Genomic DNA, 72,089 nt, shown 5'->3' on the forward strand with positions numbered 1-72,089 from the left:
TTTTAAAGCCTTAATAGCTAGCTAGATGGATCCAGCCATTTTATAAAGGGGGTTCCCTGTTCCCAACCCAAGATTTAGGAGGGGTGGTTCCAACTATATGTTCCCATTCAAATGCATTGAGTGTCCAAAAAAAAGGAGGGGTTCCAAGTTGAACTACCAACCCCTAGAATCCTCCCCCTGTGATCCAGAATTTTTTTCACTTAACCACTGGGGATCTGAACCATTTAAAAGTTTTTCAAACATGTGAGGGTGGGGGTGACCCCCAATGGACTCTCCCTATATTTCATTTGATGTGTTTTATTGTTCCATACAAGAATATATATGGTTTAGGGGTGGGGATCTTGACTGTTTACAAGATAATAGCACATTCTCAAATTGAACGGGACGGGGTGACCCCCAGGGACTTCCTTTTAATTTTAATTGATTTGTTTTATCGTCCCATTCAAAAATATATGGTTTAGGGGTGGGGATCTGGACCGTTTACAAGATAATAGCACATTCTCAAATTGAACGGGGATGGGTGACCCCCAGGGACTAACCTTTAATTTTAATTGATTTGTTTTATAGTCCCATTCAAGAATATATATTGTTTAGGGGTGGGGATCTAAACAGTTTACAAGATAATAGCACATTCTCAAATTGAATGGGGTGGGGTGACCCCCCAGGGAATTCCCTTAATTTTAATTGATTCATTTTATTGTCCCATTCAAGAATATATATGGTTTAGGGGTGGGGATCTAAACCGTTTACAAGATAATAGCATATTCTCAAATTGAAGGGGTGGGGATTACCCCCGAGGGACTCACCCTCCCTTCTTTCTTTCCCAAAAATACCTGATCACCACCCCCCCCCTTTTTCCTCATTTCAATCACCCTGATATGATCTGATAGTTTTATCACTTACAATAGGAATTGGTTTAAATACGGTTAAATTTTTAAAAATTTTTGCAAGAACAACCGACTAGTATAGCACTCCAAATGCTTAGTTTTTTTGAAAAAAATTAAACGACACATTTTTTTTTCCAAAAAAAAAAAAATCTTCTTCAAATACTAGAAGCACAGCATTCACTTTTCGGGGCTGATTCTGACACCCCCTATTAAATTTTAGGCAAAATTTTAAATCTAGAATAAAAACTTACAAGAAAAGGGTATCAGTTACCTAATATTTACCTCAGCTATCATTATTAGCTATGCTATTGTCAATTTAGGATTAAGTTTTAAAAGTTTAAACATATTTAACCCCATACCCATATTTCAGAAACTTCCAATTTTGGCCGATTCTAGTATGTAAAAGATGCTATATTTGAGTTGCCAAATCTTTTAAATCTATGGTTCAAATCTTTTAAAATTTTTACAAGATGTTTAGGTTGGCCTAGTTTATCAATGAAAAAAAATTAAGAAAAATTAAACGACAGGAATTTTTTGGGGTATAGTGTTGGGTACCCCCTTAAGTTAACGGGTCCTTTAGTTAACGGATGCTTCGTGAATAAGCTCCCTGTTCTTTTAAGGGGGTAGACTTTGGTTCAGGGAGATAACTCTTTAAATCAGTTAAGCGTTTGTAAAAGTCATGTTCATCAATGTATTTTAAGCATTTACCTGAAACAGATTGAAAATAATCTATGTAACCTAGAAGCTTAGAATATATTTTTGAAAATGGTTGACACAAACGTACTGATGATTTAATACAGAATATGCTGTATGAATCCCAGTTAAACAACAATCCACCAAAGTTCAGGAAACATGTTACATTCGAGTTAAAGTTGCGGTAGCTGAAACACAGTGAGTGACAATTTCGACATTTTCTGCACATTGCAACTGTGCTATTTCAAAATTATCCAATGGTCAATAGTCTTATATCTAATTTTTTAATCAGTAACGTTTATAAATTAAACTAATAATCATTTTATTTAGTATACTAATAATATGGATTATAGTTCTTAACAATACTAGTGACTCTTTTAGTGTTCCAGAGTCCGGTTGACAATAGCGTACCGGTCATGCATGAATTATATTGTTAAGGATTTTACAAATACCCCTACAAAAGGTTAATATGAGGCAGGAATTACCTGTGAATGGGGACGAAGTCTATGATTTTTTTTTTTTAATCAACAATATTAAAAAGAGAAACGGAAATACCGTAACGTTTCCGATTTTGGTTCTGTTGTTAGGGATTTTAGTTCTGACGTTATTTAAGTTATGACGTCATATTCAATGTAAAGAAAGAAACACTGTCATCAGGTAACGTTTGTTTAATAACAAACATTTTTTTTTAAAATGAATTAGTATAAGTTCCTTTCTTAGACTGATAAATATACATTTTATTCAAAGTCTCATGTAAACAAGACCGGAAACGGAAGTAGATTTCTGCGCCGATCCGGAAATTCAAAAACGCGACAAAAAAAAAAAATTAACGATTTTGAGTTCATTAGTACAATGAAAAATTCGGGAAATTTTCCCGATTTTTTTTTTTTTTTTTTTTTTATTGAATTTTTTACTGTAATAGGGGACTTCGTCCCCATATTAAACACTACATAAATGCTGTCCATGAATTAATCTTCTTTTATAGCTATTTTTTTCTTGTATATCGAACGATATATTTATTTTACCATTGAAGGACTTTCGAAAGGCACACATGAAGCGGTAACATGTTGTTAAATGTGGTTAAATCATCATGATTATCGAACGATACGTTTTCTATCATTGAAGGAGTTGAAAGAAAACACAAGATCGAATGGCAAATATAAAGTTGCAGATGAAGAAAGAAGAGAAACATGGACTGGACGTTTGGACTTCTTCATATCTTCTGTTGGATATGCTGTTGGTATTGGCAACATCTGGCGATTTCCATACCTATGTTATAAAAATGGAGGAGGTCAGTTTTTTCTTATGGTATTAGATTAAATGTGAATGGTATCATCAGTCAAAATTGTTTAAAGGTCAAATGAATAAATAGAGTAATTTAATCTGACATACAAACACTTGATGTTTAAGTATTCGATATTAAGCATCTTTAAACTGAGATGTTCTTGCCTTTTACGGGGACTAAATAACTGGACAAGACATCATTACAAAAACACGTCTTTATTCTCCATAAGCACGTTCATACTAAAGACATCAAAAACAGCATTACGGGTCTGACCTTACACCCTTACCTGGAATAGCCCCGACCTCGAACAGAATTCAACCCTAATACATAACATCCCCCCGCTTAGCAAAAATTTGGATAATTTTTTTCCACAGGTTGAATTCAGTTCAAACCATAATACTATGTAAATATCAATTTATAAAAAACAATCTCCAGTACAATACGACTCCATATGCAAAATCTTATTGAAATACGTTTCAACTCTTAGCTCTACAATCTCACATCTTACTCCATATGCTCTAGTAAAATTTGATAACGTTATGAAATCACAATACAATTATTTGTAAAATAGCATATATATATAAGTGAAACAATGTTGTCATGACTGTAGCTGTTTATTATACATCGATAAGGAACCAACAGAGACCGCTACCTCTTATTGAAAATGAGCTTTCCACAATAGGTTTCATCCACCATAACTGTTTCTCTCACACTCTCATACCCCCACCCCCCTACTCTCTCTCACAGACTCGTGGATCCGTATTTATAGTTAATGAAACATATTTCAGAAAAGCAACACCTCTTGAAACGGCAATTTATGATTTCTATCACACCGCTACTGACAATATTCCACATGAACATTCATTCTACTGTATCAAATGTACACGCTATCAAATGATTTCCGTTATCATGAACAAATTTGATGAAAATCAGTTATGTGCAAATAGTGAAAACTGATATGCAAATTTTGAATGAATTTATGCACACTTATTAAAAAAATGGGCTATTCCAAGTCAACCAAAAATATAATGAAATGCAATAAATTTGAACAAACGAACATTAATAAAGTGCTTCAATTAACAGTTCAAAATTTATCAAATTGTTGGACATCTATACAAGAATACGAATGACGGCGAGATAACCCTCACACAAATATCAGGTGCAACAGAGATGATGCTGGTGATTCTTTTCTTTTCTTTTTCTTACATTAATTTACTTTGTTACGCAAACTTTATCTCTGGATACTTATGAATTAGCGGCGGTGAAAATCCCACACGCTTATGCAGTTACGAGCAGACGCTACTTTGATCATTTATTTCATTGTAAGCGGCGGAATAATTTCCACACGCCCAAGCTATAATACACTTAATTTATTATAGGCGGGGGCCTTTTACTTATAATCTCTTTGGCTTTAACGTTGAGATTAGAAATATCCATCCAACGTGCGTTCTGTGCAGGTTCGCCACAAAGATGAACTAAATATTTATGTGTTCCGTTCACTATTTTACAAGCAAGTATACGTTTGATTTTAACATTGTCTTTGATATGACTATCTGTGGACGATTCAGGTGTCGTAAAATTAGTGTCTCGGAAACGCACGGGTTTTCTGTGCATCCTTTTAGAACGTCGCACGGGTAAATTATTTTCTGATGTGCTTACATCCGGGACATTGGATAATTCATTTTCGGATGAAACAAGATCATTGCATGGACTATCGTTCTCACTGTGCTCCGAATGTTCATCTGATAGTAAATCGTGTTCTACTGTGAACTGATTGACATTTGTAATAACTGGATCCATGAAATAGTTACACTGATTAGGTTTGCGAACATATGCCGGCTTTAGTCTGTTAATATGGATTGACGGGAAATTTTTAGATGTAGTCTGGTCTTTTAATGTATATAAGTGTGGACTTTCACAATTTTCAACAACATATGGTCCTGCAAATTTGAATTTAAATTTATGTCCTGGACCTGTCGGGTCTTTACTCATGTATACAAAGTCGCCAAGTCTTAATGTTAAGTTATGAACTTTTTGATTAGCGCGTTCCATCATTGCTGTTTGCGACTTTAGTGCGTGATCCTTTACTTCATTCCGAATAATATCTAATCTTTCGGAAAATTGTTTAAGATAGTCATGATAATCTTTTGGGATTGACGCTAAATTCAAATCACGAACGTGTCCCGACAAAGGAAATTTAGGACGACTGCCGTAAAGAATTTCAAAAGGTGAATATTTTACACTGTCATTGGCAGTTGAATTTAATGAAAATAAAATAGATGGTACCATATTCTCCCAATGTTTTCCCTGTTGAATGTAAGGCGTCATGCGTTCTGCAAACGTTCTATGCGTTCTTTCACACAAACCAAGACAGTGGTGAGTAAAACTCGGTGTGTATTGCTGATTTATCTCCAGTAATCGACACACTTCCTTAATTGCACGAGCGGTGGCTTCCGAACCACGGTCACTGATCATAGTATCGCAAACTCCATATTGAGATACAAGTTTAAACAAGACTTCCGCAACTGTCAACGCATCTTTGTTTGGTATAGGCTCTGCAACTAAAAATTTTGTGAACGCATCGACGGCTGTAAATATATAAGAGTTTCCTTTTGCTGACACTGGTACAGGTCCGTATAGGTCCATTTGCCAAACCTGAAAATGCGCTTCAGGTGTCTTAAAAGCGACGATACCTGCTTTTGTTTTAACTTGAGTAACTTTTCGGCTCTGACAATCGTGACAACTTCTAACATAATCCGTCACACTCTGTAATAATTTCGGGAAATAATAATGTTCTTTTAACATGTCCGTTGTTTGTTGAATGCCACCGTGTCCACCTAACGGTGAGTCATGGTACAGTCGAAGAACGGTTTTAATAGCGACCTCTGGTAACGCTAGTTGATACGAAGTGAAAAGTTTTGTCCGTTTACACTTTGCTGTACGAGTATGAAAAAGCAATCCATCCACCATGTCATAATTTGGAGTTTCGAGTAGAAGTTTTCTAGCAGCTTTCTGTGAAGAGGGTAATTTATTCTGTTCAAAATATGTCATAAAAGGTCCAAAGTATGGGTCCCGCACTTGCAGTTTTTGAAAAGTGTCCTTACTAAAATCACCATGTCTAAAAAATTCAATTGAATCAGTGAATTTAACTTGCGTATTGTTCTCACTTGTAGCCGTTTCTGTACTAAGATTAGTTTGGGTTTCGTCACCATCGGTATTTAACGTTGTAAAATTTGAATGATCTTCCTTTTCCGTAGAAATTTCTGTATCCTGATTTTTAGCACTTGTTTTGTGATCGACTGATTCTGACTGATTTTCAGTGTCAATATTTTGAGATGAAGTTTCCGGTATATCACGGTTTCCTGTATCTGCTGTTATATTAAGGTCTTCTGAGTCACATTTGTCCGTGAATTGTTGATATTTTATGTAATCTGGTAACTGACTTTTTATTTTGGAAATTGTTTGATCTGCTACATCGTAATCTTCTGTATCAGCGTCATATCCAAAATCTAATTGTTTGTTTTGAAATTGTTTACTGCGCTTAAAATGTTTTAAATTCCTAATGGAGTCGTGACTTTGCATTACGTTTTCAACTTCCGGAAGATTGTGTTCTTGAAAATCAGTACTTTCAGAATCCAGAAATTCGGAAATTTAACACGCTTTTCTTCAAATTGTACATGTATATCACCAACATGTTCGGGAACGTACGGAAAAAATGGGTCCTCTTGATCAGGACTATCAATACCTTCACAACTAGTCAATCGAGTTGACCGAGATAAAGCGTCTGCAACCTGCATATCTTTTGCCGGTTTATATCGTAGTTCAAAATTTAACTGTTGCAATATTGCTACCCAGCGTTCATATATGGCCCCTTTAAGTTGTTTTTGAAATATAGGCCGAAGGGCCTGGTGGTCGCACTCGACAATAAATTTACGACCCCTCAAATACATTACACAATCTAAAATAGCTGTTACCATCTCTAGTAATTCTAATTTTGTAGGTCCGTACGATCTTTGCCATTTGCTTAATGACTTAGAACCAAAACGAATTACACTGATCTCCTTACTATCGCTAGCTGTCTCCTGATACTGGTACAACATGTATCCTATACCTTTAGAACTGGTATCCACTGCTAAATAAAACTCAGTATGAAAATTTGGAAATGCTAAGATCGGAGAATTTGTCAATAAATATTTCAACTTGGTAAATGCATTTTCTTGTTCTGATGTCCAACGAAATTTGGCGTTTTTCCGAAGAAGTTTGGTTAGAGGTTCTATTTCAGCGCTAAAATTTGGAATAAATTTCATGAACCAGTTCAAAAGACCTAGTGCACGGCGAAGTTTACATACTGATCGGGGTGACGGATATTCTTGAACTGCTGTAATTCGATCAGGCGGTGGTTGTATACCGTCTTTAGAAATAAGGTGGCCAAGAAACAAACAAGATTTCTGTGCAAAATGACATTTCTTAGGGCCCAATTTTAGGCCAGCGGCTTGTAAACGACTAAATACCTCATGTAAATCACTAAGGTGTTGCTCAAAGGTTTCTGATGTTATTAGAACGTCATCTAAATAACACAGACAAGAATTGAATGTTAACCCATGGAGCACTTTGTCCATTAAAAGTTGAAATGATCCTGGCGATGAACTTAAACCCATTGGTAGGCGAAGAAATTTATATGTACCGTAACAAGTGTAGAATGCGGTATATCGTTGGCTGTCTGGAGATATAGGCATCTGAAAAAATCCTGAACTTAAATCGATATGAGTTATGAAATTCGGGGTCCTGTTTGAGAAAGACTCTGTTAAATCCTGTAATTCTGGTAGTCCATAAAAAAACTGCTGAGACTGAACAAAATCGCAACAAAATCTGAACTGAGAGAGACTGTTTGAAACTGATTGAAATCGCTATTTTGGCTATTTCGGGACTCCTTGGCTCTTTTTGAAACTAACACTATGGGACTTGTGATGGGTAGATCTTCGGTTTCACCAACCGGGGAAATTATTCCTTGTTTTAGCAAATGATCGAGATGATCCCGAAGTACTTGTTTTTTATCTGGGGTAAGGCGATACGATCGCTGATATTTTGGCTTGAAATCCGGTTTTAGTATAATCTTGTGTTGCACTACGTCCGTGAAACCTAAAGCAGGATTTTCATCTGTTACAAATATGTTGTCATGCGATTTTAAAAACCCTTTCAATTGTCCTTGTTCAGACTCAGATAAATATTTTGGAATATCAAAATAGGAGAAAATTTTTGTCCCACTAAGTTCCCCATCTTCACACTTTTCGGTCGAAAACTGTACATTATTAACCTCTGGATTTTCTCTATTTCCTATATATGTAGCTATTAAATCAGAGTCATTGTCAAGTATCTCAAATTTCGCAACAATCTGACCCCTTGGAATATCAACTATTTCATTTGTAGAATTAAACAGTTTGACAGGCACCAGTTTATCTTTATTTACAGAAACTACCGATTTCGCTGTCAAAACACCTAATTTAAACAAAATAATTATGGTTCGTGCATATTCCTTGCATACCATGTAAAATATCATTATGAACTTTGCCCATACTATCATCTCAGAATTTGGCAAAACTGACAAACGCTTTTGATTTTTCACGTTACAGAAACGGGAACATACGGTCAACTTCGAAAAATCTAGCATTATTTTCTTCGAGACCAAATAGTCTGTGCCTAATAATAACGGATGTGATGTTTGTGAAAATAAATGTACTAAAATCCAATGTTTTCCTTGTGGAATTTGTATTTTAATTCGTGAAACACCAATAATATTAACAGATTGGTTATTAGCTAAAACAATTTTAGTCTCACTAGTTGAATTTACCCATGACTTGTGAGTTTCAGGTATTGAATTAAATAATTGTTGTGAAATTACATTTATTGAGCTTCCCGTATCTACTAGGGCTGCAATTTTTAAATTCAAAATCTGTACAGACAAATAAATAAACTTATTCCGTCTTTCCATATTTGATGTAGAACACTGCATTTCATCATCGGAAGTTTGAAAATGTTCAGATTGAACAGTGTTAATAAATGACCTAGAAGGCGAACGACTACGACATCTGGCACCTATATCAGTCCGCCCGAACGACCGTGCCTGGTGTCCCCCGGGACTGTTCAGTTTCCCGAAAGTCTCTTACAATTAAGCGCTGAATGACCAATTTGGTCACACAACTGACATGTGATATCTGAACTGCTAACTCCTTGTCCGTCCCAGTTGCAATAACGTTTAATATGATTTGGCGAATTACAATTGAAACAAAGATTGTTTGTTACCTGAGGGAGGTAGGTTGCCTGCTGACGACTGTTGGTTGCCTGAGGGGGGTTGGTTGCCTGCTGACGACTGTTTGTTGCCTGAGGGGTAAGTTGCCTGCTGACGACTATAAGCAAATCGATCGGTACGTCTGTTATGTTTTGTACTTTCATCAGTTTTAGATGCAGTTAAATTTTGGACTGCCTTAGTGAGAGTGTCTATTTGTGACTGTAAGGAGGCGAACTCGGAGTCACGTTTATCACTAGGTTTTGCCTGTTTACTTGCCGCAGCTACTTGTAGCTCAGCCTTCCTATACCCATAAGCTTCGCCAATTTTAGCGGCTGCTAATGCCGATGGACTGTCTCTATGGTGACCGGCTCTTACAAAAAAGCATTTTCATGGGGATAGCCGCCAAATTTCCGACAGTTTGCTAGTTTTTCCATCGTGTCTGAAATGGCAAGATTTGAATTACATGTTGAAAAGTTCAAAGGTAGTTTTGGGGACGGAGTAAGTAAATAATTAATATCTGGCTCCCGAAGCTGATTTAGCGACAAAAATTCGTCTGATAGAACAGAGTTTGGTTGTTCAAATTCTAGGGAATCGTCAGAGTACTGGGACAATTGTGATGTAGAAACGGGTAAAGGCAGTAGTGGGGTTTCAGACGACTTAATTGATATCAATCCAAATTCGACCTCACTGTCGTACTCGTCATCAGAAAAATTTGCCGAGAGTTGATTTGAAGCCATTTACAAAATTATGTTACCAACGATCAGGATTACCCTATACATGTAGCGAGTAAATTCTCACATACACATTCATAAGATGCCATTTTAATATAAAGAGCAAAAATCAACAGTTGTGGGTCTAGCGAGCTAGAATGATATTACGCTTTTATATGTATACTTCAGTCTAAATGTATTACGTTTTGTTTAATGCCTTGTGTAGCGAGTTAATTCGCACATACACTGAACCACTATACATACAACCATGTTCATGTATCAATACAAAGAGCAGCGAGATAAATTCTCACATACAAAACTGAAAATTTGTGAAAAATATGCCAATCAGTTAGGTAAATGTTTTAATTACAATCTTTATTAAGCCTTAAACAAAGTCTGAGAAGCCAAAGCTTCGCTAGTGTAGGTGACGGATGAATCCCATCCAAGTACAGAGCGAACGATGTACTATAACTCGTTTGCAGATCGTAATGCCGCTTTCTGGATGCCAAAATGTCCAAATTGAAATCCGGTGAGTTTTGTCCTAAAAATTCGTTTAAAGTGATGTACTTATTCACTTCTAATAACTGCTCATGTAGAATATCGTCCTTCTTTAAGAACTGGTCGGGGACAGGGTGGTTATGAAACTTGTTCCACCAGTAAATAGAATAAAACGGAACTTGAAGAAAAATAAGTCGCACTGTTGGGAACTTGTGAATAAAGGTGTAGATATCCCGTAAATCCTGGCAAAGATCTGTTACCACTTGAAAATCAGATGATTTCAAAAAAATATATTTACCAGTCTTGAATGTTAAGTCACAGGTGCCCAACCATATAAAAAGAGTGATGTGTATCTGCCCTAAGTCCTGAAATGTCTTCACAGCTTTTTCTTTCAACCATTGTAAATTCTGTTGTACTGTCGTGCCGGGATGTATCCACCATACAATTTTCCGTTCAGGGTGTTTATCTACAGTCTGATCCTTTAAATACCTTCCCTTACTGTCAGATAAAACGACAGGTATATTTTTCAAAGTTCCCACATTTTCTAACCTCGGACTTAAGTTGGTGAGATTTTTCTCGGCTTAAGAAATAAGACTCATTCGGGTACAAAAATTTCAAGAACCAACGGAAATAAAAACTAGAATTCCCATGCAAGCAATAGCGGATGTCACCCTGGTCCGCCAATTGCCACTAAACAGCAACCATGGCAACGGCAGCCATTTTGGAAATTCCAAAGTTGAATGCCGCATCTGGATTTACAAGTTAACATTTCTGTAACGTTTCATACATTTTGAAGAATTTTCAAAATTTTGCTATTTTTGAACAGTTTCCATGGCAACATTTGAAAATTCCAAAGTCATACTACTGCTTCATATTGTGCCCCCCCCCCTTATATTATACCATCATATAACATTTAATGGCTGTAGAATTAATTTAACCCTAATGTTCTGGAATGTTCCATTACATTTTCACATTTTTGCTGTTTCCATGCCAATGGCAGCCATTTTTTTAATTCCAAAGTAAGGTGCACAACTACACATGGTGGTGAACATTATGGTATAGTTCCATCAAAATTGGTCCATTATATTCCGAGAACTAAGCTGGACAAAAAAGTGTGGAATAAGAATAATAAAAAAAAGAATCGAACAATAACAATATGTCACCCGACCTCCGTCAGGGTGACATAATTGTCTCTGTGTAAAAACCATGTGCTTGCCGCCTACATGTAGTGTCACGCTTCAGTGCACGCAAATCGATCCTCGTGGTAATTCACAAAAATATTTCAGTTACACAGTATAAAATTGAAACAAATTGTCAAAAGCGGTTTACAAAACAAATTTATCCATTTGAAGTCCTCCACCCTGAGATGTTCTTGCCTTTTACGGGGACTAAATAACTGGACAAGACATCATTACAAAAACACGTCTTTATTCTCCCTAAGCACGTTCATACTAAAGACATCAAAAACAGCATTACGGGTCTGACCTTACACCCTTACCTGGAATAGCCCCGACCTCGAACAGAATTCAACCCTAATACATAACAAATCATGTTATTAAGTAAAGATGAGTGGTATGAGCGCAGAGTCACAATTTGAAAAAAACAACATTGTAGGTCAAAGTAAGGCCTTCAATACAGAATGAAAGAGAAAAACAAAAAAGGCAATTATTAGGAAACTAACATATTAAATTGGCCTCTTCAAGAAAAAAAGTCCCTTTGCAAAAATAAATAAATAAAATAAAATATATTGGAAAACAAATGCATTGATTTGTCAAATATTTCTTTTTCAGGATCGTTTCTGATTCCGTATATAACGTTTATGATACTGGGTGCGCTACCAATGTATCTTCTGGAATTCTCTCTTGGGCAGTTTTCTAGTAATGGACCAATACGTGTTTGGAAAATATGTCCCTTAACGAAAGGTGAGTCCTTTTTTATTATACGTGTGTTCTTTTACCTTCAGCCCCAATCACACTAGACCAATATCGCACCACTATCATCGCAATCTAAAATGAATTCAGATCGTAGTGAAGTTACGATGTGCGCGGCATACAAAAATGAATTATCGTTGTTTTCACAATGCTACTACGTCCTCATTATGCTTCTATACCGATCCCGATACGATAATACAACGTTCTTATCACGCTTCTACAGCGACCTCATTTAGATTATAATTTTACTACGCTCATCACGTTCTCACTACGACCATACCAAGATTTATCCAATTGCAACACGACCTTACCACGCTTCTTTTGCGATTATAGCACACGCTTGTCAATATTATAATATGTTTGTACGTCGGTATCAGCAATAACGTCAACATCATATTCCATGAAAAAAAACTGTCACATTCCGTCTGTTTCTCATTAATACCTATATTTTTCGGAAAAAAACAGTCATGCCACCAAAATCTACCAGAACTCGTGTGCGTGGTGTTAAAAGTAGATAAAAGGACAGAAGAGCTCTGATAGTAACGAATCCTGATCCAGTATAGAGATGTCGTACCGACTAATTGAAACTCAATCACAATTTATTGCTGGTATATAAAGGTCAAATGACGATGTTTAGGTGAACAAAAGTATGGATGACACGTATTTGTCAAGCATCGTTGAGCAGTTGGAGAAACAGAACAAGAGTCCAAATTAAATACAGACAAACGATTTTATATATTTCATGTCATAACAACCAAGAGAATGATGGTCGTAGTATGAATGTAACATAGTTCGTAAGACGAGCGTGATGAGGACGACATGGGCATGCTAGAATCGTACTGTGGTTTTGAAAAGTGAGATACAAACGTTGTACAGTCGTAGTAGAAACGTGGTTTGGTCGCAGTGAAACATGATGATCGTAACACGATCATAGTAAAGTCGCTGAAAGATTGTAACGCACTCCGTCTCATTTTCTCTCTGACTAGAATTGCGCTGTCGCTAAGGTCTCACTACGATGGTACAGATACCTTTGCTCTCTCACTACGCTTTTACTACGATCTGATTTCGCCACGACCACACAACGATTGCTTTTAACATGTTCAAAAGTGGCCACCCTCATCATGAGCATGGATACCCAACCACGACCGTACTACGACCTTACTGCGATTTACACGATCGCACTACGATCGTCAAAACTTTTTTTCACAGATCGTAGTGCGATATTAATCGTTTAAGCTAGGTTCACACTGCCGATCAGATCAAATCGATGATCCCGATGGTCCTAATTACCACGACCAAGCTCAACCAAATTCATTATCGGGCCTGTTTACGACTTCTACCCGACCGCCATCCGACTGTACACGACCTTAACTCGAACAGTTAGGACTTCATCACGACTCCCTTCCGACAACAAAATGAATACTTCTTCAATAATTCCGATCAATTCACGATCTTTACACGATCTTTACTCGACTAGCTAGACCAAATCAACCATTCACGATCTCAGCCTGATCTCGACCAGACCAAATCGACCTGATCGTATATGGGTCGTAGGGATAATCGGGAATTGGTCGGGTATGCACATTTTTAGTAAAAAAACGTTCGATTTTTTGTATTCTATTCCGCTTCGGAGTGGGCATTAAGAGTTACCCTTGCCCGTCCTTACGCACGTACGTCCCAACATGACCCTTTATAATGTTTTACATGTTTATTTGGTTATATTCAATAGAAGGTCCGATTAAAATATCTACATAGAAATAAAGCAGTTGGATTTGTGGGCAAGATGGTAAGAGCTCAGAGAGACAGGCTAATTGCTGTGACGGAGCTTGTAGAGTGCATAGAAGACAAAGAAGATGGTGTAGACAGGCGCCGAGAAATCTATGTGGGGCAGTGGCTGACACGAAGTCCACTGTGTGGGCAGTTTGAATGACTTGCACTAACGCAATAAACAGGAACCAAATGCTTATAAAAAATTCCTCATAGTGTACACTGATATGTAATGGTAGTTATATTGCTCTTTTTGGAAATGACAACACAAAATGAGATTTGTCAAAGGATTAGAACTTATGTTAGATAGCAATAAATATACTTTACCATCCCCATTTCCTTGCTTTTTTTATAAATAAAAGCGTACTATTTGTCAAATATATGTGCATAAGTATGTAATCAGTATTTTTCATAGATTTGATATCCAGTAGTTGAAGGGTTAAAGATATTTATTCTCTTTTTGCTGAATGGCAACAACCTGTATGTATTTGCCAAAAAATATAACAAAAAGAGGGCAAAGATGTCACATATTTCCCCAAAATTGTGTGCCGTTTGTTATAGTTTGTTAAACGTAACAGAAGTAGAAACAAATGCATCGTTTGGTTAGAGGGGATTGACATTTTGAGTAATTTTAAACAATGTTTTTAGTAATAACAAGCAAGAACACGTTTAGATAATAACTATTGATTTAATGTTAAAGTTGGAAAGAAATGCATCGTTTGAACTAACAAACGACGAACGACAAACTGTAGACGCATTTGCAACGATTGTATAGTTTGTCATAGTTTATTCAAACGTACAAAAGTATGTTAGAAACAAATGATCAAAACTTGAGCTTGCTGAACAGATTGTATCGTTACTGTTAGAAAGAAATTCGCACCAAATGAAAAATATTTGACTTTCGTCTCCTTTTTTTTCGTGAAATTACGTCAAAAAGTTCGAATGCAAAAAAAAAAAAAAAAATGACTGTAAGGTGACCTATAGTTGTTATTCATAATTTCTGTGTCATTTGGTGTTCTGTGAAGAGCGGTCTCATTGGCCATTGTACCACATCTTCTTTTTCATGCTACAAACATTTCTGGACATACGGAAAATACGGACAGACAAAACAGAAAATAGCCCATACAACAGGTAAAATATTATCTTGATGTTCTTATAAATCAACTTGCAAATTGAAAGATAACTTAGTCATCGTCAGTCTAACATTGAATATTATTGCTCAATTACTTTTATACTATTTGAAAAATCCGCCAGTGCCAAAATTGCAGGATTTTCTTCCCTTCAGAACATCTGATATCATCCCAGGTTTTGTTGGGTTACGTGTTGCTAAGTTTTTATTTTTCTATGTTATGTGGACTGCTGTTTGTCTTCTAGTCGGTTACATATTTTCGCTATGGCTGTGTCGGTTTGTTTTCGACCTCTGAGTTTGATTGTTCCTTTGGTGTCTTTCGTCTCTCTTTTAGAATGTTACCTCTCCTTGCTAAAAAAGACACGTACTGTACATGGAAGAATTTTTGTACAGTTAAAAACAATGTTGCCAATTTATTTTTGCGGAAGCAGAGTTATGAGAGTTAATCAATCTGCATACATATACAGAATCGTGTAGCAGTCATGTGTTCTCGTGAATGGCAGAGTAGATATCGAAGAGTGGTTGAATGTAGTCGCGAAGGTATCGGGTATTGGTCGAGTTGGTCTAAGATGATATAAATATACAAGTCGCAGTGATCTGGGAGCGATTGGGCATTGTTCGAGTTAATCTGGAAATGATCGGACATTAGTCGAGCAAAGGTCGAAATGATCGAGTACTGATTGGTAAAAATTTTGTATTCCGACCATGCTCGATCTCTACACGATCATTTCCTGATCAATTCGACCGCCACTCGACGAATTTTTAATCTCTTTTCGAGTGACTTGCTTCTCGATCCTTATCGAATGTTTTTGACATGTCAAAAACTCTCGGGTAGAAAGTCAGATCGATGACGAGCAAGGTAGACTATCCCGAACATTCTTGTAGATTGAGTCAGACCAGTCTCCGATCACGTTATTTGTCTTGATCGGGCTTGATCGAGTTGATCTGATCGGCAGTGTGTAGCTGTAGAGAGACTATATGTTTTTGTCTATGAGACGAACTATAAGTTATTAAAAAGACAAACCAAAAAAAAACAAAAAAAAAAACATTAATTTTCCATTGCGGCTGACAAGAAAGCGTGATATTGAAGTCATGTTTGATACAACAATCTGCCGTGTGCAAACTATAAATCCCCATGATCATACGCAATAACGAGATCATAAGGACTAAAAAAGACGACCTTTTCACATATACGCATGTAAAACTTGTTATATATTTTTAATTATAAGTGAATTTATTCTATTCAACAACAAAATTATAGTTATATTACAAAATATTTATATTTTTGATTTAAGGCGAAGTGTACGTAATTGCACGCCTCTAGCGGAAAACGGGATTAAAAACGTTCGTCGTTAGTTACGCAAGTTATCTCCCTTACTCCAAGAAAGGACACACAAAAGAGAAACTACTTTCTGCGGTCTAGAATAAATCCAACAAGCACTCCTATGCTGTCTTAAACCTCATAGAAATTATCTAAATAACTCCAATTAGAAACACAGCATTCTGAACGTTGTTCTGTGTGCAGCCTGACTTAAAAACACTGTTTTTTTTTGTTTTTTTTTTTTATACACGCGTAGGAGAAGGCATTTCATGTTTATGATATCAACAGAAAGAAAAAACGCCTCACAACAAAATTATAAACAAATAAACATGTAACAATTTTTCTTCTATTGATATCAAATTAATTAAAATGAAACCTGAATTGACCCAACAATATCGTTTTAAAAAGACGTAGTCTTGAACGGAAAACACAGTACTCAACGTAAAGTTTTATAATAGGTTACAAATAATTAATGAAAGACGTGTGAATTTAATTGTTTAATTAAAAAGACGTTGAAATGTTCGTATTTTGCGCAATTGAAAATTTAAGGACATGATTTATATTCATATTAGAAATCAGACGATACCAAGAGAATAATTTGACCACTAGTGCAACACTTACAGGTCGGAAGAACAAAGACGGAAAACAAACAAAAAATAAACAAATTAGGCCCCAAAAATTATTCAGTAACTTAAAAGTTGTCTCACTCTAACATTTATCTTAAAAGTAAGTAAAAATTATATCATTCAACTCCCAGTTTCAACTTTTTCTACATGTGCAGAAAAACAGGTGTCTTCTATTCCGTCCGCAATTTATGGGAAAACTAAATCTAAATTTAGAACCATATTGAAATTGAAAGTACACATGTAAGATAAAATATAACATGTCATTTCTTCTTTCACAAATTCCAATTTCGAAGAGATATATAGCGAAATCTGTTTTCTTTTATTGTGCCTGTGTGCATCATTCAAAATTAAAGAAGTCTCAATTCAAGATTATGAATGAATAGAATATAGAATTACGGGGGGCGAGGGGGGGGGGGGGGGGGTAGGACCTTTATCGGAACTCCGGGATCGGGTGTTTTTAAGCTCGGGATTTCGGGATTGACTCTTTCGGGATCCGGGAATTCTATTTCCGAATTTCGGGTAGTCGGGATTTAAATTTTTTTAAATTCAGGACCTCGGGATGTCGTGTTTTTAAGCCCGGGATTTCGGGATCTGGATCCCTCCGTCCCTCCTCCCTCTATTATGGTTAAAGAAAAGAGGTCAGGGAAGTTTTGTAATACTTGTAACTGTAATTTAATATGTAGTGGAATGAGAGGTGAAATGTGTTCAGACTATTACATTTCGATTTTTTTTTTAAATTTAACCCAAGTTTACTGCAAGGGGTGTTTATCGACCTCGATGATTATCCATGAGGATTTCGCAATCGGTCAGCTCTAGGTTTTCACCTAGTTCATGATCATACAAGAATTGAGAAGCTTGTGGTTTACTAGATTAGTCTTATAATATGAGACTTTGGAGTTCATATAATTTACATTCAACGTTTTTTATCGAATATTTCAAGGCTTTTTGACTATCAATGTTGACCCCCCCCCCCCCCCCAAATTGATTGGATAAAATGAATGGATTACCGCCCCTATTTCAAACTAAAGTCCTTTAAACTGACTGGTATTCGAATTTGTTAAAAGAAAAAATTGGTATCTCTCATATTGATTCAATACCGTAATGCCGAAAAACAATCATTTGTTTCCGCGAATTCCGAACAGCTAGAAATATATTCCCGAGTTTCAATTTGAGTAACTCGAATAATTCAAGCCCTTTCCATGTCCGATATTCTCCCACACGAGAAATGTAGCATTCGTACATTAGCTGAATAATACGACTGAATTATTCGGGTTACAATTGGTGTAAATCCCGAATGCACATAAAAGTAAAGGTCCAGTCCGACTTTCAGGAAAGGACTGTTGTAGATTTCAGATTGATTTCCAGAAATAAAAATCATACAAAAATGTTTCACGCAAATATTCGTCTTCAGACGTGTAAAGTACAACGGTTACTAACCGGTCTGGATTGCGATAAAAGGAAGCGCATGCAATGCATAAAATATATAATGTCGTGGGTCAGGAATGTGTTGAATTATAGAGATGCTTATGCGGCACAAAGATAAGATTAATTTACCCAAATGTACTAAGAATTACCACACAACTTAAATTTACTTAAATATTGATTTGTTATCCTGTGCCAGACAGATGGCTGATATTCTGAGAAGAGACCTTGATGAAATGAAGTTTTATGGGAACAAAGATTTTGAAAACACGTCGCAGTGTTTAGATTTTAACAAAAATAAGGCACCAAGGTCGAAAATAGTTCTAGTTCATAATGAAGAAAATGTCAACCGTTTTCTAGCTTGGCGATCTCCGCACGCACCCACATATAATAGACAAATACAATACAATAGTACACAAAACGTAACATAAAGAACTAAAGACCGAGCAACACGAACTCCAACAAAGCGGTATATATTTCATACAAGTATAGAACTATATGAAGCGTCGAAACTGTTGCGGCGACGTCAATAACGTTGTCGCTGTTTTTTTGTTTTTTTACACTCAAGATTCAACTTTAACAGGGTATAGCTTGAAAAGTAGCACGGTTGCTAAGGACTTTCTTTGCACCAATCGATTCCTCAGACATTTTAGAATCGTCTCATAAATTAAAAAAAAAATCGATTGTCTAATATAATAGAAAATCTTGGAAATGTAACAATTCCTGCCGAATTTCACGATTTTCCCTATATATCCTTTGTAATGTTGGTGTATGATGCTGTTAACTTCAACAGCTCGTATCTCAAAAACGAAAACGGTTACCCCCTTTTTTTATTTTATTTTCTGATTTATTTTTACAAGCAGAATCTACATGTAAAAATTTCCAAAAATCCATTGTGTAGTTTATTTACGTACACTTCGCCTTAACATCATAATCATAATGATGAAAGATTTAGTTCCATTAAATAAGATACAATGTACTTTATATTTTCCTCTAACATTTGATGTCTTTCATTATTCATAGATCCAGATAAAAGTGTTACCTTGTTCGTACGCACATAATATACATAAGCAATATGAAGGTTGTATATGTGGAGTAGGGTCTGCTTACCCATGTTACCCAACAGGAGCACGATAATGGCGGGGTCCAAGTTGTGTATTGACTACCATTGTTTATTTTTATCGTTTTTAGTATGGTGCGGCATTTTCAGTTTATTGTCGATTTATATTTTTTTTTATTGATCTTTTCTTTTCTATAAAAGGTACTGGATATGCAATGGTGATTGTGTCAGTCATATTCTGTATATATTTTAACGTTATGATGGGATATGTGTTGTACTTTCTTTACCATTCACTAACCTCTGTTTTGCCATGGAGCACGTGCGACAATGAGTGGAACACAGAGTTTTGTTATATTTCACAAACAACTAACACATCAACCAGTAATATTTCATCTATTACCGGAAATAATACAGGGGATTTGAAAATGTCATCAAGCGAAGAATTCTGGAGGTGAGAAATAAATATATATTTGCTAAAATGTTCATAATTAAGTACTATTTTATAATTAGAATCCAACGTTGCAGAAGTATGTGCTGTAAGCTCTTTTTGAACTACATCTTATTTATTCAAAGTAGCGTCTAAAACCAACATAACCTCGGTATGAAAATTGTGAAACGTGAACAGATTGCAAGTAAGACAATTTCCCACCAGAAATCAACACATGACAAACGTAACGATTATCAAAACTGAAAATCTCATTATCTGTTTAAACCATCATACATGTTGTCACATATTTGATCCAAAAAAAAAAAAAAAAAAAAAAAAATTAAAGACATTCCAAGGATGAACAAAAACTAAACTAAAATTTAGCCAAAAAGCCAATTCGTTGAACATATTATTTTTAATTGAGCCTAAATCGGACTTTTAAATATCCTTGATTGCAGTCTAACACTTCCTTTTACCCATAAGTCATTTTATTGGTTGAAATATTGGAGGTTAGTTTTGTCAGATTGTCAGGAATTCCCCTTGTTTGAATATTCTATGGATTTTATTGATTTGAAACTTAAAAAAATATCTATAAGTAGAAAAAAGTTATATAAATGCATTTTAATGAAATTTCTTAAATGATTTTTAATGTGCATAATTGAAAAATTGCTGGTTATATATCATGAGTGTGATTTATAACTGTAATTTTTTTCAGTTGTATTTGTGAAGTTTTTAATCCTGCATGGTTTTTCTCATTTCGTTCATAAGTTCTTATGACAAATTAGTTGTACAGTGTATGGTATTCAACAATAGACAAGTTAAAATACAGTATGTCGATCTCTAAATCACAAGAAATTATAGAAACAATCAGATATCGGCCATTTAAATCATTATGTGGTACTTCAATCAGCGGTAGCTTTAATCGAGTAGAATAGTATGTGTACCACGTTCACTATACATAGAAACAGAGACAGAGAGTAACCCTGATTACGTTTCATACCAGTAAATACCTTTTTTAGCTTTAATGTACTCCAGATCACAAGAGGAATAGAAGATATGGGAAACATCAGATTAGAACTCTTGTTATGCCTATTCATATTTTGGTTTATTGTATTTCTTTGTTTGTGTAAAGGAATAAAAGTATCTGGAAAGGTAAGTATTATAAACACGAACTGTTCCAGTTTTCCTGCATCATTTAGCTTATAACCCCCCCCCCTTTTCCAAAAAAAAAAGAAAAAAAGACAAAGATATGCATGGAGGGTAATAATCCTTAACTTCAAATAATGAACTGAATTTTGTAACACTAAATTAAAAAAAACACAACATCCGTATGTTCATGCTATTACCGACGTTCATGCTACACAATTCTGTAAAGTAAATAAAACTCAGTACTCTTATTAAATTTCGTCCCTTTTAAGCAATAAATGTGCAGTTCTTAATTCGTATGGTTGACATGGAAAACAAAACCAGCAACGAAAATTATTCTGACGAATGTTAACAGCTGTTTGTATATACAGAATGATAACCTTGCATCTCCAAATTATGTCTATAGCAAACTCACTTAATTTATTTTAGCTTTTGTTTTAAACTTTCTTTTCGTAAGTAGGACATTCTATTGCTTTTTTTCTGCCTTTAAGTGATCTTTACACCAAGAGCAGTTTATATTTTTGGAAGTATGTTACACAGAATTTCTGAAATGTTTTAAATATAAATTGTGTATAACAAAACTTCCAAAATTGCATTAAAAAGTAAAGTAAAAGGTCAACTTTCGTCCCACATGCGTCGTAATCAATGAGAAATCTCCACAACATACGTTCTCGTTATTTCTGGATTTCTGGAATGAAGTAGATTTTGTTAAAATCTAAAAATGAGTCATCTGATACATATTGCACGAACGTACAATATATTCATAAGATATAAAATACAATATATAAAAGAAGATTGACATTGATTGTTCTTAAGTATAACATATATGGTTGTTTTTGATTGTGAGTTGTTACTAAAACATAACACATTTTGCTTCATTACAGATTGTATACGTGACAGCAATATTTCCATATATTGTATTGATAATCTTTCTCATCAGAGTAGTAACACTTCCTGGTGCATAGGATGGAATACTGTTTTATGTCGTTCCTCAATGGGACAAACTACTGTCTACGAAGGTATACATGCTCATTTAAGGTTTATTTCATTTTATTTTGTTTTGTTGTTGTTGATTTTTGCTGTTTTGTATACCCCCTCCCCCCAAAAAAGTGAAATCGCAAAAATACTGAACTCCGAGTAGAATTCAAAACGGAAAGTCCCTTATCCGAAATCAAATGCACAAACATATCAAACGCGTGGATAACAACTGTCATATTCCTGACTTGGTACAAGCATATTCTTATGTAGAAAATGGTGTATTAAATCTAGTTTTATAGCTAGCTAAACCTCCCATTATTGAATACTTTGGTTTAATGAAACATACTTAATACATTAAGGTTTTTGCCATATTAGCGAAAAAGAGTAGTACGTGTGGGGCAGTATTAAATTTGAAAAATACTGTAAGCTACACGGGTGTCTTCCCATTTATCCAACTTTTTAAAATAAGGTATATTCATTTAGCCAACTTTTCATTTTTGTTAATTATTGGGTTGTTTGTTAAGTAATTATAAGGTGTCTTTCTAAAATTTGACAGTAAATTTGTTCTTGTATGTTTTAAAATTATTTAAAAAATCTATATAAAATAGGCGATAGTAAACTTGTTACATTTTATTTTTGAATAAAATTTAGTTTATTTTAAATTTCGATAATAAATAAATATTTCATCATTTATACAGAAGAAACCCACGAATCAGTAATATTTTTATATTAACATTTTGAAGGGTTTTGGAGCCGCGGAAGGCCCCAAGAAGCTATAGATGCAAAATCATGCTGTTTAGGTGTTTCCCAGACCGTTTTTCAATTTGAAAATGGAAGTTCTGTTTAAATGAATTTTTTTACAATATTGTGGTCTCAAAGTAACATGTTTAGATAAGTATAAGACTTCAGTTTTTATGGGCAACATCAAAAGACCAATATGTAGGATAAAGCAAAAATTTAATTCACATAGTTAAGTATGTGGCTGCTATTTTTTTTAACTCATGATCAAGTTAACAACAAAATTACTAAATTACAAAAGGAATGCAACACTAATAGAATACAGAAGGGCAATCAATGAGCAAAAGACAAATAAATAAGTAACATTGATCCCGAAAAAAACAGGAGCTACGTCTGAACATGCCTTTTCTACTGCCACTATCAACTGCTGTTTATTCAACTTATGCCAGTGCATCTTGAAAAAGGTACATACTCTTGGTTTGACCGAAGAATATAAGAACGATCCATTACTTCATCAACACGTACGACGAGCATGATCACTTCCTTTAGTACCTCCTCACCAAGTTGAACACGTTGAAGAAGTATGGTTCTACGCACTGAATAACTACCAGACCGAAGATTCACAAGTCATAAGCTTTAATAACTACGCCACAGAACAGTGGGTTGACAGTCTTTGTGTAGTAAAACGTATTCAACTTATATTTTGTCCCATTTGGATCATTCGGTCAGAAGAACAGAAACAAATGAACGAAGAGGATCTATTACACAACAAAAGCTCCATCTCATTGACAAATCTCTTCATGAATAAAAGTGCAACTGATATTTTTCTATCCAATTCATATTTTAATTAACGGTTGAAAAACTTCAAAATACTTTCAAATGATTTACATTACACCAACTAAATGTCAGTTGCGCATTTTAACATGCTAATCTAAATAATACTACAGAAAATTTAATCTGGGTATAATTTTCAGTCTTATTTTTCACTTGTCATTCAACACAAACTCTAATTGAAAAACCCTTTGTTCTTGATTACCTTTGATCTCATCTATCCAACTTTTTTTTTACCTGTACTACCTTAGATTTTTAAAAAAGTTGGATAAATGAGACTGAACCGCTACACGTTGTTAAGATTAAATTAAGTATAAAGCTATCGCGCAGTCAAAGTGAAAGAGCGACACAAGACAAAACTGACTGCGCCTTGATAATTACTGTAAATTCAGAAATTATTGCGTGCATTTATTATTGGAATTTTGTCATTTAAGACATCAATGAGATTTGAATTTTTGCAATTTTGAGAAAAATCCTGGCAATTCATATAAAATATTTCAAAATGCTAGTTTGAATTATTGCGTTTACAACACTGTCACATTTTTAGCAATAATAAAAATCTCTCAATAATTTCTGAATTTACAGTATCGAAGAATGAGCAAAGGACAAACAATTGAACACAAAACATAGAAAACTACAGACATCACTTAACTTTATGTTTAAATGAACTAATTTTAAGTCTTTTACAGTTCAATGAATTTCCTCATTCAAACACAGTTATGTACATGAGGAATTGTGTCCCTTATAGCATAAAAAAAACTGTTAAATAAACCTTTCACTATAAACATCCATGTTTATGACCTAAATTACCTGCAAATGAATACAAACATAATGACTATTATAATAATACTTATTATAATTGTTATTCAATGCGTTTTTCAATTGCAATTCAATGGATTTAAAAGGGCTTATGTGTTTGTTTTATTTAGGTGTGGGGTGAGGCTGCATTACAGATATTTTTCTCTACTGGAGTGGGATGGGGTGGCCTATTGACATTTGCAAGTTTCAATAAGTTCCACGATAATTTGTACAGGTGAGTTAATGTGATAGCAGTTGAAATGTATTGTATTTGATATATCTCTTACAACTGCTTTCATTTTTTTTTAGCAACCATACATCAGTAACCTAAAGTTGGTGACGACTCCCTGCTTGTCCTATAATTATATTGTTTTAATAATATACATTCATTACACAAAAGAGGGCCGAAAGATACCAGTTGGCCAGTCAAACTCATTAATCGAAAATAAACTGACAACGCCCAGGCTAAAAATGACAAAGACAAACAGACAAACAATAGTACACATGACACAACATATAAAACTAAAAAATAAGCAACACTAACCCAACCAAAAGCTGGGGGTGATCTCAGTGCTCCGGAATGGTAAGCAGATCATGCTCCACATGTGGCACCCGTAATTGTGTTGCTCATGTTATAACATTCGTAAATGCATTGCAAACAATATAGATCGCAACTGAATAACTTTTGAACGAATAATATATGATTAGTACCAGGAATACAATTAAATACGTCAGACGCGCGTTTCGTAACTATAACATAGACGACAATTAAAAAGCTTACTGTTTACTGAACAAGCCAAACATGTATACCTAATACAGAAATGTAATATGTCGGGAAATAAGTGCGAGGCTGTTCAAGCCTATCCCATTAGAAATTCACATAGAGGTTAATTATTAATATCTATAAAATAAAAATCAGCAGGCAAACTCTTTAGAACTGCCTGTTTCATATTGAAATATTCATAGAATTGAAATGAAAAGGTGGAATTAAAAGTTCTGATGTTGTTTTTATAATTGGTCTATAAATATTCTGACAGAATGATGACAATTCCAACATATTACCTACTGTTACGTATAATTACAACATGAAAATAAGCTGTGTGCAATCTGCTCTTTGACTTTTTCAGCTAAAAAACACCTACAAAAGTTTTATAATTAAGTGCAATTTTTTACCCTGGAACCACAGATGCAAATATGTATTTGTCATTTTTGAAACAATAAAATCTGTGAATCTTAAAATCTTTTTAATTTATATACCAGGAATGTAATGATTGTTCCAGCAGTGAACTGTGGAACAAGTATATTTGCTGGTTTTATTACATTTTCGATGCTTGGTTTCATGGCTTTGAACAAAGGAACAACAGTTGACAAAGTACTAAATCAAGGTATGTACTTTCATCTCTATGGACATAAACTAAAATTACACATTCTTGTTCAGACACTACAAGTAAAAAAGATCCATGAAGAACTCTTAATTCAAATACGGAGATGTGATATGATAGCCAATGAGACAACTATCCAACATACATGCCAACATTTAAATGAAGTAGATGTAAGCTATCATAGACAACCGTTAGCCCTTCGATAATGCAAAAATCCGAAAACCGTATGGTTGGATATTGAAGGCCACGATAGGACAAATATGAAACAATTATAAGAGAAAAATAATGACCTAATTCATATCAAAATAATTTACGAAACACAAATATGACCGACATGAACCAACGACAACCACTGAATTTCAGACTCCATAGTAAAATGTTTATGAGCGTCGAAGAGTGGTGTAACAGTACAACATAGGAACAAACTATCAAAATCTGATCGGTAATGCTTAACTCATTAGCTGGATACAAATAGAAGTTCATCTAACAAAAACACGGATTGGACATATCCAAAAAATGGAACCGAGTTGTTAGACTGTGTAATTCATAAATTAAATAGTCTTGAAGCTACTGGCGCATTAGTCTTAACATTCATACTACACCAACTTATTATTTGAAGCGTATATTTACACGATGTTGAATAATTAAGTTGAGTATTTTCAAACATTGTCTCGGTTAAAAAAAATCCTGGAAGTAACGGCTTGCTGATTAACATTTATAGCATGTTTTCTTTAAAATTTTTGCAGGACCTGGTTTGGTATTTATAACATACCCTGAAGCTATTTCGAGCTTCCCAATATCACCATTTTGGGCTGTTCTCTTTTTCCTAATGCTATTCACAATAGGTATTGATACACAGGTAAGAGTTTATTTTCAAATATAATATGTTGTTCTTTGACTTTCCCAGCATATGAATCTTCAAAAACATTAAAACAATATATAACATTAACATTTTTCATCCACCACGAACACATGCTTTTTTCATAACCTCGTTGGAGTAATAGAAAATACAAACTAGCTAAAGCAGCTACATTATTTGATTAGCTTATATTTCTAATTGGATACGCTTGATGAATTATCGAAAGTTAAGTAATTGAGACTATTTAACAGTAATACCCTCCTTTTACTAGGTATAATATGAAAATATATATAAAACTAAAACTCATCAATGAAAAAAGTTAAAACAGAAAAATAAAAACACACATACAACTATATAAAACAGAGCCGTTAGCTCTTAAGCATATCAACAATCTAAAGCTTTCCTTTTTCATATGAATTCACTGTTTAAAAGTTAAATACAAAATGCACATTGTATATTTATAATGTTATCATATATGCTTATTTCTTATACATACAAACGATACGATACAGTGTGCAGATCTAACTTTCAAATAAATATACTTTTGTATTTTTGTGTTTTTACATTTGGTGCAGGCATAATTTGCCTACTCTTCCGGAGCACCTAGTATCACCCCAATGTTTTGGTGGGGTTCGTATTGATTAGTATTTAGTTTTCTATGTTGTGTCTTGTGTACTATTGATTGTTTGTTTGTATTTATTATGGCATTGTTGGTTTATTATTTTTATCTATGAGTTTGAATGTCCCTCTGGTATCTGTTGACCCTCTTTATCATGGTTATAAAATCTAATAAACATTATATACCAATTTAAATTGGCCCTACCTCCGGTATTGACGGCTGTAATAAAACTTAGCTTTACGTTCCAAATATTTTGTTAAAAGATGATATTTCATATCACCTTTGTATGTTTTCAATTCGAGTACCATTAATATGTACATGACAAACTTTATGTATTGTGAATAAAACAACCTAAAATTTGGTTATCAAAGGTATCAGGCTTATAATTCGATACACCAGACGCGCGTTTGGTCTACACAAGAGTAATAAGTGACGCTCAAATCGAAATAGTAGAAATAATAGAAACAAGTATAAAGTTGAAGAGCAATGAGACCCAAAATTCGAAAACGTTGTGCCGAATACAGCTTAGGAAATCTTTGCCTGGGGAAATCCTTATTATTTTGAATAATTTTTACTTTTGCAAACAGTAAATTTATGAAAATGTCCTTATAATTGATATGCATTTCAACAACGAAATGATAACTACTGAGCTACCCCCTGGGACGAATATTCCATCAACAGTGACATCGACCAAGCGGTGTAAAATTGTAAAATTGCTTTACTTTTAATTTAAATTAGAGGACGTCTCAGCATAACATGCAAACATACTATACGTTGATTTGATTATTAAAGTTCAATACAAAGAAAGAACAACATCAAAAAGTAAACGCACGAATTTATACGACTACTATTCGTTTTTATCATTTGCTGTTTGCCTTAGTTCGGAACGATGGAGGCTATTGTGAGTGCGTTGACAGATGAATTTCCTAAATTATTTATAAGAAGAAAGGTCTTGTTAACAGGTGGAATCTGCCTAATCGAGTTTATATTTGGAATACCATTGGTTATGCAGGTAAATATACAATAAAATAGATAGATAATATTAAGCTATGTCTTTGGGTCTTTTATTGACACTTTTTTCTTTTCAACTAAACAAATTAGTTTTTTTATATACTTATCCTGTATATCAATATATGATGCGCTTTACATGAATTCATTTGTATAATGACTGTAAAAATACAATATCAAGTTAATGTACATCCATTTACACAGGTCGAGAACTCTAGATTTCCTGACGTCAGGATATATTTGCATAGTAATTTCCCAAACACAAGGCTGATGATGGCATTGAAACACCGACTCAATGAACTACAATACAGAAAACACGTGGAATTAGTGGAAAAAGTGAAAACTAATATAGTGTCTGGGATTCTCAAAATAAATGTTTTTGTTCTGCGAATATGTTTATTAAAATATATATAACATAATCTTCAATGTGCATGCTCAGATTAGAAATGTATTGTTTACGGGCTTCACAATTCGACTTTCTTTTTATGCCCCACCTACGATAGTAGAGGGGCATTATGTTTTCTGGTCTGTGCCTCCGTTCGTCCGTCCGTCCGTCCGTCCGGTTAACGTTTTTGGTCGAGGTAGTTTTTGATGAAGCTGAAGTCCAATCAACTTGAAACTTAATACACATGTTTCCCATGATATGATCTTTCTAATTTTAATGCCAAATTATAGTTTTGACCCCAATTTCATGGTCCACTGAACATAGAAAATGATAGTGCAAAGTTCAGGTTAAAGTTTTTGGTCAAGGTAGTTTTTGATGAAGTTAAAGTTACATCAACTTGAAACTTAGTACACATGTTCCCTATGATATGATCTTTCTAATTTTAATTCCAAATTAAAGTTTTGACCCCAATTTCACGGTCCACTGAACATAGAAAATGATAGTGGGAGTGGGGCATCCGTGTACTATGGACACATTCTTGTTCGCCTTGAAAAAGTAGTTGAACAGGTTTCATAGTTATGTATTGTACATGTGCACTAATTTCACGGCGTGAAACAGTGAAATTTCAAATGGAGTGATCACTCTCCAGATCGTAAATGTTTCGAGCTTTTTAAAGATGTATAATATTATTTAAAATCATGTCTGCCTCGAAAACAAGAAAACTGACACAGAAACACGTCTGTCTGTACTGGATGTGTAAAATTTTTATCAGGACCTGAACTATAAGTAAAAACATCATTATATTCAGTAACATGGTAAAATAAGTGTGGTAGGAATTGTGCTTGATATTCGAGTGATGAAGACATAATCTTTCAATCAGTTTACAGCCGATTGCAGGTTAGGTAAACTGCCATCCGTAAGAGTAGACAATTCCGGTTGTAGCCAATTTACATGTCTGTAAGTCTAGACTAATTCGAAAGGATGGCAGTATACCTTACGGTAGTAACGACTTTACTGTTCGGCTAACATGCAAGCTAACCAAGGATTCTACCTTTCATTACACACTCAATGAAATCGGCTGTAATTGAGGTCTGGAGCTGGCATGTAAGTAACTGCTAGTAGTCCTTTGTTAATTTATGTATAATTGTCATTTTTGTTTCTTTTATTACCTTTTCTGACTTGGACTTCTCTTTAACTGAGTTTTACTTTGCATATTGCTGTGTGTTTGTTTTTACTGCATTGGATAGATGTATAGTGGGGTTGAGATCTCAAAAACACGTTCAACCTCAGTGCATGTTTGCGCCTGTCCCAAGTCAGAAGCCTCTGTCCTTTGATAGTCTTGACTGACTATGATCTTAGTTTCTTGTGTATATTCAGAGTTTAGTATGGCGTCTATTGTAACTGAACTAGTATGCATATTTATGCTAGCTAAAGGACTCCTCCGAGATTCCCGCTATACGAAGACCCATTTTTGACTTTCGGCTGTTGTCTGCTCTGTGGTTTGATTGTTGTCTCTTTGACTCATTCCCCATTTTCATTCTCAATTTTGTATGGTAAATAGCTTTAACATATTTTGTATAGTTTCATCCACTGATTAAGTCCGTCGATTGCGTATTTTATCCCAAAATATACCTCAGAGGTATTTTTATCATTCGGCTGCTGTCATATTGACGTATATGCAATATCTCAAAATATCTAAACCCTGTGGATGATATTGGATGCTATATTACCTTTTAAGTTTTCTGTAAACGTGCTTTGTATATAGAAAGAAGAAGATAAGGTCTGAGTGCCTGATGAGATTTCTTTCCATCCAAGGCGCAATCAACTAAACTAAGTTTTTCTTATGGGTAATTGTTTTTATCAAAGTTGTTTTGTTGCTGTCTGGCGGACGAATACATAAAATCTCCTTGTCATCACCAAACATATTTATGGCTATATATCGGGTAATTCAAACACTTGTTTATTCGCATAGAAACAACTCTTCGTTAATGTGAGCATTGAACGAATACTTTATATCACGAACTATAAATGTGGATACAAAAAAATGAAAAACTAAGCAAAATTGTTAATCCCGCATTGCACGAAAAAATGTGTTGTATTTCAGCAAATAACACGTGTTCTTGTTTGATTGTAATCACGTAGTAGTCCATCATGCATTGTTACTCATTTTGTGGATTGGTCAAAAACCCAGGTAAAAATGAATTGCATGTGCGAGAACATAAATATGCTAATTTATGCATTGCCTTATAAGGTAGTGTTCCCGACCTGTTACATGCTTTGTTACTTTTGATGTTTTTCTCTTTTACCTATAGACTGAGATGAACTTAGCATTGCACTATTGTATTTCATATTATTAATAGTATTTCGTTCCCATCGATACATTTTCTCAAAAAAGAAAATGTAGTCATGTATTAAAAAGAAAACTTAACAATCAAGGTCAAATCGTAAAAAAAAAATGTCTTCGCATATTGAAGATCTCTATATAAAGAAAAAATTCAGTTTTAAAATCAGAATGAAAATATTATCATGATCAAAATATTATAGTAAGTATTTGTCAGGTCTTTCCAATCCAACATCATGTATCAATTAAAATGAAAATTGGAAAATGTAGGCAACAATAGTATACCGTTGTTTGAAAAGTGATAATTGATAGAGAGAAAACAAATCCAGGTTACAAACTAAAACCGAAGGAAACACACCCACTATTAGAGGAAAACATTTGAGTAACAACAAAACTGCAGTACTCAAGTTGATTATAACTGTCATATCCTGACTTGTTACCGGACATTCAAGAAAAAAATGATAGGTTAATTAAAACTTACATCGACGTTTGACATACAAATATACACTTTCATAACTTTATGAATATAACAGTATATTAGAATAAGAAATCATTTCGTCATGTATGACTATTTCAAATCTCAACGCAAATCCTTTAGCGACTTCAGTTGTCCAAAAAAACATGACGTCTGAAAAGGCCTCACACGACGTCATAACGCTGAAGCCATTTTTTACGTATGGTAAAAACTTGATGAACCCGAATTTTCGGAACGTTCGATTTACAAAAACAGTAATTCAAGTGTGTCGATGACTGCTGATTGATCGCTAAAATAGTAACGTCTAAGGATGCAAATACTGTACGTGTCAAAATTCCCCCAATATTCTCTCAAATTCCAGACGGTAAAAATAGCTGCAGCGTTATTACGTCGTAGGAAGGCGTCCCAGAAAGAAAATAAAGATGGCCTTGCCAGACGTCATTACTATTTGTACTACGACTTAAGCAGCAAAGAAACCACCCGTCTAGACTGGTTTCCATTTATTGTTTGCTTTGCAGAGAATTTGAATATAGTGGTAGTACTCTTTTGTCCCTAATGCTAATAATTTCTTTATCCATAGGGAGGAATTTATGCTCTGCAAATAGTTGATTGGTACTTTGCGTTATTTTCTGTAATGTTAATCTGTATTTTGGAAAACATTACAATCGGATGGATATATGGTGAGTAAACCAGCTTTAAGATCTCGCGGTTTTACAAATACCAGTGTATGTCTTTTTGATATATAAATTTAGTATTTTTGGTTAGAATGATTTTATGTTATGATCTAAACTACAATCACTTTAAGACTAACTATTAAAGAAGGATGTTCATAACACAAAAAATGTTAAAGATTATAAAAAAAATCTTTGATAAATATGGGAGTAACATTTTCTCTTATACATGCTATTTTATACACCTAGCACATTTAGAAGGGCTGATAAATGTTTCATAAGAACATAAACTGGTAATCAGCAACACGATTTTAACAATTCTAAAATAAAAAAATAAATATATAAAGTTCAGTATACATGTACAAAATGTTTATTCGAGTGAAATTTGAACTCAGAAAAAGTACTAAATAAAGCATCAACAAATACAGCTCAAAATTGTTTGCCAATATATTATAACAATCCAATATGGAAAAGACAGGTTATAATTCATTAAACACATATTTAAGTTCTACAAAGGATAGAAAAACGTTCAATTATAACTATTTAATAAACCACAGCACACAAAAGCGAGATTGCTCCATAATGGGGGCATAATTCATACTTTTCAATACGAAAACTGTCATTGTTCGTCATTGTCTTCAAGGATGCAATAACGTTACATCATTTGGAATATAGGCACAATAACCAAAAATTTAATGTTCGCCCCAGACACTAAAAGGAACAGGGACAATTGTGCAGTTATAACATATGCAATACCAAATGTTTTCGCAACAAATATTTGATTAGTATTCACATTTTTTATTATAAATTGCCAGATATGTAACATGTGTAACGTTGACTAAAACAGTTCTAACATTCGATATGTATTTCCAAAGACTTATTAAGAAGATATTACACACAAATAGTTATCAAAGGTACCAGGATTATAATTTAGTACGCCAGACGCGCGTTTCGTCTACATAAGACTCATCAGTGACGCTCATATCAAAATATTTATAAAGCCAAACAATTACAAAGTTGAAGAGCATTGAGGATCCAAAATTCCAAAAAGTTGTGCCAAATACGGCTAAGGAAATCTATGCCTGGAATAAAAAAATCCTTAGTTTTTCGAAAAGTAAAAACTTTTGTTCACAGGAAATTTATAAAAAAAAAAATGACCACATTATTGATATTCATGTCAACACCGAAGTGTTGACTACTGGGCTGGTGATACCCTCGGGGACGAAACGTCCACCAGCAGTGGCATCGACCCAGTGGTGTAAATAGTTATCAAAGTTACCTGAGAAAAAACAAAATACTTGATTAGTGAATTGACAGAGTAAACGTCTTCTGCACGATATTCATTACTTTCCGCCATTTTAATTGTTAGTTTGGACTCAAAAATTATCTAGACATAACTAAATTTGTATACATATCCATACTCGTTGAATGGTTACTTTAAATTTGATCACGGATCTAACAATTAAAATTGCGTTTACTCTGTCAATTCACTAATGAAGTATTTTGCTTTTTCTCAGATTTTGTGTGTAATATCTTCATAATAAGTCTTTTGAATTTAACATTAGAAATTACTATAACCTGAATATATGCACCAATAATGTATACTCACAAAACTGCATAAATAACATAAAACACTGCTATGTCTTTGAATTGAAGGCGCAAACAGAATATACGGAGATATTGAACTAATGATAGGACGAAAGCCTTGCATTTGGTGGAGTATATGTTGGAAATTTATAACACCTGTTATTTTAGTGGTATGTTGCCTTCTAGTTTAGACCAATCAAATCAAAAGTACTGTATAATTCCCAAAAATGTGTAAACATAGCTTAGTGTCTTTGTCCAACGAAAATTTCTATGCACAATATCATCAGACCTCCACAAAATTAACAGTTGATATGTAACTGGTCATGCTAAAAATATATATCTGACAGTAGGTATAAACTGTTGAAAAAATGGAATCAACATGCTTTGCTCATTCTATTATAGTTGCATTGTGTGTAGTTACATATTTATCGTTTTTATTGATAATTGTATAAGCACATTTTTGAGGTACAAAAATAACACGAAAAAGGAATTAAATAAAACAATTAGATAGGAATAGGATCCTTGTTAAGTTTAAGTGTTGGTCTATTTTCTATAGACAATCCAGAAAAAAATGTGTTTGTACTATTTTAAAGAATAGTGGCCAAATAAAAAAAATGAAATTAACCATTTGATAGATATTGCCATTAATACCTAGAACTTCTATATCATCTCTACATTCATATAGATGTTTGATGTGGATCGCAGTTGCTTTTGTAAAATGAAGGCGTTTGTTCTTTATTATAGTTTCAGTCTGATATAAGTGCAAACTTAAATCAGTAATTGAGTTTTGGCATTGTCATGAATGACATTGGGTGCGGTTCTACTGAACTTTGACATGTATCAAGCAATAATACAGGTTTTTATGTAAACTGTGAATTTTTGAAACGCTTCTCATTGAATTTAATTTTTTCCATAACTGTGCTTAGAGAAGAGTTTTGTTTGCGTGTATACATACGTTTGAATTGATATAGTTTAATCGAGCGTATAATACATAGTGTAATCTAATGAGCAAAATTAATGGGGAAATTAGTACTGCAACCAGAGTTCATTTTTTAAAACTTTAATGGTCCGGAAGAACACAATTTTGTGAAATTGAGGTCAAAGGTCAGACCCAAAAATATCAATATTTCAACCACAAGGACAAAAAGGAGAAATATTCTGATATTTATTCAATAAAATGCTACAAAAACGATTCAATCATAAGCATATGCTATAAACGATGTTTAAACGACAAATTTGACTACTTATCTGAAGAGCTGCCATTACAAAATGGCGTTGATTTGGAATCTTCAGATTTTTTTTCCATTTAAGACATAGCAAAAGAAGAAGTGGCCTTTACCTTTTCTATCCATAAACTTTCATATTGTGTACAGTGTTTCACTATAGTATATTACAGAATTATTTTCTAAAGTATAAAACACCAGTTTATCAAATTATTTCAATATTTTTTCTATCTTTGAAAAAAAAAAAAAAAAATCAAGCGCTGAAACAGGGTTTTTAATTTTGCATCTTAAAGGTTGTGTATTTTGTGAAAATTAGTATCTAGTTATAGATAATACATATTGTGTATTTGCAAAGTCTGGACACAGCAATTATAACACATAATATACTATAGTCACCCGAGGCGAATGCGAGGTTTAAAAAAAATGAGTGAAAAACAAAGTCAGTTTGGTGCATGAACATTTTTTTAGTGGGATTATCCTGGTAAAAAAGTTAACTCATTAATCATGTTAATTCTTTAAGGGAAGGATGAAAAATTATACAATGCAATGCCAATTTTCTAATGTTGTAATTCAAAATCAGTCATGATACTTATATAACTTTTAAAAGCGACACACAATAGCTCAAGTATTCAAAAAATAGGGACATGAATCGATCTCTTAGTCATCATATGCGGATTCAGTAATGTATTAGCATTACAAGACACTTCCCTTTTTTATGAGAACAAGTTCGGCGCAGGACAGAGTTTGTTCAAAGCAAACACAGTTTTTGAGTACAAATGCTATCTGGAGCGTACATACCGTCATGATTCGGTCAAACTCGTCAGATATAGTCTTACCTTTGCATAGGAAGCACAAAAAAAATGTGAGTACAAAGTTTCGATCAATGTTCGTGACCCATATTCCCATATACATATGCATGATGTATCTGCACTGCCAATCCCAAATGTAATAGGGCGAATGTTGCTACAGAAACGATTGATTTTGTAATAGCCGTACATTTATGAATTTTTGTTATCTTAAGGAACACTATACGGTTCAGACTGCCTTTGTGTTATTTTTCTTCAATGAACTAACAAATGAACTTTTGAGCCTAGGCTCCGTATTGAAGACCGGACCGTGGATGGTGTGTTGTATCATTGGCACTCATACCACATCACAAGCTATACGGGCATCATTTCCATAGAAATACCAAAACGAGGACATAGCTCATAAGAGCACTGGTGGCAGGGTGAAGTAATTGTTCTTCTTTTAATGTATCCTTGATATTTTCAGACACACCTTTGTGTAATTCTGAAAGTCTTAACATAGACTTCAATTTTCCTGCAGCAGATATGGCATCCCTTAAATTGAGTTCAGAGCTAAACTCTATATTTCATATCCCTTGGCCCCACTGTGTCTGAATTGTCAGGTGTCACAATATATAGTTAGTTCTAGAGTTTGGCAGTTTGGTAAGCATCAGAGACATTCTTGTGTAAAAGTGATAGGTATATATAGAGGATGTGCTACTTGAGAAAGGCTTTTTCTTATGGAAGAATAAATCACACCACTACACTAACAATCGTTATTAATGAACTGACAGCAAGTTCAAATTCTAATTTTTCAGTAACTGTTTTACTTAATTGCACAGTTGTTGACTTCAATAAGTACTTGGTTATGCATGGATAAATGATTACTCATATTAATAAGCACAACTTAAAAGACTGTCAACACGTTTAGAGGACTCAGCTTTGCGTAGTTTTCTGGGTTTTTTTTTAAAGATTTTTCTTTTAATCAAAAACCCTGTTTTCATATCCAAACTACAAGGAAGAAACTGTGCGCGAGATCGTATAAAAGTGTCAGGTTGTGAGGATACATGTCGATCAGTTTTATCACATATATGGATTTCTGTTGTTTCTAATTTAAAGTTCCCGAAGGGTGACTGGGGAAACAAAGTATGGTCACTTGGTCTTCTCCCGATCGGCAGTAAAACGAAGTGGCGCGTCCGTTTGGCTGTGTGGAATGTATTAAATTCGCAGTCACGTCCGGTCAGAATGAGGACGTTAAATCCGATGCCTCGTGTAAAGGGAGTGTCACGTTCTTTGTACGTTAAAAACCCTTGCATGAACTCTTTGAGGGGTTCGTAGGTGGCATGTTGAAATGAAAAATTTCTGTCCCAATCCAATATACCATCATTTCTTCAGTGGCAGTCTAAATTTTCCCGATCATCAACCCGAATGGCCTCTTATTATGACAAAACCTACCTATTGTTTTTATTATTAACTTGTTCTCGTCCTGAACATGCATAAATAAATGCCACTAGACGTTAAGCAACCAACAATCAATCAATCAATCAAATTTAAAGACGCACAAATTTTGCTTTCTGATGTAAGTCTCAGAACATCACTGATGATTCGCCCATGGAAAGCAGAATATCAAGAGAAGTTGGTTTTAGCATCACCTTGTCACACACCAAATATCTGCGAAACTTCAATAGTACTTTCCCCCCGACCACTTGCATGCATATTAATTGCTCTGAGGTTAAACATTGACATACAATGTATTTTCCCAAAATGTCAACTATTATAGTCATTATCCGGAAAAACCTCTTATCCAAAGGATTTGGTTAACTTTTACATAAAGTCAAAACTTTATTAACAAAAATATAACTTATTTACAGAAAATACACGAAAGAACTACTATATATATTCAAATCACTCAAAAATAAATTAACTTCTCCTACAAAATCTACATAATCACATCGAAACTATCAAATGGATTGTGAAGGAAAAAATAAATGGTGGAGCTGATTGACGGATAGGAAATTTCCGTAATTAAAAAAGGTACAAATGATGTTTTTATTTTTGAGTTTTTGACAAAATGATTTGGAATTTGCCCAACAAAATTTGCATGCAGTATTGCAATAATATGTTTTGTACTCTCTAATGTCAAATACTGTTTTTGAATAATATGTTTTCTCGTTTTTAAAGAAAAACGCGTTAAATTTCTATTTAGAATACAGCCAACTTTAAGTTTGAAAGTTTTACTTGGAGATGGTATTATATTTATGTCTTCATCATTCCGATGATCCTTGATGATATGTGCATAGAAAATATTTACGAAAATAGCGGGAAATTTAACCAAAAAATATATTTTTGGATTTTAAGGTAACTACCCAAAACGGTAAATTGAGGGGTACCCCCATTAAAGGGATAAAATACAAAAATGTAACCATAGAAACTTTTTACGACCCGACGGAAATCAAAATATATATATATTATTCCATCATTTAAAACAATTTTGCAGCCGTGTGTTATTCCGGACCATTAAACTTGTTAACTAAGCGTCTTTTTCGATGTCAGTTGCAGTACTAAATGGGGATAATAACTGCCTACAATAAAAACAAAATCAGATCAACGTACGTTAAATAATTTTTGTTGCTAAATTTCAACTATAAAATATGTATGCCAGAAATTTCGGAAAAAAAACTTATTTGAGTAAAAGTATTCTAGCAGTAACTTCATTTTCGTATTGTCTTTTTTTATTCGTTCTGTTGATTTAACTTTTTATTTGACATTCGCTTCTGTGTATTTTGTAGACAAATAATTACCACGGTATAAAAAGAAAAATAATTCTATTGATTTAAAACTATTGATTTTCTTTTTAGAATGTATGTTTTATCATACACACATTTAATTGGTGTCTTTCAGTTATTGTCGAAATTTACAGGTAATTGCTAGAATACGTTTTATTTATTATAAATCATTGCCATGATTACATGTATAAATGTACTTTTTTTTTTATTATTTTCAGAGACTAAAACAACGATCAAAACCAGCTTCTAACTGGGGACCAGAAAATATGGACAGCACAGTATATGATAAATGTGTGCAAAAACAAGAAAAATTTTCTCCTCATTTTACTACAAGTTCAACTGAAAATCAAACCATGTTGTAACATATTTGTGTTATACATATCACATTTACATTATGACAGTAGCTCTTATATCAAATTGACGTTGGAGGACCAAGTAGTGTTTTACCTTATGAATTGTTAAAAGATTTAAAACAAAAATGTCCATTGTTTTTTAACATGAATTTAAGAATTATCAAAATGTTTTATGACTTAATGAAATAAATTAATGAATATTTTTGCAAAACAATGATCTGAAGGACTTGATAACCAAATTTGGTCCGTAAACAGATTTCAAACCGGAAACATGATTTCTTCTACTCTTTATGTTAATTCTCACAGTAGTGAAATGATTTTAAAAAACATATAATTTACGGTTATTCGCAAAAACATACAGGATCTGCTTACCCTTCAGGAGAACCTGAAATCATTGTCAGTTTTATAATTGGGTTTGAGTTGCGAAGTACTTTGTTTTCTATGTTTTTATTTGTGTACTATTGATTGTCTGTTGGTTATTTTTCTTTTCAGTAATGACGTTGTCAGTTTATTTTGAACTTATGATTACGAATTTACCTGCACGCACATGAACTATACCTTGCTCCTGAGCAAGTTGGTTCCCGTAACACTAAGATATGGAATCATTGAACGAGTTGTTCGGTGGGAAAAAGGAGACATTAAAAAGTGTCATTAGGTTCAAAGTGTAAATTTTGACTATTATGCGTCATATTTCTGTACCTGGAAGACCAATAGATACTTCAATTGTCGTCAATTTAGTTGAGGAAAACATAAATATTATCGAATTAAGCACAAGTGCTTCAAGTAATTTTAATTATATGATTGATTAAAAGTTGATAGGAACATTGAAAAATCAGACATTATTTATTCCTTGCTTGATTAGGACGAACGAAATATAACACATTGATGTTTTCCCAATATTTTTCTCTATTCATTGTAGAGTTAATTGAAACATACTTTTATTGTAGTAAATAATAAGATTGACAATATAAATGGGAAATGTGTCAAAGAGAAAACAACCCGACCATAGAAAAAAACAACAGCAGCAGGTCACCAACAGGTCTTCAATGTCGCGAGAAATTCCCGCTACCGGAGGCGTCCTTCAGCTGGCCACTAAACAAATATATACTAGTTCAGTGATAATGAACGCCATACCAATTTCCAAATTGTACACAAGAAACTAAAATTAAAATAATAATACAAGACTAACAAAGGTCAGAGGCTCCTGACTCCAAAAATGCGGCGGGGTTAAACATGTTTATGAGATCTCAATCCTCCCCCTATACCTCTAGCCAATGTAGAAAAGTAAACGCATAAAAATACGCACATTTAAAATTCAGTTCAAGAGAAATCCGAATCTAATATCAGAAGGTGTAACCAAAGAAAATAAACAAAATGACAATAATAAAAAAAATAACAACAGACTACTAGCAGTTAACTGACATGTCAGCTCCAGACTTCAATTAAACTGATTGAAAGATTATGATTTCATCATATGAATATCAGGCACAATCCTTCCCGTTAGGGGTTTAGTATCATACCATCATAACATATATGAGAAGAACATAACCCGTGTCATGCCAACAACTGGTTTTTGAATAAATGTGTTTAGTTCCGATGCAAAGACCATATAAGTCTATCAATATTAACGCCAAAATATGCAATCTTTAATGACCGGACAACAGTATCGTAACTATATCCCTTCTTAATAAGTCTATTTAAAGGTTTTGTTAGTTTCTGAGGTGAATACTGACATTTTTGTGCTTTATAAAAAATATTTCCATAAAAAATTGGATGTGAAATACCCGAACGTATAAAAAGTCTGCATGTTGAGCTATATTTACGAATGATGTCCTCATACCGATGATAAAATTTAGTAAATGTTTTGACTAGTTTGTCATATGGAAAACCCTGGTATAATAATTTTTCAGTAATACATACATTTCTCTTGTTAAAATCTAAAACATTGTTACATACACGAGCGAATCGTACAAGTCGAGATATATAAACACCGTAAGATGGTGACAAGGGAACGTCACCATCTAAAAATGGATAATTAACGATAGGAAATGAAAAATCATCTCTTTTATCATAAATTTTAGTATTAAGTTTTCCGTTAGTGATATAGATATCAAGATCGAGGAGAGGATAGTGGTCATTGTTAGTATTAGCTTTATTTAAAGTAAGTTCAACAGGATAAATATCTTTAGTATGAATACTGAAGTCGTCATTTTTGAGAGCCAAAATGTCATCCAAATATCTATATATTATTAAATTTGTTTATCAGATGTTGTTTCGATGGGTCTTTGCTGATTTTTGTCATAAATTGTAACTCATCATCATAGCAATACAAAAACAGGTCCGCAATAAGTGGTGCACAGTTACTCCCCATTGGAATTCCGATAACCTGACGATATACGGCATCTCCAAAGCGAACACAAATTTATCTAGTAAAGATTCAAGGGCATATATAGTATCAAAGCATGTCCAATTGACATAGTTTTTTTTGTTTATTGCTACTAAGAAATGACGTAAAACAGTTTGAACATATATATTCACATTCTGACTTTTTAAATGCCATTTTAATTAGGTGTGTGAATTTTTCTTAATGAGAATGTGAGGCAATGTGGTATACAGGGTAGAAAAATCAAAACTTTGAACAGATTCAAAATCACCAATATAAGCATGCAATTTATCAAGTACTTCCAAATATAAATAAAGCGCTTTTGACGCTGTGATTGTAAAAAGTGTTGTATTCATCCTGTCCATCTACATATATATAAAAAAAGAAGATGTGATATGATTGACAATGACACAACTCTCCACAAGAGACCAAAATGTCACTGAAATTAACAACTGTAGGTCACCGTACTGGCCTCTACAATGAGCAAAGCTCATACCGTGATCATTTTTATAAATTTCCTGTTTACAAAAGTTTGAATTTTTTTCGAAAAACTAAGGATTTTCTTATCCCAGGCATAAATTACCTTAGCCGTATTTTGGAATTTTGAATCCTCAATGCTATTCAACTTTGTACTAGTTTGGCTTTATAAATATTTTGAAATGAGCGTCACTGATGAGTCTGATGTAGACGAAACGCGCGTCTGGCGTACTAAATTATAATCCTGGTACTTTTGATAACTATATACCGCATAGTCAGTTATAAAAGGCCCCGAAATGAGAAAGATAAAGATAAAACAATTCAAACGAAAAACCTAACGGCCCAACTTATGCACAAAAATGATTAAAAAACAAATATGTATTACATAAAACAAACGGCAACTACGAATTACAGGTTCCTGACTTGGGACAAGCACACACATCTCAACCATGCCCCTTACTTGGGACAGTGGTGTACCAGTACAACATAAAAACGTACGTTTTATTTAGATTTGATTATTCTACTTATTACACAAAATGTAGCTATAAAACGATGTATATGATCAAAAAATATTTGAATAACACTTCATAATGAGAAATAAGAAAACAAAGTTAGTTGCCAATTTTATTTTATTTTATTGTATTTCCTCAATGTACATATACATATGTCAAGTGATAAACATTTATTGTTAGTATCTTTCCATCTTTCTGTTAAATTGTAAGCCAATGAAATTCATCCAGGACGAGTTTCATAGATTTCATTAAGGATGTTTTTCTTTCTAAGTTTTAAACTTTCTAAATTTACTTCATGAATAGAAGAAATGGTGTGATGAGAAGAGGTTACAACTGTAAATGTATCTAACTTAAAGGAAAGGTAAGGGTTGTTTCATAGCCAAAAAATGTTATTAGAAATCTAAAAGTATTTTAGCAAGGTCAGGAAGAATGATACTTGCTTCATATTGATTAAAAAATAGTGCATATACTTCAGTCTCATTTAATATGTTGATCTCAAATCACATTACACCATAATGATGAATATAGCGCTATTACATCTTCAGAGTTATATTCGTTTCTGAACTGGTACTAAATATATATTGTGCAAGGCTCTGTAAAGTGTATTCTTCTTTTAGCATATCCGAATAATTGTTATAATAGGAAGATAGATTGATTGGTTTATTGTTGGTTGATTAACGTCCAGCAATATATAGGATCAAAGAGAAATGTATGCTTGAGTTTATTTGGTAAAATTCCACCATATGCTTATCATTTATGAAGTCAGATTATCTTGACCATGAGTTTGCAGCTATTGTTCTGAAATTTTGCATTTGACCCGAAAACAGGCAGTGAGTGACGTCAATAGTAGGTGGTAGATGTCGGGGATTGTGCTGTAAAAATAGTTTTGAATATTCTTATTGTTCTTTTTTATAATTAAAAGCATACCATGAGATATGTACAGCTTTATAAATTGCATATGCACTTAGTTTTAGCTCATGGTTGATGGCCGTATGGTAAATCATAATGTCTCAAATTGTTGACATTTTCTTTATAAATATTTACCACAATTGTACTCATGGCAAATATCCCTATTATTTGTCTTTGATAGTTCTGTTTACTTTTAATATGCAAAAATACTACTTAAAAGGTGTCCGATTACCAGACAATAAGAAATAATAAATAACTTTATTCTGGAAAATATCTGTATTAAAAAAATAGAATATAATTTTGTATCTTGTTAATTTTTAATTATTTCCCTGTTGTATATTTATAAACATTTTTACCACTTTAAATAAGTAATTGCTCTTCCTTTGTTTAGTACAACAAGAATCAGATAACCTTAGAACAAGTATTTGCAATTTTTTTTCATCAGGAAGTTTTTATCTTTTTTGTGTCAGATTCCTTAAACTTTTACATTAAATTCGGTAAACTTGAACATGCTCATACACAAATTAATACACGTACATGTATGTTAGAAACGGTAATTTGATCAATACAATACAACATAATACGAAACGTCACTAAGATGTCTTTAACAGCAAGTGTGAGATGTTAAAACAATTCAGAAATCAGATTTTTCAATCTTAACTAATTATTTATTAACTGAAATTATCGATATATAATATCAGATTTTATCATATACCTCCAGAAAATAATAAAATAATTGTACCCCATGATAAAACTTATTTGATCATATATTTATTCATTAAATTTGAAGAATTGCCTGATTCGTGTTATATGACTTTTGTTATCAACTGCTTCCGGTTTATATCAACTGCTTCCGTTTTCATATCAACTGATTCCGGTTATTATCGCATGCTTTGCTGTAACATTATCGCAAGACCTTTCCAGGTCACTTTGCAAATTTCGATAAAAATAAACCTCAATGTTACGTTTTCGTGTAAAACATAAAAAAGTTGGATAAAAAGAAAACAAATATGAATAAGGAAAATAATCCTGGTACCTTTGATAACTATGTTATTAAAAAATGCAAAACAAATATTACAACAAATCATTTTTCCAAAGTTTAAAAAAAAGTTTTTGTCTATATATCTGCTGTTTTAAGTATATGATAAAAATAACAGAGCATATCATTTTTCATATCAGACCCCTTATCAGCCCATGGTCAAAATTATCCCTCAGGTCTGTCAGCTGTCGGACTGATTTCATGACCTAGGGCTGATAAGGGGTCTCATATGAAAAATGTCATGTATTAATCTGTATATTACATGAAATTTTTCATATCAGATGTATTATCAGCCCAAGGTTAAATATAAGCTCTAAAAGCCGAAGGCTGGAGGACTGATATTGTTATGAACATTTATCATATGCTTCAACAACGAAAAAAACTACTTATTATATTGATCCATTTGAGTAGTTTTCAAGTAGAATTTTAAAAAGTGAACAGTTTAAAGACGTCCTACGCCATATGTAGTATATTCTATATGACACTTTTCTATTATATAATTATGCGTTAACAGAAGAGAAAAATAAGACTGTAATATATTTTATCATTTTGACGATAAAAGAATCAACAAAACATAATGAACACTGTTTGGAAAAGTCAACATGACATAGTAACGTTCTAAGTAATGCTTATAACTTTGAAACATTTTTACTGTATATATTTTTGTCTTTCATTTAACATTTATGATTTCGTGTAATTTTTAATGTATTTCTTTGAAAACATACCATTGAGGTATTTTTTATTGAAATTTGCCTTGTAATACCGGACTATCATGCGATAACGTTACAGAAGGGCATATGAAAATATCTGGAAGCATATGATGAATTGTTTACATCAGCCCGTTAAGCACCATTACGGAAAATATAGTAAACTTAACTCTACTCGGAGTTTAGTAGTTTTGTGATTTTACTTTTCATTATACTGTTAAAATATAAGTTTTTTGCTCTAAATATACTTTATATGATAATGTTACATTTCACACAGTTATATGAAACTTTTATTGTACTCCATGTATCTATGATGAGTTTATCTACACTTTAATCCATGACTGAATGCAAGTAAATATATTTTGTGCAGACATCATGGACAGAAACTCAAGGCACCAAGACGATTATGAAGATGGAAATTTATTTGGAATGAAGAAAATCACATATTGGGAAATATACGGTGTTAAACGTTTTCCATACCGCGGAAAGCATACATTTACACCATTACTTTATCAATCTTTAGATGGAAGGATGGTTATCTCAAATGACGTTTACGGACTGACAATCAGTCAGTTTGAACAAACATATAAAGCTTGTTTAGAAAGGAGGAAAACACACGAACAGAGGATACTTAATATTAGATATCCTGACAAATCTTCAAATGAATATCTTGAATACTTAGAGAACTGTACAGACAGCAATACAGGTAATGACTTTATAATGTTATTTCTAAATATATATTTATATATATTTATAGATTATCGTTGATCATCTCAACGAGATTAATTTTCTCGCTTGAGCTGGTACAGCGAAAGTGAGAAAAGCAATCGAGTTGAGATGACCAATGATAATCTGTTTATCGCTATTTTACCTATGACGACGTTGTCAATTTCATGTCAATTTCGTTAGCAACGCCACGTGGCCTCCTTAGTTTCTAGCGATAATTTTTCCATCTCAAGCGAGAAGCATGATATGAAAATTATCACAAGAAAAGATTAAAAGAAAAATTCACAAAATAGCGATAAATATATATAAATATATATATATATATATATATATATATATATATATATATATATATATATATATATGACATTTGTATACTAAAGGTTGATGTTGTAAAAAAAAGCAACATTCTTAAAAAGGAGAACACATCCTTAATTAAAATCCAAAAGCCAACTACAAACAGACAGCATTATGAACATAAAAGGTGAAACATCGAACAGACTTAGCACCATCTGAAAAGTCTGAATGATAAGTTATTATGTCATTTATAGTGCTTCGGTCCATTTTCTGACTTATTTACTTGGGTAATTTATAAATTATGGTCACTTGCTTTTCAGACAATTCAGTTCGATGTTGTTGTGTTTATGACGTTTCGTCCCCGATAATATCGCAAGCCCAGTCATCAGCACTTCAGTGTTGACATAAATATCAAATATATCGTCATTTCTATAAAGTTACTGTTTGAAGACGTATGAATTATTCGAAATACTAATGTTTTGTTTTAACCTATGCATATAATACCTTATCCGTATTGCACATTTTTTGGAATTTTGGGATTTCAATGCTCTTCAACTTTGGACTTGTTCGGCTTTCTAACTATTTTGATCCGAGCGTCACTGATAGTTTTATGTAGACAAAACGCGCGTCTGGCGTATTAAATTATAAAACTTGTACCTTGTCGCATTTGGTCAATTTCAATCAAGAACCAGGGGATAGGATGAACTAAATTGATAATTTGAATATATAATGTCAGGAAAGTTAACTTTTGATTACTCGTTGGATTGTCTACTTTAATAATATGCAATGTCAGTTTCGGTACAGACAATTTAAAGATGGACGTACATTATATGCATATGTTAGATATTTGTCAATTTATAGTGTACAGCTTAATTTTGAAAAAAAAAAACCAGATATATATATATATATATATTATCTATATAAGGTATCAAAAATTATATATATCTGTATAAGGTATACAAAATTTATACATCAATTTGTCAAAACGTCAATAACCTAACATGCTTAGTAACTACAGTATCACAAGGTAGTAAAATCTTTATAAGTAATGCAATAACTCTTATACATGTTATATATTAAATGTGTCTTAACTGGTTTTTTTCTTTCTTCTAAATTTACCTAATTCAGACATGTCAGAAGCGTTTAAAAAAAGATTTAAACTCAACATTACAGCTTAGTCATGATATTCATTAGGATATGAAAACTTTTTGTTTTGATATATTTTAGAAGTGTTTAAGCAATTTTATAGAAGTATTGCATATCAAAATTTGGCATGTCAATTAAGTGCATTTGCTACAAATGACAGGACGTTTCGTTTTTGTATGTGAAGAAATTGCTGAATACTAGGCCAATTATATTCTGATGAAGATAGAGCTAGTATGATAGTATTGGTTCATTGGTTGTAAAAAGTCACTGGCTGAAAATATAAGACGCATGACGTCCATAAAGTCTACATAAGGTTAAACATTGACTCTTAAATAATGACTCATTTAAAAAAGTTTTGGGAAGGTAACTCATTATCTAGGAACGTCATATCTAAGATTTTTTTTTTATAGATAACTTGCTTTGGGCCGGAAATGACCCGAGAGAGAAATACGTATATGAACACCTAGTAAAAATAGTTGGTACTGAGATCGATATACGAAAAAGACAACGACTTTTTATCATAACAGATATGATCACAAATAAATGTGTGTTTCTTAATACATTTATAACAAGTGGAAGTTTGGCAGAAGGACTACAATTGCCAGACAGTGACCTCGATATAATGATCGTAATCGGTAACGTAGACGTACTACAAAATGAAAGGAATATCAAGTACCCAATACATTGTACAACACTTATCATGGAGACAGATATTGATCATCCAGGATTTACTAGACTTCGAACGGTAGCAGCAAATGTTGGGGAATCCATTGTTGTTCTAGGTGCCGATGAAAAGCATTATGTATCAGTAAACAGCTTTATTGATAGTCATAAGAAAATGTGTAAAATTCCGTTCTCTTTACACGGTCCATGTCTATCAGATGAAGAACAGACACATGATTTTGCATTCTGCCTATGGAGTAGATATCTTCCTCACAACATGATGCCATGGGCATCCCGTCGTCGACGTCAATGGCCGTCTAATTTTGTTATTGACAGTATCATCAATTACGGATGCTTGCTAGTACCTATAGGACCTAAGACATTATCATATACCGACAAATTATGGAGATTGTCCTTTTCTTTGGCATAAAAAATACTTGTTCATTCGTTTAATTTCACTCAACTCATCTGCTACGGTCTTCTCAAATTAACATTAAAGCGAATAGTTAACAAAAAAGATCATGTCAGAGACTTACTGTGTTCGTACTTTCTTAAGACATCTTTATTCTGGGTTTCAGAGGAAGTGGATATTGACACATTTCAATTACCGAACTTATTCAAATGTTTTTTTTTCTCTGTTTAAACAAATTAAAAGCATGGATAATTAACTGTTATTGCCCGAACTATTTTATACCTGAGCATAATATGTTCTTAGGAAAGATCACTCCATATAACAGTAAACACCTACTGAGTGTGATTAATAGCATACAGTTTGACGGAATTGTTGGATTGGTGAATAATCTCTTTCCGCCCGAAAAAAAATGTTATCAGTTACTATGTTCAAACAAGGAACATTCATCAATTATGCTAGATTTCCTATTTTACAGGATTTGCACGCTATTTTCTACTTCAGATATTTCACATTCTTATAAAATACAGATATTTATCAAATCATTACTTAAATCCGAATCGTCTTTATTTATTATTGGTGTATGTAAACATCAATATGCGAATATTTGTCTTTATGCAGCACAACAACTACCTTCACTGACCACAACTACAACAACCACAAACTACAACATACATAAACTGTATCATAGACATTTACAAGACGGTTTGCAGACAAACGCTGTGTCTGGATGGTTGTTATATGCGTCGTTTTATTATGTTATAAAACAGTACGGTGCAACACTCAGCCTATTAGATTATGTTCTATCAAAGTGTTCACCTAATAGTGTGGTGTTTGGACGTATTTCTAGTACAAATGAAGATTTAGGCTTTGGCAACTATGATTTACGATATATAAACATGTATAGACAAAATGTTAATTCTGAAATGTCATTGATTGACAGGATGAAAATAGCCGTTTTAAGCAATATTACGTTCCTACAACACTCGTCATTAATACCAGAGGAACTACAGCTAGAGGTGAAAGACAATGCATTTGACATACATCCTGTGATCTTGTCTTACTGTCTAAGATTTTTATGTTATCACCATATTGGTGACATGTTCAGTAGCCAACAGGCTTTACGCGATTTACATTCAACATTATATAACGATACATATGAGATAAGAGTAAATGATGCTTCAAATTCATATACTATACTTGGAGTATGCTATGAGATTTACGGGGATAAAACCGCGGCCTTTCAGAACTATGAAAATGCTTTGCAATTTGATACTGACATTTGTCCCTCAGCCGAAATACGGAAAGCAAAACTGTTGGATGTATAATATGAACTTATTGTTGTAATGAGAGGATTCTATCGAAGCTAACTATGCCCATGTCTTACATAAAATCACTTACTTCTGCTAGGAGACTGCTCTATTTAGGGGTGTTAGTTTTGTAATAACACAGTACATACAAATATTGATACAATGTAGACCATACCTGATACGTACGGTTTCATACTTCAGCTAAGTGATAATATACGCAATATGTTTTAACTGAATGGAAAAAGGAATACATTTCCTGAATGACTCGTTTTTGTTGATCGGTTATAATTAAGAACCAGTGTAGTTTTTTGACATATTTTTTAATAATTAGGTTGTCAATTTACTTTGTTATTCCTTTAATTTACATTTAACACTGTCAGTGTAGTGTGTTTATTTGATGATTCTTCATAAAATAATTTCCTATTTTCAAACAGAAAAGGATAAATAAGTCGTTTTTTTTTTTTTGCTTACTTCGTACATCATCTTATTATCCATAATGTCAGTGCACCAGAACATGAAGATACCAACATCGCAGATAACATCATATATTGTAGACGAAAGTACTAAATAATGATGATAGGGATTAGAATGACACACAAAAGATATTCAAATTTGAACAAAGTCCCCAATCCCCAGTTGTCAATAATCAGGATAGGATTGAAATGTCATTTTATTAATCGATAAACTTTATTTTCAGGATCAGCTAATTCATCTGCTGCCTTATACCTGTTTATAATATCAATCTTTATGAAAACATGTATTATGTGTAACAATATATCATACATATAGATATAAGAAGATGTGGTATGAGTGCTAAGAGACAAGCCACAATTTGTTAAAAAACATTATATGTTTCGATACGAAGCATTCGCTCACACCGATAGGTAAGATATAAAGAGCTCAAACATATGACTTGTGTAAAACCATTCGAAATGGAAAATCAACTGTCTATACTTTAATTGATATATATATATATATATATATATATATTGTTGAGTTAGATTACTGACAAATGAAAAATACATTGTGTATAAAAATAATAATATAACATCTACACACGCTTAAAAAAACACGTGTCTCATGTCTATCTCTAGATTAGCCTTCCGTGACAAGGTAACACTACGACTATTGAAGTTATATTTTTTATATAGCGGATGTGGTCGAGTGGTCTAGAGCGCTGGACATGAGGCTAAGCGATTGGTGCTGTAGTGTATCAAAGGTGTGAGTTCGAATCCCGCTGAGGGACGAACAAAAAATTGTCAGTAGAAAAACTAACTCTAACACTGTTTGGAGTAATTTTCAGACTTATATATATATATATATATATATATATATATATATATATATATATATATATATATATATATATATATATATATATATATAAAACCAGAAACGAAAAACACATATGACCCACACCAACAAACGACACCTACTGAACATCAAGTTCCTCACATAGGACAGATGCAAACAAATGCAGCAGGTTTAAACGTTATATTAAGTACCAATATTCACCCTTAACCAAAACAATAGTCTAACATCACAACATAGGAAAACACCCTATAAAATATCAATTTAAATGTCTCAACTCAATCAAAGACATATACACACAAGTGAACATATGCAAACTGATTTGCTTCAAAAGACCATGCGTCTTAAAAACAATAAAGCCTAATGAGGATCTAAGGGAAGCAGTCAACAACACGATATCAACGTAGATTTTGTTTGAACACTGCGCTTCACAGAGTGTTCACGGTCATTTTATCATGAAATGAAAACAATTATGGAAAATATAAGGTAGAACAAAACATTGATCTTTAGAATACACATTCATACATAAATTAAGTCTATTATAGACAAAGTAGGACATATACACCAGTTTATTGTAATACGGTATAAACATCTGTAAGTATTGAGCCATATGTCAATAGAAATAAGATAATCGGTAGTAAACAGATAAAACATTGTGTAACACTATATTGGTTCGCCAAGATGTTCGACTAATAAAATTGAGAATGGAAATGAGGACTGTGTCAAAGAGACAACCACCCGACTAAAGAGCAGAAAACAGCCGAAGGCCACATTAGGTCTTCAATGCACCAATAAACTCCCGCACTCGGAGGCGTGCTTCAGCTAGCCCCTAAACAAAAATTGTGATAATGGACGGCATACTTAACTCTTAAACATAAACAAGAAACTATGATTAAAAATCATAAAAGACTAACAAAGGCCAGAGGCTTCTGGCTGGGGAAAGGCGCAAACACACGACGGGGTTATACATGTTTATTGAGATCTCAAACCTCCCCTGCCCTTTAGCCAATGTAGAAAAACAAACACTCATCAATACGCACAGTAAAACTTAGTTCATAAGAAATCCGAGTCCGATGTCAGTATAGGTAACAAAAGAAACTAAACAAAATGACAATAATACATAAATTCACAAAGGACTACTGGCAGTTACTTACATGCCAGCTCAGAACACAAATTCAACTGATTGAAAAATTATATCTTCATCATACCCTAGTGATGTAATACACACAACTTTCTCGCTAAAAAGTAATACGTTGTTACATACACGAGCGAATCTTTTAAGTTGAGATATATAAACACCATAAGATGGTAAAAAGGGAACGTCACCATCTAAAAATGCATAATTAACGATTAGAAATGAAAAAATCATCTTTTTATCATACATTTAAGTTTTGAGTTTCCCATCAATGATATATATATATATATATATATATCATCAAGATTGAGGAAAGGGTAGTGTACATTATTAGTGTTAGCTTAAATATAAGTTAGTTCAATAGGATAATTTTTTTAGTATACATACTGAAGTCGTCATTATTGAGAGCCAATTTATCATCCAAATATCTGAAAGTATTGGTAATTTTTTGTATCAGATGTTGTTTCGATGGGTCTCTGCTAATTTTAGTCATAATAATACAGACACAGGTCCACCATAAGTGGTGCACATTACGTCCCCATTGGAATTCCTATAACTTGACGTTATACGGAATCTAAAAATCTTATAAATATATTTCAAAAGGACATACTACAATTACTTTTACAATAAAAGATAAACCTCAGAAATGCTTTAGAATTATGTTTGTACAACCAACGGTGTAAATTATATGCAAACTAAAAACAAATCAGTAGATCTACTTCAACATGTTTCTAAACCTGCAATCACATTCTTTGTAATTTTGTTTGTGAAGTTATATCCAAAATTACAATTTTCTTACGCTTTACACTACTATTACTCGCGGAAAAACGACATCATTGACACTTTTGAATTTAACGGTCACTATGACACATTGGTTGAACGTTACGCTGTGTCGGTGTCTAAACTCACTACTAGTCACATGTTTATTCGAACTTTAAATTTAGATACCAGCTAAGGACGTCTGGTCAGAAATCTTTTACCGATTGTGTATTATTCACGCATGCGACATTGTGACTGGGTGTGAATCTGCATGATAGGTAGTGTATGCATGTTACCTTGATTTGTTTTTTTCGATGTAACTACTGTCGTTTCAATCTCTTACAGCATCTGGGCCCGGTTGTTCAAAAGGCTGGATAAAGTTATCCACGGGATAAGCTGGTCCACTGGATAAATGTTTATCCAGTGGATTGCTATCCAGTGGTTAAATTGTGTGGTTCAAAAACTGATTAAGGATTGTCTAGCTAACCACTGGACAAAATGCTATACACAGGACAACTCCCATAACCAGATCACTCTTAGTAATATATTTCATGCTCTTTTTCATAGTTAAAAATTAAAAAAACAGGGGGAAAAATCGTCCTACTCGGATCTACTCGTAGTTTTCATTGAATCATCGAAATCATTTAAACGAACTGCTGACTGGAGATGATTTCCGGTCTTCATGCTAGATAATGGTTAGATTTTTTAGAATGAAAATTAAACATATTTGTGACAGGACATTCCCGTATTTAATATTCATGGATTAAAAGTGACATTTTAGCAGACCGTAGAAGAGTTGTTTATACTACAACAGTTCCTTTTTTTTTAATAAATTTCAATATTAAAAACCCTGCGACACAGACGTTTATCATGTCAAATCATGAACATGTCTTTTGTAGCGTGAAAACTGCAAAACTTTGTTTATAGATATAGGACGATATGGTGTGAGTGCCAATGAGACAACTCTCCATCCAAATAACAATTTATAAAAGTAAACCAATATAGGTCAATGTACGGCCATATAATCTCCGCGGAATGGTGGTTTCTTTATAACAGAAACACATTTTGAATAAAAATTCTTTAATTGACAGATGGATATTGATGTTAACATTAAATTTTCGTACATCTTTACCTTTGGAAACATGTATTTTGTTTTATAAAGGACGAAGTCGTTGCATGGAATGTATAAGTAGGCTATTCATCTCCATTGACGCTTTAAAGAAAAGTGCTTTCTTTCACTTCCGCATTTCTATCAAGTAAGGCGTGCCAAGTTAATATTAAAGGCATCTATTATCATTGATGGCGAAAATTATTACAAAACTGTATAAAAACTACCTACATTTTAGTTTATACGACATAAGAATTAAGACGCCATGTTCAAATTTTAAAATTATAATTTTGTAAGTGTAACAGTAATAAAGATTAAACAAAAATATCCCAGTGTATTTGTCATAGTGATATTTTTTTTATAATTTGCAATTGTTCTTTAATTTATACATTTCTAATAATTTTTATTAGAAAGCGAACTGACCAGTATTTCTGATTATTTATTTTGCGCTTTCCAAATCGAGTTGAAAAATTTACACGATATGAAAAACAACTCGTATCTTATTGTTCATCAACAAGTGCTTTGGCCTAGATTCTCCTACGTCAAATCTTTTGTGACGTCATGTTAAATATTCAAGTAAAAGGCGTTCTTAAATTTGTGTATTAACTGATTTTTTTTTTTCACTTCAATATTACACAATAACAAAGAATGCAACTGTAAAAAACGTTTAAGACAAACTTTAATCGGTTCGGTAACTGGAATGGCATAGCTTCTGTGGGTAGGTCTATTCAAATCATCACAAAGCAAAATTGTTAAAACTTCTATGCTAGCTTCAGATAATATTTACCTAGTCTGAAATTCAGACTCTATATATGGTTCACCATGAAATTCACTATTTATGCGTGGTTTATATGTCTGCTACACATCATATCATACAACAAATGGGCAGCCATACTTATCCCCTGGAGCAGAACTTATCCGAACCCCCAGACACTGGACAAATTATGTCCGTGGTTAAGCTATTTTATCCACTGGACAATTTTTGAACAACTGAATTTGTCCAGTGGACAAAAGTTATCTAGTGGATACATACTTTATCCAGTGGATAACGTTATGCAGCCCTTTGAACAACCGGGCCCTGGTATCTTTTGGTGTTTATATTGTTTCAGATAAGGGTGAAGGTACCGCTGCAATTGTTTGTACCTGTCCAAAGTCAGAAATCTGATTTCAGTAGTTGTCGTTTGTAGATGTATTCATAACATAAGTGCTTCTCGTTTCTCGGTTTTGATATAGATTAGACCGTTGGTGTTCTCGTTTGAATGGTTTTACACTAGTAACATGTGGGACCCTTTATAGCTTGCTAATCGGTGTGAGCCAAGGTTCCGGGTTGAAACCGTACTTTGACCTAGATATACTGGTTTACTTTAACAGATGGATAGTGAGTTGTCTCAAACCGCATCTTTTTATATCTATTTATAGACTGAGTAGTCTAAATAGTTCATCTACTCTATCAATAGCATGAAAGTACAGCATTCGACACACAAATGAAAGTACTTTTATACTGTCTATGGCACCTAGTAACATACATCTTGACGGAAAACTGTAAAACATAGAACGCAATGTTGTATAAAATCTACAGAATATGTTACCATGATATAGCCATGAAAGGAACCGTAAGATATCATGTAAACAATATATCATAGTACCTTATAATAGATCTGTAAATAATATACATGTGTTTTCCTTGTTTGACAAATTGCAATACACATACAAATTCATCTCTTGGAACATGCATAGCAAATAATTGAAACTACTCACTCATATCTGTAACATATTTACAAATGGATATTTCACGTTTTGAGGTTACAAAAAAATACATTGGCTAGAGGTAAAGGAGAAGTTTGAGATCTTACAAAACACGTTTAACTCTACATCATGTTTGCGCCTGCACAGAGTCAGGAGCTAACGACCTTTGTCAGTCTTGAATGGTTTTTAATTTATTGTTCATTTATAAGTTTTGGAGTTTTTATGTGACGTTAATTTTTACTGAACTAAAACATATTTTTGTTTATTAAGGAGCCAGCTGAAGCCATCCTTCGATTACGAGATTTTATTGATGTGACGAAGACCCATTGGTGACATTAGGCTGTTTAATATCTGCTCATTGATCGGTGTTATTTAAACATGCATTAAACTGGTTTTGTAACCTTTTTTGTTAATAGGAATTTATTCAACATGCGTAAAACAATGAAAACAAAACGTAATAAATGTATTGTGCTTGAAGCGCTGTTCAGTTTACATCCGTGATGGCAAAAACATTACTGAAGTTAGTGATGAGTTGATAGCTATAAAACCACTAATTCAGGACCGGTCGGAGAGAAAGTTGTACATATTTGAAACAAAATAGTTCCTACGCATAGCTGTATCTTTGTCAATAGTGGGAATATTTGGGTAGTTTAAGTATCAAATGTAAGCTTGGGGACTTGGGGTTACTGAAGTAACCTTGTTGAAAGTTTCTTTAAATAACAAAGAAGTATATGAAATTTTAATAGAACTCATTTGACGTGTTGTTCAGATGAGAAGTTTCTGTTTTTGTACTATCAAATTTCCGGGAACCAGGAAATTTCGTAAAATTGTGACAAGCTAAGTAAGAATCAAATATGAAATATGAATCATTGGAACTTATCTATATCTTTATTTTTGTAATTTAACTTAAATGTATACAGATTATCAGCATACTAATCTATATATGATATATTTTAAAGTCTGTAAAATTTCAGGAATAATTAAAAGCTGTACATGATTGACGTGAAAAACATGCAACAGACATTTGCAAAACATGTAGATACCACACACCATTTTGATCTTACATGCATCGTGACGGTGATATTACATGTGCAGTGTTTTGTTTTTCATTTAAGTTTTAATCTTTTTGTTCGAGTTTGATCATGTTTTTTCGTGTTTTCCTTATCTTCGAGGAATGTAAATTAAGTTCAAACCAATCATTCTTTTTTTGAAATACTGGTGAAAAGTGAAATAAAAGGATAAATGTAATAGACAAGATAACATGACTAACTGTTCGTTACATGTAAAGAAACGTTTAGGGTCACCATATGAGTCTTCAAATCAACAACTTTAGTCTTGGAATTTATAACTTAAATCTTGGAATTATCAACTTGAATCTTGGAATTTTCAACTTTAATCTAAGAATTTCCATCTTTCATTTAATGAAATATCAGCAATAGACATGGAAATTCCACTTTTCATGTTGAAATATTCATCTTCAACCATTCTTAAAAATAACAAAAATTGATGTCTTAAGAACGCTTCCGGTGTTATACACTTATTATCAACAAAACATTATTATATAGGGAGTTCTAATAACAATAACATTAACGGTACCAATTTTTCTGCACCAGATGCGCATACAATACATGTCTCTTCAGTGATGCTCGTGGCCAAAATATGTAAAATCCAAAGCTTATATAAAAGATGAAGAGCAATAATCCAAAAGCTCCAAAAAGTAGAGCCAAATCCGTGAAAGGAATCACAGTAAAGTTGAATAGTAATTAAATGTTTTTATTTCAAGCCTCTTTAGGTATGTATAATCTTAGGAATGCATTCATAAACTACTTTTTGCATGTACATACACCTAGCAAAATACAAGTTAATGAATGAAAAAGAATATTTTGAGAATGAACAAATGTTTCTATGTCTAAGTTTGTTCGAAAACGGTACACTGTCAGGTTGTGTTGCCATGATGCATTCGAATGAAGCACGATTGTTTTTATACACAATCCGTATCAATAAAATAACAGAAGTTTTAGTATCAGTTGAGGATCATGGTTTTTCGATTGAAGTCATCAAGATTTATTAATGTGACTAGATGTTTCCGTGTTTATTTGTCGGAATGTAAAACCGAAATCGTTTTTGGCAAAATGTTAAACCGAGACTTTATATAAATATGATAAACACAACAGGTATTACTGTATATCAGAGATATATCTCATTCGCCATATATTATTAGAGGTTATGTTATACAATCTCAATTTATTGTTATAATTATTTTATTCCACATTATTACATAAAATATTTAAATATACATACGAATGAATAAATCAACGAACATGTGGTCATCTAATTTCTCTCCCTAATGTTATCATTTTAAAACTACATTACTTTCATATGTTTAACATGTTTAAAGAACAATATATGTTTTTTCGAATGACATCCAGGTTTTTCATGTTTTAATTGAGTATAAAAAAAGTTTTACAAGATTGACTTGATCGTATCTGACACAATGAACGGTATGTTTAGTTTGTAATGATATCCAACTTTGTCTTTTCTTTATAATGTCACCCAACTGATCAGACTTATGTAGGCACATCAAGCTTTTGATGTACATAATGCAGTGTTGGTTAGTTTTGTATGATTCGATGCAATGTTCGTCCTGGTTCATGAAATATTTGAATAAGACTAAAAGAATTTACACAAGGACTTCATGTTGATATGTTGATATTGATAAATGATTGAAACTTCAATTTATTCCGATTCACGCTTAAAAATCATTGTTTTCTTAATATAATTACTTCTAACACAATGATACATCACCGCTGTGTATGGAAACACAAAAAAGATACATACAAGAACATTCTACAGCATGATCAATATATACATGTGTTATTTTATTCAAAGATAATACGACAAAAATTACAATCTCCATCAATACTTTTACAGGGAAGCAGTTTGTAATTATAAGAGATAGTATACAACAGACATAAAATTACAATTTCATTTTTTAGATGAAAAATCTTCAGATTAACTACATATACATACCTCCATATTTGTATTAGTTTGAATTCTTTTAGATTTATGTATATCCAACATTACCTTTACCTGTATTGATAAATAGTGTACAAGAATAATACAAATTGGTGTATCTTCTGCAACACCGGTTCCGGTTCTTGATTCTTGTTAAAAGAATGATACACATAGAAATCTTACACGAGCACCACTCTCCCAAATGGGAAATGATTTTGTCTGAAAACTCAATACTTTAATACCAAACATTTAGATGTTTTCCATTTCACAATTTAAGCGGAGATATTTCAACTAAATTGTTTCCCTTAATTATCAGTCTACCATTTATTTGTAGCTTCTATTTTTTAACTTGATACTAAAAGTATGCAAAAAATTATACTGATTTGATTGGGCTATAAATGAGTTTCTGAATACATTTACTGAATTATCTGCAGAAAAATACTTGAAACAGTGAATTAAGACCCATGAAGACAATTCAAACTCAAATTGCTTATAGAAACAAAGCGTGTAATATTATATGATTATAATTTTATGTTTTTCTCAGATTAATCGTTAAAGTAATTTATTTACAGTTTACAATGTTGCCGGTTGGTAAACTAGGCTTGAATCTGATTTGTTAGTGGATAAAACTAACAGTTTTCCTGTGGATGGTCCATGTACTTAGTTGTTCCAGGTACACTAGCGACTACAAACTAAAAAAACAGGCTATCATGATAAATCTAAGATCGGTACAATTTCGATAAACAACGTCAATCAATAAATGAATTATATAGAATTTGTTTATCTCCAAAATTTCATATCTTCAAGAGTTCAAATAACAACACATCAGAATATTTAATTTGACAGTAGTGCTCGTCCAGAACGTTTTGAATATCTAAATTGCTCACTGTAGCCGTACATACACACATACACGTATATACAAATACACACACACACATGTGTTAATACTTTTCTTCTCACGTCAGCAGATTAGCGTTATCAGGACCGTGAACTGATGCATCGAGATTTACAAAACGTCATCGTCAAAGTCCTTCTTGCAACTTTCATTCTTAAACAAAAAATGAATGGACTGAGAGAATATACTATAACTTGAAGAAGCGTTTTCAAAACATTGATTATCAATATGTACTCACTATCTGCACATTGAATCTCTAAAGCTGTCGCTGTAATCGAAATTGGGCAATATAGTACTGTATAAATGAGTATAATGATAGAGGCGATTCGAGATTGTGATTTCTGCCCTGCAGTTTGTGGAAGCTTATTAGATGCAAACAGTCGAATTACTGATGCGACCATAGCAGTAATCAGAAGAACACTTACTAGAAAGTTCAAAAATATTAAATCAATATATTGTATAAGAAAAATGTGCATTGTTGCACTTGGAGCATTAAACTCACATGGTCGGATGCCAAAAAAACTTAACATAATCTCTAATAAAACACAAAGACAATATATACAAACTAAAACAACACGGATATTCTTTTTTGTATGGTACACTTGTGCTTTCAGGGGAAACGATGTCATAAAAATACGTTGACATGCCAAAACGCATAAATGAAGGCATGTTACATTTTCAATATATGCACTAAATTTGGATATCATACACAAATTAAGTTTTAACTGAAGAAAATTCATATTAATGATATTAGGACAATATGCAAAACTTTCGAAATAAAAAGTCAAACCTCGAAACAAAGATACGAATGAAAATGAACGTACTGTTATAAAAACAGGTATGCGAAAGAACTTGTTTAGGACAGGAAGAATAATAACAAGAACATTTCCAATAAAAATGGTAGCTAAACCTGTTCCTAGTATACTGATAAAAACAGCTTTACTTATCATATTGGAAAAAATTGTTTTACATATTCCAATAAGGCCTTCTTCATGTGTATACATGTTGCCAATCGTCATATTGGGAAGTAATGGTGATATATTTGGAAATAATGATGATATATTGGCATCGATGAGTTCTACATCCGTCTTCGTCACAAAGTCAAAAACTCCAGGTTTTGGGTTGTCAGTTAGTGTTGTATTATCAATCAGTTGCATTAAATTTACGATATAAAGTAGAAGTGGACACACGTTGCCTATCGACATTGCGGTACCCTGAAATAATATAAAATATAATAAGATGCTATATATGATATTGATATAGAAAGGTCAAAGAGGACATTTGTTTTTAATAGTAATTAACCTGGTGCGTTAAAGAGTATACATATTTCAAGGGGACATTCAAACAAAATTGAAAATAAACTGTTAAGAAATGACAAAAAATTTGGCCTTTCACCTTTTTTCTTCGAGTGTCTCTTATTAGTCTATTATAGACAAAACACGCGTGTATAAAACCTGGCATCTATGATGTTTTGATTTTACTGACTTAACACTGCAAAATTGATAAATTGTTTCCGTAAGTTGTTGGTTTATTGATGTAGCATGTTCATATGTGTTATTTCATATCAACATAGATACAGCGACTAAAAGTTGCATCACCTGAAAATTGTATTGTAGTTAACATGGTTAATTTGTGATGGCAATCAACAACCAGTGATTTTACTTAAATATATCGACTTGTCGGTTTGCTAAATCTTATTTTTTTTTCTTTTATGTTAAGGAATTATTTCTATTTAGGTTATTCACATTATTTCAGTCAATGTAAAAAGAAGAATAACAAAAAAACTGAACTCCGGGAAAAATAAAAAAAACAGAGTCCCTAATCAAATGAAAAAATCAAAATCAAATGAATGGTAACAACTGTCATATTCCTGACTTAGTACAGGTATTTTCTTTTTTAGAAAATGATGGATGTAACAAAGAAGCACAACATGGCATATAGATCAAGCATATTAGCAAAATGACAGACAAGAATAACGGAACTAAACTAAACTGTCAAACCAGTTGGTGGTAAAGCGATCTATGAAACAAGTGAAACCCACTACTTTCTTCGAACTACACTCGTATTAAGAAAGGAACAGAAAGTATCGGTACCGTTGACTATTGACATCGACTTTGACAGTTAAAATGAAGGGTTCGTCTTAGAATAATAAAAGGTACTAAATAAATGTCCAGGTAATTTTGCAAATAACAGCTGAACAACATTTTACACAAACAAATAATCAAATAAAGTTTGACTTCTGTTTAAAATCCTACTCAATACCACAATTTGTCTGTTATTTGGAAACCGTTATAGGTCAATATACGGTCTGCAACACGTAGCCTTGGCTCACACCGAACGCCAAGCTATAAAGGACCTCTATATCTATAATAAATTAAAAATAAGCAATATAACTAATTGCAAAGTGAAATTATTAGATCAGGGTTATGATATCGTCGAATTAGATGATAGTATTACTGTAAAAGCAAATCAAAACGAAGGAAAAAGAAAATATTCAGTTTTAATAACGAAATTTAACCAATATATACGTAAAATTAAGAAACGTATAACGAAACTCTGGCAATTAGTACAGTTTGGTTACGATCATGACGAGTGTGTTGAAATATTCAATGATGTACCAATAATTGCGTATAACAAACAAAAACTTGTTGGAGATATGCTTAGTATAACAAACCTAAAGATTTAATCATAAAACTTTATGATTAAATCTTTAGGTTTGACCCCTGACGATGTCAGATCTGTCATATTAACCAGATCTCATGATTATGTGATAAAATAAAAAAGTATCAATATATACATGCATAATTTTTATATTTTTTATTCTTAGATAATTAATCTTAAAATAGCCATCACAAGCTTTAACTGCCGAAGCCCTAAACTACCGTCAATTCCTATCATGCAATATTGAATGCGTGGTTGCATGGATATCTTATTATAATTAAATAAAATTATTTATCCTTAACCGGCACTCGATTGTCCAGTAGTTGTTACCGAAATTGTGTTTTTTAAAAGAGTGCACATGACATACAAGAAACACTTGCAAATGGGCATTTCATGGGTTTTCTAAAATCATTGATTTGTTAGTCCTCCCTATGAGGTAACAAAAACATAGAAATTAAGTTGACAACACATTACATTATCCCAATTGGTTTCTTCCTGTTCTTATTTAAAAAAAATATAATATGGAAAAAAAAAATAATAATACAATAAGATACGTACCGAACTATTCCCTATAATATTTTCAATTTCACTGAAATTGGTTAGCGAAACATCCATCTTCAGGTTTTGAATTATGTCTTAGTCTTTGTGTTCTTCACGTTTGCTTAAACACAAAAAAAAATGATATAATCATTTGATAATGATCAATGTTGTTAGAAAAAAAAACCAACAAAGACATAATACATGTATGTATAATTATTTAAGGGAGAGGCGAAAGATACCCGAGGGACATCTGAATTCGTAAGTTGAAAAAAACTGAATTAGATCGCAGGTGCTCCGGAAGGGTAAGTAGATCCGGCTCAAAATTTGGCAATCGTGTATTAAAACTAGTTGAACAGATGGTTCTGTTTAGATACTATAGATAGGGGAAGATGTTGTACATGTATAAATTGGCAATTAGACAACTCTCGATCTAAGTAACAATGTATCAAAGTAAACCATTATAGGTGAAGGTACGGCCTTCAACTCGGAGCTTTGGCTCATACCGAACAGCAAGCTTTAAAGGGCCCTTACAATTACTAGACGTGTAAAACCATTCAAACGGGGAAACCAACGGTCATATTTATATAAAAACAAAAAACGAAAAACGAGAACAGACGACAACCACTGAATATCAGATTCCTGATTAAGGACAGGTGCAAACAATCTAGTATATATTTAACAGTTAAAGGGATATAGAATATATTATGGAAACAGGGAATATGTAAAACATATTAAAGAGGCTGCAACCCGATCAAATAGCAGAAAATTGCAAAATATGTAAGGCAGTAAGATTAATCTTCAAACGAAAATATATATAGTATTTTATAGATTAGAGGCGTCCAAAGAACTTGTCGAAACTTACTTTCTCAAATAACGCTCTAACCTTCAATATAGAGGCAAGAGTTTAGGAATATCTGTAATTACTTCAATGTTAGAATAATGTTACGACCAAACGGGACTAAGCTGCGAGTAAACTCATGAATGTTCTTCTTGTATTTTTTTTTGTAAGGGTTTTTATCTCCTTTGTATATCTCGACATGTTGAGTAAATTCCTTTTTAGCTGATTTTTATGATTTGTTCTAATGGTGCACTGTTATAACACTGTCCCAGCCAAGGGAGTTTTTTTCGTAATTTCTCGTTTGAATTGTTTTACATTTGTCATTTGATGGATTTTTTCTATATATACGGTATGTGTTTTGGTTATATGGAATGCGGCATTGCTAAAACTAAAACTGCCCGTGGATGCTTAACCTTCTCAAAAACTTGGGACATTCGTGAGAAAGCAGAAGGCAAATTACGGAAGTCATTCGAAACTTTAATTGTCACGGTTGTCATAGTTGCTAATTGGAATTAGTCAATTTGTATGATTTTTACGATGAAAACATTATATGCGCTGATTGTCTAGATTTAGCAGCATCCGTAATGTCGAGTTTACTTTGATAAATAGTATATACTACCTTTGACGAAATATTAACATTTCAAGACAGAATATCAGTCTAATATATGTAAGTGAAGTGTACAAACTTGGCCAGATTATAATTTCAATTAATCTTTGATAATACCCTGTATGAATTCTGTGTTATATGATTGGAACATATTTATGTTGTTTCAAAACTATAAATAGTTTGATTTAAGATACTCATAATATGTAACAATCCATATCCGATTTTATAAATACATTCAAAATGTTTTCAAATACCAGCATTTACGGTTGAGAATTACCATATAATTCATTAAACGATTCGGAACATCTCTAGTGACCGTAATATATCGTACTTTATATGAAGTTTGCATAGATAATTTTTTTGGCTATTTGAAAACATTATTTATGTCATCAAGCAGTGACAATGTCGCGTCTGAATATACACTGAGTTGTATTCTACATTTTTATTCTGAAACGGAAGCTCAACATATAATATAAATATTAATTTCGGCTTTACTTACTAATTATCTTGCGATTAAGTAAACTATCTGATATGAATGCGCACAACTTGTTCTTATAGAAAGATTTTAAAAAGACATACTTTTATAGTAGCTAGTGTGTAAGTAAAAATTTATATTGTAATAGCAAAACAATCATAACCCGCCAAAATTTTTTTTTGCAGATATTTTTGGTTTTAGCATCTATACATATCTTTCAACCTTGATAAATGAATAGTTTTGCATTGATTATAAAACGGATGCGAAAGACGCTAAAGGGACATTCAAGTAGAAAATGAATCGACAACGCTGTGACTAAATAAAGGAAAAGACCAACAGACAATCAACAATACTCAACACACAACACATAGAAACTAAAGACTAGGAGCACGACAACAAACAAACTGGGGATGATATCAGGTGCTGTGGAAGGACAAGCAAAAACCGCCCCACACGTGGTATCCATCGTGTTATACATGTAATTGCAAACTAGGTGATCAATGCTATTCAGTTGGTCAAAATCGGGGAAACGGGGACGTAGTGGATTGTAGTTTCGACAATTGGAACATAATACTAGGTAAAACAAGTAATCAAAGATACCAGGATTTCGTTTCGTCTACATAAGACTCATCAGTGACGCTCATATCAAAACAGTCATAAAGCCAAACAAGTACAAAGTTGAAGAGCATTGAGGATTCAAAATTCCAAATAGTTGTGCCAAATACGGCTAAGGTAATATATGCCTGTTAAAATAGCATTTAACATCAGTCAATCACTCAATTAAACAATGGATATTGAACCAATAGAATTGCATTACTTTCAATTTCGTTTAAAAAAAGATATTACCTGAAGTCTGCTTGCTTCTTTTGATGAACTCTTCCAAACTTCTGTGGAACCGAGTTCAGTAAGTAAAACTGCGAACAGATAACTTTAACTTACCTCTGTGGAACCGAGGTCGTAAAACTGAATGCAGATAACTTCAACTAACTTCTGTGGAACTGAGGTCGTAAAACTGTATGCAGATGTCGTCAACTAACTTCTGTGGAACTGAGGTCGTACAACTAAATGCAGATAACTTCCCCAAACGTTGTGAACGTCTCATATAAGAGTTTCAATTTGTATTTGTTATTCAAACAAAAAGTTTAGCACAGGTAGATCCAGCACCTCTTATGTTAACAAAACCGTTGGTATCACTCAAGCTAGATATTGATGTATAAACTCTTATGTAGTTCTTGGTAGGGCCAATGTTTTAGTCTTAATCATGTTAATTGAATTTTAGCTTTTAGCGTGTTTGCTTTGTTTTCAGTTTGATTATGAAATCGTCAATCACTCTTTGATATTGATTTTCATTTCCTCTGCAGTATCCAGTTTTATGCCTAATATCCTTTATGACGTAAATGATTTGAATTAAACACAAATTACAACAAACAAGCACTACCCTTTATAAGATTGCTCGTTTAATATGAGTTCAGTATATTGTTAAGTACTAGAAAGGATGGATACATTTACAGTCAGATCTTAAGCTATTTAAAATATTCCCTTGTCATATGAAACTCTTAGTTACAAATTTAATTAATTAATACTAGCTTGTGTTGCAATGATTAGCTATAAGGTTTTGTTACCAATTACATCATCAATTGGTGTTCACAAAAGTCATTCTTAACGGAAATTATCTAACTTATGGATAACAAGAGACAATTTTTTGAAGAATATGAAAACAGCGTTCGATGATAAGATAAATAAGGGTTGCGACAATTGCGAAAAAGTGACATTCACTCATGCAACGTTAGCCCATTATTTTCTCAATAAAATCCATTGGAAAAATTCCAGTAACATTTTTTAAAAAGCCCTGTCAAAATATTATTGACATTTTTAAATGGATCTGAGAGGCACAATTCTATTTAATTGTAAATGGTGTAATTGTCAATCGATGACCATGATTACAAACACAAATAATAGGATGATCGAAAAAGGAATTTACATCATGTTGGTCTCCAGCATAAACAGTAAATTACCATTATTTGTATTTAATCGCTATTTAAACGGTCCATATCAATACTATTTTAAAGTTAAATATTTAATGGCCATTATATTGTTTTCTGATAGTACAATCAGTAATTAATAACCATAATAAATATTTCAAACTATGAACTTTATAACAATCTTATGCAGTCATTCCTAGCTTTTGCACACAGTTAAGATATCTGACTGCCGTTTATTGTTTGACACTCTATTAAATATGCTAATTTGTGTTGTTTGGATACATTTCTGGTTTTCTAGTTTAGTTTATATTGAACAGATCTAACATATAATTATTACAAATATAATTTATTGAGCCACTATTGATTTTCGTTTTAATTTGAGCAATTCAACATCAAACAGTATGATAGCATATTCTGAAAAAAGAAATGTATTATTATACACAACCGTGCATAATTGAAGTCACATTCTCAACTGGTAGAATGTATTGTGTGCAATTATAAAAATTTGTAAAAATTATAAGTCGTCAATCTTATCTTCCGAGGATTAAAAAATGGAGGATTACTATTTTGATTCCAAAATTTCTTCCAATGCAAACAATATACATGAATAATGTTACTATGGAATTTATTGCGTAATAACATCTTGAACAATTAATTCTTTGTGGATTTTTCGGGGTACTTTTAAGGGATTTAATGATAGAATTTGCTGCCAATAATGATACATAACATATTTCATGTGGAATTTTTTTTTGATGAAAGGATGAGACGCGTATTTATATATCTTTATACATTAAACATAATTGGATACTAAATCTCAATTTGTGGGTGATGTTTAAGCTGTTACAGCTGCCTTAATCACTGATTATTAATATTATCTGGTCAGGTTAATTTGTTTGTCAGATTTTCACTGTTATCTTGTTTGTTCTGTTTGAATGTCATAAGCCAAAGCACATACTATTAAGATTTTTTTTAGAGAAGAACATACCATTATGATTTTCTAGGGGGAAATGGAGGGGGGTGTAGAAAGCTAATTTTTTTAAATACAAAACAAGCAATCTGTTCTCGTGATATTAAGTAAAAAATCTTTCCGTTATTCCTTTTAACCTTTCAACAAAAGTATTTATATTGACCTGTGTACGTTAATTTTTTTAGCGGCATTGTATACAAGATTATGGTTGTGTTACGAATATTGTTTTAAATTGAACCCCTCTGTATTTATCAATTATATAATTGAATTGTGTCATAGATAAAATGTATTCGTTCCTTGTATGTTCATGATCACTTGTTTGTGTTATTATGTCTTTTGATTGAGTTAAACCATACTTTAAAGTATGTATGTCCATGTTGTACCACTATTGTTTCAGGTTAGAGTAAAATTGACGCCTATTCAAACGTTTAACCCCACTGCCTTTCTTTGCACCATTCCTTAGTTAGAAACCTGATATCAAATGGTTATCGTTTGTTGGTGTTAGATATATATTATACAGATTATTCCAGAACAACTATTTACTCGGATGAAATTTAATTTAAAACTGTATTTACAACATGCATTTCAAACATTAGAAGTAGATGATTCCAGCCTGTGTTTGAGTTTTGTAAAGAACTCCGTCGAGAGTTATAAGAGTTCATGATGGGGAAACCTATATTTCTGGACATTTCCGAATGAACTCTATATTCGTTTGATGTGTTTTATCTTTTGATTTTGCCATTTGATTAAGGACTTTCCGTTTTTAAATTCTACTATCCAAAAGTATTTTGACAGAGGCAGGTCAATTGTTAGACAAACTACTGAACAAAAAGATACCAATAGAAATATCAGTGAATCATGACGCACTGAAAGCAATTGAGTAAGAATTGGAAAGTAAAAAAAAGTGTTTAACGGAATCGAGGACTTCTATCTTATGGTTGTCATTTTGCGAATTGTTTGCAATTCTTAAACGATTTCTCTTGGCTGAATGAACTGGTGACTAGAAAATACATCTGACGTCAATCCAAGAAATGCTACCATACTTAGCTGCTGCTGGCCATAATTTGTATACCAAATCATATTATACTTATTTCACTGATGCTGAACCGAAAACAAAACATCCACGATTTTGTACCTTTACATTGAAGATCATTGAACAAATAGCAGACAAATACCAAAAAAATCAGAGTAAACATGCGATATATATTAAAATGACATCAAATATATATAAAGTTCAATTCTATCATTTAACGTCCTGCATCACTCTACAATACTCATCTTATCAAAAAGCAAAACATAAAGCAAAAAATATAATTATTGGCATCTTTTTTGTTGCTTACAAAAATATTGCAATCTAAACATTCATTCCTTTCAATTCATACACGCATCAAGCAATTCGTCATATGGTATCAAACGTACTCTATTATAAAAATAGTACAAACATATTCAAAACTAAAATATAGCTTGATGTTCGGTGTGAGCCGAGACTCCGTGCTGAAGACCGTATTTTGACCTATAATGGTTTACTTTTATAAATTGTCTTGAATATAGAGTTGTCTCATACAACATATTCTTATACATGTTATATCTATAGTTATTTCATATTAATGGTGTTACATCATCTTCTTATACAAGGGGAAATATTGCATTGATTTTATAATTTTTAAAAGTTAAATCATTATTTCATTAAGGTACCAGAATTTAATTGCCAGTACATAAACATCTAGAAATACTGAAAATATATCACCTCTATACAGGTTATGAAAACATATTTTGTCATCTGACACTGACCTTCCTTCCTTTCCGTATCTTACTATTCATCCTGATTAATAATACGTACTCCATTTTCGCAGGCCAGTACAAGATGAGAGGCGAAATAAACTAAAAGTAATTTAAATTCATAAATCGAGGGAACAACAGACAATGTAATATTATAACACAACATATTTTGTAACTGTGCATTCTTTTCGACATAATTATAAGCAATTTGTTAATTTATCAAGCTTTTAAGTTGTGTAAAAACGATTCATCATTCGGTATCATTGCCTGAACTTATTGAATAAGAAGAAACAGCAGTTCTCCGATGTTCAAATCTCTTTCATCTCATATAAATATACAAACCGATATAATGAAAAATGAAGATCAGGAGTCTTTGACAGGATTATCGTCTTCCGAAATGCCTGTTTCACCCGCCATGCAATTCCAGACTCATTCGAAATGTCATGGCAGATAATAAGACACTATCAGTAAAAACACGAAGATAAATATATTGTTGTTTAAAAAATCATGTAAGCGTTTATTCTACCGTTCCTTGCTATATCTGTTATCCATGGTCAATCATGTTTATTTTTATAAATATTCAAACTAAGAGCTATGAAGCAATCTGATTCAATCGATTGAACTGCAAACGTAGCTAAACCGGTTGCCTCACAGGTTTTAAAAGAGGCATCTGATATTATTCACACATCACCCGCCATGCAAAACCATTATCAGTCCAAATGTCTCAAAAGTTAAAAATGTACAATCGATAAATTTAGGTGCAATATATGTGGTAGCTAACTATTTTTTATCACAAAAAAACTGATTCCTTGTGAGATCACGTCAATATGTAATTAATTCGTGTGAGTGTCTGTAAAACTAAGTGTCGGTTCATTCGTTCATCTTCCTTACACTGCTGTAAAAATGTTAGCATTAGATCAAAATATTGTTAATAAAGTCCGTATAATAACATAGACAGACAAACAGACGGACACGCATCCGGGTGCGGATTTTCTCGCTGTGTTGAAGACTCATTGGTGACCTTCGGCTGTTTTCTGCTCTTTGACGGGTTGTCTGACACATTCCACGTTTCCATTCTCTATTCTACCCATCTACCTACCTACCGACCTACCTATCTATTAATTGAAATATGTTAACGCAAAAATAATAAGGTAGAGGGTATGTTGCTCCTAAGATATAGAAGTTGGCAACTAGAAAAATAAAATCGTCATGTTTGTCAATTATCCAAGTAAGAAGACGTCCATCTGTGTCTATTTCAACACAAAATCCAGAATACGAAGCAGACGTTGTATCTGGTAGCACATTGAAAATCTGAACGTTAAATTCAATAAATCGTATAAACTCTGAAACTGGTTATTGTGAAGAATCACCATAACATTTTTCAAAATACTTACAAGGATTTTCTACTACATGTACTATTGGCCGAATTGTATTTGTACTCATATAAAGAAGAATTGACAAGAAAAAATGAAAAATCATCTTGGAAAGCTCTTTACTTTCACGTTCAGATACATTACTGATGTTCTGTCAATCTTTAATCTACTTTTCAATGAGTGCTTACATATCATATATCCCAGTTAACTTGAGTACAAAAGTTGAAATTTGCTTCCCTCAGTTTTTGTTTATGATTTGTCTCTTCTAATCTGGTTTGCTAGATTTGAATATCGGTAAACTACAGACTCCTTTTTTTTAAGTGCAGAAAAAAACAGCATGAACATACACATGTTTTTTACCCAGCATCATTATTTTCTCTCTAATTTGTTCTTCTCTAGGAAGTCTTATACAATTATACAGTATCCATGCCGACCTTAATGATGTAATGGCTATTTAAGACTCATAGAACCACTATAATAGTTGTATTTTGTAAACAAAACCGAAAATACTAAATGCGTACAGAACGCCAAGAACGTCAATTTAGATTATGTCTCTATATAAAGATTTAACGCGATTTGTACTTTTTCAAAACTGTATCTCTATTTGCACATAATTTGAAGGTGTGAAACATTTAAATCATTGAATTATGAATTACTGATAAAAAAGAGTAAACAAATTCTAAAGGTGCAATAACATATTCTAATTCCTAGAAAAAACCGACTAAACCATGATAAAAAGCGAAAACCCCGGCTATTTTCAAAACACTACAAAAACTTCTGACTGAGCAATACGAACTGCGAAAAATATCGAAGGTATTTCAGTTTATCTGAAAGGGTAAGCAAATCTTATTTAATATTTAGCCCAATGATGTTGCACTTGGTAGACGATGATAAGTCGCATATAGACTTTGCCGCATTTTTGCGCCTGTCCCAAGTCAGGAGCCTCTGGCCTTTGTTAGTCTTGTATCATTTTTATTTTAGTTTCTTATATACAATTTTGAGTTAAGTATGGCGTTCAATATCATTGAACTAGTATATATTTGTTAAGGGGCCAGCTGAAGGACGCCTCCGTGTGCCGGAATTTCTCGCTACATTGAAGACCCTGTTGGTGACATTCTGCTTTTCTATGGTCGGGTTGTTGTCATTTTGACACATTCCCCATTTCCATTTTCAATTTTATTTGTAAAAAAGCACCAGTTTCTGAGCAGAAAGTTAGCAGAAAGTTGAGGAACTATGGTTATATTAGTCACTGTTGTTCAGTGGTTGTCGTTTGTTGGTGTGGTTGATAAGTGTTTCTATTTTTTCGTATTTTT

General features: G+C 32.9%; 1 protein-coding gene and 1 pseudogene across 1 annotated transcript; both read left to right on the forward strand.

Annotated features, from left to right (window-relative positions):
- Positions 1 to 2,654: 2,654 nt before the first annotated feature.
- Positions 2,655 to 39,016, forward strand: LOC143043050 (sodium- and chloride-dependent glycine transporter 2-like; annotated as a pseudogene).
- Positions 39,017 to 47,615: 8,599 nt separating this feature from the next.
- On the forward strand, positions 47,616 to 50,011 carry LOC143043351 (uncharacterized). The gene has a single exon (XM_076215703.1). The coding sequence runs from the start codon at positions 47,733 to 47,735 to the stop codon at positions 48,294 to 48,296; it is 564 nt and encodes a 187-aa protein (XP_076071818.1). The 5' UTR covers positions 47,616 to 47,732; the 3' UTR covers positions 48,297 to 50,011.
- Positions 50,012 to 72,089: the final 22,078 nt, after the last annotated feature.

This window comes from Mytilus galloprovincialis, chromosome 8 (genome assembly GCF_965363235.1).
Source record: "Mytilus galloprovincialis chromosome 8, xbMytGall1.hap1.1, whole genome shotgun sequence".
In the NCBI taxonomy this organism is placed as follows: Eukaryota; Metazoa; Mollusca; class Bivalvia; order Mytilida; family Mytilidae; genus Mytilus; species Mytilus galloprovincialis.

Bases quoted from the DNA above. Each gene is read 5' to 3' on its own strand.
- LOC143043351 (XM_076215703.1), top strand. From the start codon at position 47,733: ATGATCACAAATAAATGTGTGTTTCTTAATACATTTATAACAAGTGGA.